At 33.8% G+C, this 70,401-nt stretch overlaps 7 protein-coding genes across 12 annotated transcripts in view; 5 read left to right on the forward strand and 2 right to left on the reverse strand.

Annotated features, from left to right (window-relative positions):
• Positions 1-2,296, forward strand: part of LOC115968337 (E3 ubiquitin-protein ligase UPL3) — an 11,703-nt gene extending 9,407 nt beyond the window's left edge. The window contains exons 13-18 of one of the 3 annotated variants that reach the window (XR_004086734.1): positions 759-839; positions 941-1,009; positions 1,102-1,230; positions 1,366-1,488; positions 1,640-1,836; positions 2,059-2,296. Coding sequence is in view for 1 of the 3 variants with exons in the window: in XM_031087714.1 (XP_030943574.1) it covers positions 759-839; positions 941-1,009; positions 1,102-1,230; positions 1,366-1,488; positions 1,640-1,705 (468 nt within the window). In the remaining 2 variants the exon portion in view is untranslated. Of the gene's footprint in view, positions 1-758; positions 840-940; positions 1,010-1,101; positions 1,231-1,365; positions 1,489-1,639 lie in introns of all 3 variants that reach the window. The other 2 variants (XR_004086733.1, XM_031087714.1) reach the window with 2 other exon arrangements.
• A 9,955-nt stretch (positions 2,297-12,251) lies between these two features.
• On the reverse strand, positions 12,252-17,794 carry LOC115969142 (beta-galactosidase 13-like). The gene is made up of 19 exons (XM_031088712.1): positions 17,314-17,794; positions 17,125-17,220; positions 16,923-17,035; positions 16,743-16,809; positions 16,564-16,656; positions 16,105-16,248; positions 15,845-15,939; positions 15,539-15,644; positions 15,149-15,233; positions 14,947-15,065; positions 14,689-14,856; positions 14,343-14,521; positions 14,094-14,203; positions 13,894-14,003; positions 13,706-13,813; positions 13,486-13,590; positions 13,193-13,338; positions 12,755-13,100; positions 12,252-12,600 (listed from the first exon to the last, which is right to left on the reverse strand). Exons 1-19 carry the CDS (start codon positions 17,491-17,493, stop codon positions 12,469-12,471), a joined length of 2,502 nt encoding a protein of 833 aa, XP_030944572.1. The 5' UTR covers positions 17,494-17,794; the 3' UTR covers positions 12,252-12,468.
• Positions 17,795-19,866: 2,072 nt separating this feature from the next.
• Positions 19,867-24,950, forward strand: LOC115969143 (protein MCM10 homolog). Its single transcript, XM_031088713.1, has 11 exons — positions 19,867-20,068; positions 20,603-20,783; positions 21,230-21,304; positions 21,460-21,697; positions 21,778-21,902; positions 23,466-23,499; positions 23,601-23,647; positions 23,776-23,916; positions 24,015-24,079; positions 24,165-24,234; positions 24,330-24,950. Exons 1-11 carry the CDS (start codon positions 19,966-19,968, stop codon positions 24,490-24,492), a joined length of 1,242 nt encoding a protein of 413 aa, XP_030944573.1. The 5' UTR covers positions 19,867-19,965; the 3' UTR covers positions 24,493-24,950.
• Positions 24,951-33,904: 8,954 nt separating this feature from the next.
• Positions 33,905-38,267, forward strand: LOC115968116 (rac-like GTP-binding protein 5). The gene is made up of 7 exons (XM_031087373.1): positions 33,905-34,207; positions 35,426-35,513; positions 35,603-35,712; positions 35,811-35,874; positions 37,327-37,391; positions 37,593-37,658; positions 37,751-38,267. Exons 1-7 carry the CDS (start codon positions 34,109-34,111, stop codon positions 37,853-37,855), a joined length of 597 nt encoding a protein of 198 aa, XP_030943233.1. The 5' UTR covers positions 33,905-34,108; the 3' UTR covers positions 37,856-38,267.
• A 1,172-nt stretch (positions 38,268-39,439) lies between these two features.
• LOC115968117 (ubiquitin-conjugating enzyme E2 10-like) lies at positions 39,440-40,979 on the forward strand. Its single transcript, XM_031087374.1, has 4 exons — positions 39,440-39,645; positions 39,748-39,875; positions 40,038-40,142; positions 40,530-40,979. The coding sequence occupies exons 1-4, from the start codon at positions 39,576-39,578 to the stop codon at positions 40,671-40,673; spliced, it is 447 nt and encodes a 148-aa protein (XP_030943234.1). The 5' UTR covers positions 39,440-39,575; the 3' UTR covers positions 40,674-40,979.
• Positions 40,980-47,965: 6,986 nt separating this feature from the next.
• Positions 47,966-51,922, forward strand: LOC115968950 (probable receptor-like protein kinase At5g18500). 4 transcript variants are annotated; one of them, XM_031088492.1, is made up of 11 exons: positions 47,966-48,174; positions 48,398-48,711; positions 48,883-48,956; positions 49,143-49,261; positions 49,351-49,466; positions 49,560-50,063; positions 50,144-50,392; positions 50,498-50,661; positions 50,836-51,063; positions 51,152-51,301; positions 51,427-51,922. In XM_031088492.1, the coding sequence occupies exons 2-11, from the start codon at positions 48,555-48,557 to the stop codon at positions 51,682-51,684; spliced, it is 2,019 nt and encodes a 672-aa protein (XP_030944352.1). In that variant the 5' UTR covers positions 47,966-48,174; positions 48,398-48,554; the 3' UTR covers positions 51,685-51,922. The 4 variants fall into 4 exon arrangements, with proteins under 4 accessions (XP_030944352.1, XP_030944354.1, XP_030944355.1 ...); XM_031088494.1 differs by having other exon boundaries at positions 48,430-48,711; XM_031088495.1 differs by lacking the exon at positions 47,966-48,174 and adding an exon at positions 48,213-48,265 and having other exon boundaries at positions 48,430-48,711.
• Positions 51,923-52,159: 237 nt separating this feature from the next.
• On the reverse strand, positions 52,160-55,499 carry LOC115968951 (drebrin-like protein). The gene is made up of 3 exons (XM_031088496.1): positions 54,895-55,499; positions 53,498-53,852; positions 52,160-53,395 (listed from the first exon to the last, which is right to left on the reverse strand). The coding sequence occupies exons 1-3, from the start codon at positions 54,973-54,975 to the stop codon at positions 52,860-52,862; spliced, it is 972 nt and encodes a 323-aa protein (XP_030944356.1). The 5' UTR covers positions 54,976-55,499; the 3' UTR covers positions 52,160-52,859.
• Positions 55,500-70,401: the final 14,902 nt, after the last annotated feature.

Here is a 70,401-nt window from a genome sequence, read left to right on the forward strand (position 1 = left end):
AAGAAACTATGAGGATGATTTGTGATTGTGATGTCTGTTTCTATTTCTTCCTTCTAATAAGTTCAGTGGTTTTCCTCCTCCCTTTGCTCCATGTTCTCTCTCATGTTCTCTCTCTTCCTTCTCTGCTTGTTTCCAGAAAATTTGAGTTGGAATTTTCTGTGGTGGCATGACTTTAGGTGAAGTTTGTGTAGGTCAAGGCTTAGGTGATGGTCATGAAATGAATATTCTCATTGCTGGGTGTTAGAACATACTTCTTGGTTTTATATTTGAATTAAGCATTGGTGAAAGTGGCAAGGGGGTGGCTAAAATTTGGCTGGGGTTATGTGTTGGTTGCGGTGTAAACTGGGAGGGAAAACTTTGGTGATTATTACCAAAAAAATTTTGAGATTGAGAATGGTGGTAGGGAGCCCGTGAGCAGAGATGCAAGTGACTCAAACGGAGAGAGATTTAGGAACAAGCATATGGAGACACTAATATAGTATAGGAGTAAAAGAAACAAAATTATGAGCTCTTTTGCTACCCAAAAAATAAAGAACAAATTATAAGCTCTTTTGTCCATCAGGCCTGTTGTAGTTCATTCTGTAAATTTTCTGAATTTTCTCTTGTTCTATATTAGGTTTTTGATTATAACATGCTTCACCGTATCTTCTGATTTATTTCTTGATTCTGGATATGCTTCTTCTCTTCTTCTCTATTTGACTTTCAAAACTTATTCTCATGCTGACTTCAAAATTGTTCTTATGCAACATCTAAATCAGGTGTTTGACATCTCGTCTCTACAAATATTTACTCCACATGAATTGGACTACTTGCTTTGTGGCCGCAGAGAGTTATGGGAGGTAAATTTCTCTTGTGCATTTCTGCATCACAAGACATGGCTGGAACCTTTTATTGTGGATCATGGACCTCATGGTTATACATTGTTTTCTAACTTATGCAGGCTGAGACACTTGCTGATCATATAAAATTCGATCATGGATACACTGCCAAGAGCCCAGCAATAGTTAATGTATGCTTCTCCTTCTAGATTTAGAAGTCAATCCTATGGAAATCACTTTAGATATTTTATGATCCTTATTGTGTTGTTTATAATGATGTTAGTTACTGGAGATTATGGGAGAATTCACACCAGAGCAGCAGCGGGCCTTCTGCCAGTTTGTCACTGGTGCACCTAGGCTTCCACCTGGTGGTCTGGCTGTACTGAATCCAAAACTGACGATTGTGAGAAAGGTATTGCCATAGTTGGTTTAGATTTTAATGATGTATTTGATGCATTTCCTATTTGACATTTTTTTTTTTTTTTGACATTGATGTGTATGTCACCCACACGTTCTTATCATTAATGCTTGCATGTCTTGGGTGCAGCATTCTTCGACCGCAGCTAACACAGCATCTAATGGTACTGGGCTTTCAGAATCAGCAGATGATGACTTACCAAGTGTCATGACATGTGCAAACTACTTGAAGCTTCCTCCATACTCCACAAAGGTATTTGATTCTGTTAAATAGGCAAATTTAATGAATTAAAATTGTTGATTATTATGTAAAGTTCAATATTTTTTTTGCTAATGATTTTTCTTTTATTCTTATGTAATTACTATTACATTTTTATAACTGATGGTTGATTTACTTTTTACAGGATATAATGTACAAGAAATTAGTTTATGCAATCAGTGAAGGGCAGGGATCTTTCGATTTGTCATGAGTTCTTGGGCCTAACCAATCGACCTATGTATATTGTATCACAGCATTGATTCTCTTCCCTGCGATAATTGATGTTGAAAGACAAATAATGGCTTCTTTTTAGGTGCCTTTCTAAACTAGTGCATGATCGAGGTCAGTTCCTATCAACTCATGGAGGCTGTATACTCAGAATTTTGTTTCCAGGGCCTCTTTGGTTAGGTCTTCCATTTATGCTCTATTGCCATGCACTGCTTACATTTTTCATCCCGGAATCCCCCAATCTTTCTGCAAACTGCCGCATCAGTGCATTCCATCATTCTTTTATCCTTTTTTTACTTCATCAATATTGTTTATTGGTGGCGTAAACTATAGCAGAACTGTTTTCAGGTTGGATCGCCTCATTTTCAGGAAGCTGTAAAGGAAATTGGAGAGCACCTTTCAGCTGCTGGGGCTTGTAAATAAAAAATAGGATTTTGTTTTTTTTTTGTCTTTTACTGTTCAACTCATTGATCGTAGAATATACATGTATGGTATGAAATGTTGAAAGGGGAAAATAAATAAATAATTGAAGTATTTTATTCCTTTTCAGTTATTTAATTTATTGTTTTGTTGATCCTTTTGAGTTTTGACCCATATGAAGTAATACTGGTCCATTCACGTGGGGAATTATTGCTATGGAACATACCTGTCTAACAAACTATGGGGGAATTTAACCATGACCTGTGTTAGAATTCCAGCATGCAGCTCATGAAACAATAAGAGAAACAAAAATAAAGGTTATTATTATTAACTATCCTTCACATGACATGTAGACTAATTTACTTCTTATAAATCGTATGCCTTATGCTTTTTGAATCATAAGTCTCCATATTTTCTTATGTATCATGAGTGTTCCCCTTGTCTGATTACTCATGTTGTTGGTTGTATTGACTTTCTTGTGTTCCCATATCCAAAAATCATTGAAAAAAAAAAAGATTAATTCCAAGTGGGTTGGTTTCTTGAAGGGATTACAATTAGGATGTCATTTTCATCTGAAGTGCTGCAGTGGCTGCTGAGGTGAGTGTTTTGATGGCTTGTATAGAAACCTATTGTTGTCAGGCCAAAATGTAGTTAAGAAGTCTCTTTCCTCGGTCACTTGCATCTTTTAGATTCTCCAAGTAACTTCTTTAGCCACTGTTTTAATACAATTAGCCATTTCACTATACATGTTATTACTATCTTGGTCTAGACGCCGCTATATCAACCTGGTGAGTCATTAGTGCTAGAAAACAATAGAATACTGAGGTCTGGTATTTGGAAATTATGCATGCTGGAAGTAACTAAGAATGATTCTTTACTTTTTTAAAAAAATACAAAGGCCAAGTAAAGATGTGAGTCTAGAAGTGCATAAGATATGTAGATGGTAAAGTACTTTGAAGGTCAGTTTGGGACTTGGCTTATAAGCTCTATTTAGATAAATCCTTCTCGTAGCAAAAGAAAACAAAATTTTAGGGTCCCTAGGTATTTTTTTTTTTTAAAGTGTACGAGTTACTTCAGTGGTTATTCGGTTTCGAAATGATCTCGATGCTAGGAACACGCCAAGCACCATCCACGACCGTTGTTCACCAGCCACTGCTAGCAAACCCAAAAACCCAATAGGATTGGACCAACCACGGAACCCAACCACCGTGAACCAGATTGGGCCACTGCCACTGAAACTAGATCGGAAGCACCTTTGTGAATCATGAACTACCACTGTGAACCATGATCTACAAGGAGAGAGAGACGAAAGACAAAGAGAAGAGAGTGATTGAAGGTAGAGAGGAAAAAAACTAGAGCAAATTGTTAAAAAAAAATTTAGATATAGCACATGGGCTGTAGATAGTTTTTCGGTCTTTGGTGTGAATGCTCGTATATCCAATTTCAGGTTATGGTGGACGTTGGCTTACCAAACAAAATTTCCACCAAAACATAAAAATGCATAATTTTTCATCGAGTCCCTTGAATAGGAGATAGGCTTAGATGTTAATTTCCAAACTTGCCTGCCAATCCTTTCAACAAAAAACTATCATTTCCCTCAAAAACAAAAAAAAAAAAAAAAACAAAAAACTATCATAATCGACTCTTTACAATGCATCTTTCATCTTTGAGATTACTTAAGGGGATTGCACTTGGTGAATCTGTTCGTGCAAAATGAAAATGTTATGCTTTCCTTTAATGATGAAAACGCACACAATTATAAGAGAACCTTGAGCCATCCTTCCAAGAGATTAATCTGGCCAGTTATCTCAATTCGAGATGAACAATTTCCTGAACTTAAGAGAGGAAATATATATTTTTTGGTTATTTTTCTGCTTAATTCTCATTAATGCATTCAATGTACATACATATCCAAGGATGAGATAACCTCATCAACAAATCCTAAAACATAGGAACTAATCCCATCCTAAAACATATGAATTAAATTAAATACAAACAAATAACAATACTAATCTATCTAGGAAGACTTATTCTATCACTAAACTAATATATATTTATACATATCTAAATGCTGAAGCGTAGCATTTATTGTTGCTATTCTCCAATTGAGCTACATCAGCGTCCACGTTATTATCATTTTTCTTTCCAATTTTCCTATAATTTTTTTTTTAAAACATGTTCTCATTTTTTAAAAATATTTACACTTTCTATATCCCTTACCTTTTCATCTCCCTATTACCCTCTACCTTACTTTTCATCTCTCCACTACCTTCTACTTTAATATCACTCTTCATCTTTATTTTCATCTTCCTTTTTTGTCCTTTCTTATTCACACACTCTTACTATAAATTTGTCATTCTCTCTTCCATTCTTTACATATTTTTCCCTCACAAAAAAAGGTTCTCTCTTTCTCTCAATTTTTTGATGAATTTTTTATTTTTCTTCCATCTCTGCTTTAGGTTGATAATTGTTGTGTTCTTTAGAACTTTATATTGAGCTGATGCGATTTAGTTATGTGATTTAAGTTTTTTTCTCTCTTTAATTTTTAATTTTATTACATGTGTTTTCCTTTTCTTAGTTTGGGTTGCTTTGAATTCACCTATTTTGTTGTTCTATATATGTTATTTTTGTACAACATGACATTTGTTCTATGAAATTCCTTTTAGACTTGATATATTTTCTTTTCATTTGATTTTTTTTTTCTCCTCATGTGCAATAATTGACTTCTAACAAAAACTATTCTATCTATATATTTAGAAATCTATTTCTTCTTAATTCCAACCGTTTAAATTTTGTATGGGCCATGGATTCTATTGAGCAATTAATATGAAAAATAAAATAAAAGTAAAATAAATTCTACAATAATTTGCTTTATAGGGATTGAACTCTTCTAAGTTATACATTGTTCCTTAAAATTAGTGTGAGAGAAACTAATGTTTAGTTTGTCTATGTAACCAATGTTTCTAATCTTTTAAAAGTTTGTGGAGCATATACCTACAAATTAGGTCATCTAAATCATTTGAATTAAAAATCAACTATAAAATAAGGAACAAAGGGGTCATAATGCATTCATGTTCTCCTCATATTGTGATAAATCTGAGTAGTTGAATGGTATTGTTGTTTAATTTACCACTACTACATATTTTTTCCTGAAAGCTACATACTATCAATCGTAACCCCAAATGGATATTTCAAAGTTCATTTGCATGATTGCTTTGCTGTTTGGTGAGTTGAAACATTGTTGGGTAATGATGTATGTTAGATTGTATGTGTAGCCTCTTGACTTGCAAATGGTAAGTACTGATTTATGCTAAGTTTTTGTTATTGCTATTCTTTAGAGCTATAATGGTCGATAGGTCTAATGAGACTTCATTAATTTATGCGAGGTTTCAATTTCACCCAAATGACAAGCAATAAAGTAAGACAATTCATGTTCAGTTTTCAAGTTTTTTTTATTATTTTTAAATGCTTACCTTTCTGGTAACCATCAATTCGTTTTCTTAACTCAACATCATAAAGTAACTTTAATTTAGTTATATGGATAGGGTTTAACATTTTTCATGTTGCCAAAAAAAAAAAAAAAAAAATTCAAGCTAACATTAATAGCACTACTACAATTGACCATTTAAATTTAGCCATATTCTCCATATCATTAAATTATTAATATTTTCTCATTTTTTTTTTAATTTTTTAAAAAATAAACATATAATGTTTTAATTAAATACAAATAAATAAAAATTTCCTTATAAAATCATATTTGTAGGGACTGGGTTTAAACACTATTCCTAAGGGATAAGTGAATCCAAGCCCAACAAGCTCAATACAATAAATTTGTAGAGAGTGGATAGAATAACTGGGTTTTAATGAGTGTAACAACAGTTGAAGATGATTTAAAGAATGAATAAGTAAAAAAAATATGGACTTGAGCAAACAATTCAATCCTCGACACTAGTCCGAGGAGCTTTAACTTATTGCTTCTTGAGTGACAATGACAATGGTTACAAAGTTAGTTCAGATTGCTACAATGTTTTCTCTGGTAAAATCTCCGATCTCTTTTCTCAGAACTCCTTCTTCCTTATATATTACTTTCCTTCTTCATCTTCACCATACACGTGCAAGTTAGATCTGCTGTTGTTGGTCTTTATCACATCAACCTCCTCCCAAAGCTCTTAGGTAGTAGCTGTGAGTCTGAAAAGCCACTGCTCAGGTATCATTTCCACATTAATGCGGCTAGAGTGTTAGTTGCGGAGCATTTAATGTGGAGGCAGTAGCTTTTCTTGGAATTGCTCTACTGCCATGCTCCAGTGTGCTTACTTGTTGTACTTATCTTTTTCTTTAGAGTGCTTTGAAAGATTGTCTTTGTTAGTAAATCACTTTTCTTCTACCTTGGCTTTGGCTAGCCAAGGATAGAGTTGTTCTCAGCACGGTTTCCTGGGTTGCCATGATCACCACTGTCTTCTTCATATGCGATTATGGGCCTCGACATGGGCTTCAGGCCCAATACAAAAGGTGGATGTATATCACTGGACTCTATGACCCCACAATACTCATTTTTTTTAACATTTACACTTTCTTCAACATTTCTCATTCCTTTCACATTTTCATCTCCCTACTACCGTCTACCTTAATATCACTCTTTATCTTTCCCTTTCATTTATTTTGTTTCTTCTTATTCTTATCCTCTTATTATAAATTTTTCATTATCTTTTATATTCTATATTTCTATGCATAATTTTCCCTCACAAAAATTGTTATTTCTCTCACTCGTCAATTTTTTGGTGGATTTTTTTTTTCTTGCATCTCTACTTTATGTTATTAATTTTTTGTATTTTTAAGAACTCTACTTTGAGTTGATGCAATTTAGTTTTGTGTTTTAAGTTTTTTATTTTTATTTTTTTTTATTGTTAAATGTTATCTTATTGCATTTAAAGAATATAATATTATTCTATTACATAACATGATTTGGATAATTTTACCATATAAAAATTTTACATAAATTACATAGACAAAAGTAAAACAATATTAATAATAATAAAATATATATATTTATGAGATAACTCTAAAAATATTATCACACGCAACGTTCGAGTGTGCGACTAGTTCAAATAATTTATCCAACACCTAGGTCATAACATTCCCTCCCCCTTCAAAATGAATCTTGTCCTCAAGATTCCAAAACATGAATATAGATGTTTGCCCACACCATATCCTTCTTCCCCAATTGGAGAAAACTCGACCTTGAATGTTAAAGAGTTGAAGGATATGAATTCAAACCATGGGCACTTGCACCAATTCTTTAATCATTTGTGTGAACAGAAAAGTCTTGATTTTCACATCCTTGAACTCATCGGGAATGACAAATTCAATGTGTGAAATTAGACTAGGCTTATTCGAAATCATGAAAAGGTCTCTTTGATTTATCTTTTCCACTTCACTAATCCTTTGATCTTCAAACGCGATTTTTTTGGCAAGTGCTCCCTCCAACGTATTACCATCTTGAATTGTTCGTGGTTCTTTGATCACCAACACTTGAATTGTTGGTTCTTGAATATTTGATTCTTGAACGGGTTGGACAAGATTTTTGAATGATTTTTCCATAGGAGCCTCCATTGATACTTCATTGATTGGTATTTGAAATTGATCTTGAAGGGGGCATTTGAACTCCACCCAATCTATGCATAATCCCATTGCCACTAAGGTTTGAAACCAATCATGTGCCTCTCCTTCCATGTAATAAGAGGCAATGGAAACCATATCATGTGATGGTGTGTTGTTAAAAGCGAGAATTTGTTGACCTTAAAAAGTCATGAAAAAGGGTCTCCAGCTTTGAATTTTGGTATCTCCATAAATTTCCTTTGAGTCGCAAACATGAAGGCTTGATGAGTTATTTATTTATATATATATATATATATATTTTGGTATCTCCATAAATTTCCTTTGAGTCGCAGACATGAAGGCCTGATGAGTTATTTATTTATATATATATATATATATATATTTTATATATATTTTTATTTTTATTTAACTTCTAAAGAGTTTCCAGATTGTACCATAAAAACTAGCATACAGACTTGACCATATTAAAAAAATATCTAAAACCACAAGAAGGATAACCTATCCATAAGAAATGGGAATTGAATCAACCTGAATGCCCAATTGATCTGTTAGTTTTAGTTTCTGGTTGTTAGATCAAATAAATATTAAGTCTTGGGATAAATTAGGAAGATTTAGTATCAACAAAATATTAAAAAAATGTGAAATAATTAATTTTGAATACATTTCAAACCAATCATTTATTAAAATGTAACTTGGTATGCTTTTAAATCTCGGAAATTATCTATAATTGATTTTGTATTAAATTTCTAAATTATTTCTCTTTAAATGTACAAGTCCTCTAGGAAATCTTATTCTTTGTGTTATGAAACCTAGTTTTGATAATATTTCAAGGTTGAAAATGTTTGTATCGTAATTGCAGTAAAAATAAAAAGAAGAAGCTATACAACCACTATATGAACAACTTGGTAGGTTGTTGATTTTCTAATCCTTACCAAACATTTGCACAATTCAATTAAAAATAACGTAAAAAAAACTAAAATATGTCTAAAATAAATAAATAAATCTATTTTTTAATATATATAAAATTTGAGAACCCTTAACCCTTTATTTCTTAATTTACCCTTAATTTTGCAGATTAGGAAAGATATTTTTTGTTTATAAAAGAATTTTATTGGTATAAAACACAAAGGCTGTAGAAAACAATTTATAAAGGATTTTGCTAATGTGTGGTCTAAGGGCACACAATTATTTCCTTTCTCGGAAATTGAAAAAGTATTGACAACTTTTTTAATTTCTGAGAAAATGTTTCTAAAAATGAATAGTTTAATGTGTGCCCTAAAAGTTTGTTGTTGTCGTTGTTGTTTATTTATTTTAATTTTTTTAGAAGGGCCATACATCATAGGCTAATGACTGACCAATCATTTCTTCTCCTTCCTCTTCTTCTTTATTTATTTATATTCATGACCTTTTGGACCAAAATTGAAATATCGGGGCCAAATTTTAATTATTTATATTAGTGTAATTTAGTATAAAAATAATTGGGGTGGTTGTTCTTTTAGTTGGTAGGAGGGGGTGGTTAACGGGACCATGGATTAAGAAATCTAAGTTATAGCACCTAAGATTAATTCAAAAAAAGAAAAAAGAAGAAGAAACTATGCATTAAACATAAGTTTCACCATTTTTAAAAAATAATTTTTCACAATTGTTTTCTTTTAACTATGGTGGACATTGCAATTTCAATGGATTCGATCTGCTTCTTTAGATTTAATGAATATTTTTTTTTTTTGTGAAGAAAAAAAATTTAAAGCTCTCCTTATTTTTGTGAAACTTCCATATCTATATAATATATAAAAGTTAAAATGTAGCATTTATTTATTTTTATTATATTTATTAGTGTAGCATTTCAATCCATTTCAATTGAAAGATCTATTAGTAAATAACTAAAAAATTTAATTTAATTATTTTGTCCAAATATATTAGTACATGAAGTCATTTAAGTATTTTTAAATTAATATTACTTAAAAAATAAGATATTTTAAATAATACATCTTATGAATATTTTCATTTAACTTTTTAACAGTAAAAAGAACATTTAATTGATATCACTTACTAACTAAAAAATTTACAAAGTGACATGATTAGTTAGTTTCACATCAATAATATAATAAACAAATTCCTAAATTTATTATAATGATACTATAATTAGCACAAATTTTACTAGATACAAGTATTACAAATTTATATAATATTCAAAAGTTGAAACACGATATTTATTGTTACTATACTTTTTTTTAGCCACATTAGAGCTCTAGCATCAACTCTTCTAAATTTTTTAGTATTTGACACATCAAAAAGTTATTTTATCTATTTAACATACCATTTTGCAATACACTATACATCATATCTTCTATTATAAGACTACATCACATTAAATTAATTTAAAACAAACCTCATCTATATTAAAAAAATTAACAAAACAAATATATTTTATTATGCCCCATCTAACAAAGAGAGAGGTAGAGAGAAAGAAAGGGAGAGAGGACATGGGATGTGACATGGGAGAGAGAAATTGGAATAAAAAAAACACCAAAATATGTTTAGCATGTATAAGATTTTATGCCCCTACAATTCCAAATATGAAATTGTACTGTTCATCAATGCTAAATTTTTTAGCATTTAGAACGTCTGATATGTGAGGTTTTTTTAGTATTTGGTGTGCCAAATATTTGGCACACCTAATGTTGGTGCTCTTATTGTAACATTTTGGTCCACTTTGGTATATTTCAGTCCAATTCGGTTTATTTGGTCAATGCAGTCCACTTCGGTCTATTTTGGATTAATTGGGCCTTAAATTGATTCTTTTTGTAAGTTGTCTTTTTCAATTTTGTGCTCCAAAAAAAAAAAAAAAAAAAACTCTTAATTTTTGGGTTGAAAAATATGATATTTTATTTTATTTGGGACAAACTATTTAATTTCGAGCTAAAAATACAAACAAAATAGAAATTAGAAATTAGAAATAAAAACCCTAAAATGCAATTGTAGGGGCACGATTCTTGACGACCCAAAGATGACGTTGAGCTCGTATGTAAAAGGCCCGAATAATATAATTTGTAGAGAGTGGGTTTGGAAAGGCCTGCCCTTGGGGGCTAGGCAGCGGTCTGATCCTGGTTTCATGAGAGCTCATGCGAAGGTAGGTTTGGACTGTATAGCTGAGCCTTACATCGATGTAGTTTGAAGGGTTTGGCTCCTCGGAATTAGTCCGAGGAGCATTACATTCTCTCCATTCTTCCTCCTTTTTCGTCCCCCCCTGCCCTTTTAGCTCCCTTTCCCTTTTATACTAGTATTCACTTCCAGTTCTTCATCTACGTGTCAGTTTTTCCTTGTTTGGGGTAATTACTCGTTCTATCAATCCATACGTCAGAGTGGTTGGGGAAAAGCTGGATAGCATGGTATGGAGTATGGGCTTGTCAGGCGCTGGGCTCCACATTATGGTGTTGGCAGCTTTCTCGTTTGTATTGCTCTTGTACTGAGTTTGTCCTTTTCTTCAGGCGTTTGTGAGGTGTTGAGCGTGAGATCGTCCTCGGCCACATTCTTGGGCCATTAAGGGGCTTTCATCATACGTCCTCGGCAGTAGGTTCCTCGGCTTGGGCTTTGGGCCCTTGATGTGAAGTGGGCTGGGATTTCAAATTTCAGGCCCCATAGCAATAAAAATGATAAATATTCAAAGATTATCTTAAAATTCAAGTTTTAATGATATACAAATTATAATTATATTTGGAAAGAAAAAAAAAAGCTACAATTCTAAACTTATATAAAATTTAAACTTAATGTAACATGTTATATGTGTTCCATGAAATGAGAGTGTACATTTTTTTTCTTCTCCATTTGTATAAAAAAATATTATAATTATGTAAATTAAATATTTGTATTAAATTACATTTTTCACACACACACACATATCACTATGTATTGTTGTTGAATATAAAATACATTATATGTTCCATTACATAAAACTTATAAAAATATAAAACACTCTTAAATATGCACTATTTAACATACAGATTTTGCATTATATTCTTATAAAATAAAATTACATTTTCCTACACATTATATGAGTTCGCGACTAGTGTGAATACAAAGGGAAAATGATCTCATTTCAAGTGAATCAATTCTAATAAGAAGTGCTGTTTGTAGATAAGTTGATGAATTTGTTCATCATACACTCAACTGATTTTCAAGTCCTCCAACACAAGTTTACCTTACTTAATTTCGTGGCAAATTAGAATGATATTATTTTGGGAACTTGAAAATTAAAGGATGCAATGAGTCCCTTGTTTTATTACTAGGCCTTTGTCCTTTTTTTTTTTTTATTTGGTAGTTTTTAATTGATTTTGGTTCCATATAGGCCCTTAAACATTCTACTTCTTTCCAAGTTCTTTATCTTGAGATTGCAAGGGTTTTACATACTGTCGTGAGGTAAAAAAAAAGTTGTGAGCATTTCAAAACAATGGCAATATTGCTTGGAGAACCTTAAGAGAAACTTGCATCTCCAATTGAAGAGCTATATTCTAATTTATCTTGTAAAGATATGAATGGAGAACACAAAAAATTTGGTTATAATCTTGAACTTAGAAGCCTCATTTACTTGTTAAAAAGAATAAATTTGAATTTCAATAACTCTTAGTCTACTTTGCCATTGAAACTGTTACAAGCTTTTAACCCCACTTCAAATCCATAATCACAGACATTCATGACTCTGTCTGATATTCTCTAATGGTTCTTGCTGCGGCCGCACCTCACTTCAATAGCAAGTTTCTTCTCAACACTTGGACAAGCATCATTGTTTTTGAAGAAAACTTCTGGGTGCATTGGAATTGAACAGCTAGTTTTTCCTAAGCAATGCTGCCAAAGCCAAAACAACATATGAATTAGCATCTCTATTTGTTACCAAAGAAACACTGCAGGGTTTTTTTTTTTTTTTTTTGTGTGTGTGTGTGTGTGTGTGTGTGTGTGTGTGTGTGTGTGACAAGGTAATATGTTGGTAACAATATTTTACCTGTTCAACAATCTCCTTGGTAATAGCAGCATGGCATTTGCCCGTAACAAAGCTTCCACAAGTACCATAAGGATCACCATAGCTAGCAAACTCCACAGATACAATATCTCTGTTGTTTGGGCACTTGAGATGAGCTTCTGGCTTCACATCAACCACTACAGGTCTAATATGGCTGTCCTTCCTTTCCCATGACTTCACATTAGGTGGATGATGCTCAGTTATGATGCTACAGACTGTATCTCTATTGACAATCAAGATATCAATTTTTTCAGGGCTCGCTTCCTCCTCCTCCAATACAACAAGGAGATTTTGTGTTGGCTTTATGAAGGCTCTTGGGATATGGTACCTAAAAAATATTCTCAAGTTTAAGTTAAAGATTTCTTTTTTCAATTAAGATTTTTATCATCCTCTGTGTTATTTACTAGCAGATCTACTTACTCTGATTGAGAAGGCTTTCCAAGAGGAGAGAGGTAGGACATCCAGTGACGGCCAATGCTTTTACCGTTTACCCAAATCATTCCCTTGCCCATACCATTCATCCTGATTGCAACTGGGTCATGCCCTTCAGGAGCATCAAAATATGTCTGCAATAAGAAAAAAGTATATTAGGCATTTGAAGTACCACATGCAATTTCCAATTTGCAATAGTCCCATTGCTGACTGCTGAATAAAACCATGATTTAGAACTTGATACCAAGAGTGTCAACAGAAAGTGATTCTCCTAGCATTACCTTGTACCATGTAAGAGCTGGTCGATTATCATCGACATTGCTCCATTGTACCCTGTGTGATCCTGCCTGAGTGTACACGCGAAGCTTTTCTCCTTGTAGGCCAACCTGCAAAATGCGCAACAATTCAATTGCATCACCTGTCAGCTAGTCATTTTAATATAACCAAGCTCATTCTTTTTCAAATTTCTTGAATGAGTGCAATTAAGGTTCATTGGCACACCTTATGTCCCCAACCATTGGCTGTCAGATCAAGAGTCCCAGTGTTCAAACCTAAGATGGTTACAGCACGAGGACCAGCAAACCTGTGCTCCATGTAGGCTCCACTATCCTTCATTGGTAAAGAACAGCTTGTAAGCCCTCTTGTTCAATCCATTAAACTTAAACAATAAAAAGCTAATAGCTACTTACTGGGAGTCCCACTGTCATGCAAAGCAATGTTATATAGTTAACCCCGGGATGGAAATCCACACCATGCCCAAAAACAAAGCTCTTTTCGTCATGGCTCCCATGTCCCGATCCTGAAAACCATAATCACAATAAGCTATATATAACATACTTAACACTTCTATATGTAACAGGAATGTATGTGCTGGATTGTGTGTGCTCACCAACATATTTGCCATTCACAAATGCAAGCAAGGCATGACCAAGACTATTAACACGAAGTACTGGGTTAATATCTTCCCTCGAGTTCAAGTCATGAGGATCCAATTCTATTCTGCAATCAGAATATAGAAAACATGTCAGGTTTAGGCTCAGCACTGTTAGCTCCAATAGTTTAAAATTCTTACTATCAAGGTCTCAAGTTCTCAACTTGATTTGTATTTGACTTGCAACGGTGCGTAAGATTTACTTACTTAGTGGTGTACCATGCATAATCTGTCGTATCCTTCAGCAAACCATAGAGCTCCTTTGGATTCTTGGAATCAATTGGCAGTTGCTCAACGGTTGGGATGGGTTCTGAGGATTTTTCCCATTTAAGATTGCTTGCAACCTTTGATTTCTTGAAGTTCCTTGCATTATGTTGTGCTACAATCTGTTTTTGCATAAGAGAAGAATCCTTAGACACTCTTCAACATCCAAATGGTATCAATACCCAAACCAAGAAACAAAAAGCAGTAGCAAAAGGTGTTTTTTTTTTTTCCCCCAATTCCCCCCACCCGCTATGATATAAATAGAGGCAAGTATGAGATGAGGACTTACTGTTTGAGTGTTGAGGACAACAGTCTTGCAATCAGGGAGGATGCTAATGGAACGCGCTGGCAGGTAGTATGCCTGACCCCTGAAACTAACAGTTGCTGGCACCCTACTGTTGGTATTGGTCAAAAATGCAGCACAAATATTGGTTCCAGGCTTTTCATAGAATTGAGCCTGCATGGTAGAATAATAGCTTAAACATATTACTGAATACTGGTGGGATGAAATTTATGATACATTAATTAAGTCTACTCAGATGCTTACATCTGTATCCTTGCCCAAAATTTGGTTACCAGGATTACCCCAAAGTAGAGCCTTTTTGCATAATTTTAGAGCCTTGTGCACATCCTTAAGGTGACCCCATTTGGGTTCCCTCAGCAAACCTGCATTAGACATTTACAGGCCCATATATTTGAGCAACCTTTGTTTTATTTTGTCATTAGAGAGAGATATTAGAAATATTTACCATATTCATCAAGAGGAGCTTCATCATAGTAGCGAGTTGTTGTAAAGACTGCGCTTGTTCTGCCAAAGTTTGTCCCACCATGGTACTGCAAACATTGAAGTCAGGTGATATGTGTTAGGAAAAAGAGAGACAGATAGAGAGTGGAAAGAAAATTCTATATTTCTGTATATTAAATGTACACGTATAAGCCAACACTTACAGGCACAGGCTAGGAGTGATGTACAAGAAACAGGAATGTTGCATAAGTAATACTATTGGGACTGGGCCATAAGGCCTACAGTTAATTAATCTAACTAATATTCTAACAATTTGCATCAAGGAGAAAAGCTCTTCATGTAAATTAATTGATTCTCTTAAGAAAAATGAGAAGAAGGTCGGGTATCTTCCTACCATATAGTAGTTGACCAGAGTTCCATTCTTTGAGAAGAAGCGGGCAACTGAGTATGCAATATCTTCAGCTGCTCTTTGAGATGGAGGGTCTCCAAATACTCTATACCTGTAATTACAAAGTAACAATTCAAAATCAATTAGCATTACCAAGAAGCCAAAAAAAAAAAAAAAAAAAACATTTCTTGTGTAATGTAGCAGTAGCATATAAAAATCAGTCTTTTCTTATTGAGTACCAGCTAAGTGTTTTATGTAAGAGTCTAATTAATGGTTCATTGACAGCCACAGAGCTGAGAGGCGTATACTCACTGGGCAGTCCAGTTCTCAGTCCATAAAGAAGGTTTGTAGGGTTTGTTTGGGCCTGTGAAAGTGTCTCCGCAGTGTCTTCCATTGCATGTATTGATCTGCATGTCAAAGCATGTGCTTTTAGTCTTAAGATTAGAAAGACTCGTTGAATTTTAATTTCTTGTTCTTTGCTTATTTTTCTTAGTGCTAAAATTTCAAAGCTAACTTAATAGTGTCTCTTCAGATCACAGAGATTAATCCCATGAAAGATTTTTCAGACTCACCACTGGGTCAGGAGCATCCTTTTGCTTGCACATGATCCATGGAACTCCAGTTTTCTGTGACACTGCCGTTTTTGCTGCCCATTGAACATATCTGTCTCCCAACTCTTTAAATGCAAGTTGGATATGGTTGTATTCATTTTCAATCTGTCTCATAAATGATTAAAAATCGAATTAAAAAGATGACAATTGATAAGATCTCTTACAAGGATAAAGAAAAGGACAAAGTTTTCCTCCAAACTGGTTTCAAGGAATCTCCTCCAATCCATTACCTAACGATTCATAAAACCATCCATGTGTATTAAACCTCATGACTGTTTAAATAGGTCATGTGATTAAAAATACAATGATTAAAAGTACAAGTGTAGTTTGAATCGTCACATAGTGGGTTAGAGGAATTTTCCTCTAAATTGGTTTGAAGGTTAAATTTGGCTGAAACAAAATTTTTAAGTGGGACCAAACCTGTGATAAGATGATGGGGCCTCCTTGTGAAGCAAATAGTTTCTCCTCTTTCATCATCTTGACAATCATCTTCACATATCTTTTCATGTAGTACTGCAAAATGTGGAAATTCCAGTCAGTAGAGCTCCATGACTAATGCACTAAACCTCCCAAGGACAAGGTGGTGCAAAATTGATTACCTTGAATGGTGGGTTATCAGAGCGGAATGTTATGTCAGGGATCTCCCTTAGCCAATATGGAAGTCCTCTGATGTTTACATTGAAAATAACTAAAATTTTAGAGAGTATTAAGTGACATTGCAGCCAGAAAATCATACAAGAGGAAGAGGATGAGAACATCAGATAATAATTATATTATACCCGTGGTTCCATTCTGCTTGGATGAATGGCCCAATCCTGAGGGTTACATACATTCCATGCTCCCCAATCATCTTGATGAATTTCACCAAATCATAATTTCCTTCAAAATTGAACTACCATCATTGAAGAGTTAGACTACAGGCAAGTCATGATTCTAACAAATGAATTCAAAAACAATATGTTTGCAATAATTTATGTTTACCTTCCCTTGTTCAGGCTCGTGAATGTTCCAAAACACATAAGTTTGAATCACATTCAAACCTCCTTGTTTAGCCTTTAAGAGAAGGTCTGGCCACATCTAAAACCCCATTCAAAACAACCATTAGTTTCTTCATTCATTGAAAACAAACCGCAAAACAAGATAAGCTCAATAACTTGTAATCCAAGTTACCTCTGGGGTGCTACGAGGGTAATGAATTGAACCCGAAAAGAGAAGCTCTCTCTTTCCATTGATGATTAAAGATCTCCCATCATATGTCACTCCATGTTGCTGCTTCCCATCATGGCCAACCACTGCGGAGGCCAAAAGTGAAAGAATGGATAGCAGAAGTATGCGGCATGACACCGCCATTTTAAGTTTCTTGTCCTTGAATAGAACTAAAACCCAGTTTCAAGCTTGGTGACAAATGAATTGAAGTTCCAATGAATTCAGTGAAATAAAAAATAAAAATAAAATTGCTTATGAGCCAATAGGGAAGCCTCCTTCTTTTACAAAGAGGTACCCGGTAGCTGAAACATAAATTCCATGGAAAGGCAGAGATATAGGAGGGGGAATGAAATGGTAAGATATAAGGAGTTAGAGAAATGCTCGGAATTGCCATTTTGAAGATTTCAGTTTTGATCTCTTGGTGGTCATTGCTTGGTAGAGTTGTGTGTATGCCTGTTTCCTTAACATTTTTTTTCCTCCAACTTTGTTACATAATTTTTTACTGTCCTGTTGCTATTCTTAGGAGTCATTTTTTGTGGGAATTGAAAGAGGAACGGATTCGTGGGAATAGGAGGAGGACCTTATAAACATAACAAGCACTCGGAATTGGCGGTTGAGTCATGGATTTTATGGTTTTTTTATCTCTTGTTTTTATTTTTTTCCCTTGTTGGCACCCTTTGCTGTATCATGTCCTGGAGGGCTGTATCATATCAGAGTAATGTTAATGATCACAAGTGCTGGTATGGTTAGTTTAGTTGTGATTGAAACAACATTACTTTAATAACATGTCGACCCTTGTTTACTATTGTCACCTTTTTTTACTATGCACAAGCTACAAGAGAACATGTTAACAATTATAGAAAAAATTATTAAAAAATATTGTAAAATATTACATTTGATGGTCTCGTGGAACTTCCCTTTTACAACATGTGGTTTTCCTTAGTGGCTAGCTACCATATAAGGTATGAGAGGTGCTTATGAGAAGGTTTTATAAAATTAAAGTATCAAAATGGATAAATAAGATTTCAAAATTACATTATAATCATTACATGGCTTTTGGTTTATGCGATTGGATCTCTAAGTACATGCATTGAAAGAAAAGAGCAAATTTTAATACGTTAAGCATATGACTAAGAGTCTTGTACCTCAATTTTATTGTTAACTCTATTTTATGAGGAGAATCAGAATTCAATATTTTAAAAAAAAAATTCTTTTAACTATTGATAAAAAAAAAAAAAAAAAAACTAAGCACGTTTTAATTTAGATTTAGAATTTTCATACTTAAGATCTAAAAATTCTTATTTAATCTTTTACACAACTCATATTATGTCGGAGGGAGGCTAAAAAAAGAAATTGGATTTGTTTGGCAGCAATTTTTAAAAAGCATTCTAAAAATAGTCGAGGATACAAATTTGACTTAGAAAGATGCAGCTCCTTTTTTTTTCTTTTTTTTTTTAGAAAAATAGAAAGATGCAATTGAAAAAAAGTTTTTTGAATATAGAGAGAGAGAGAGAGTTTACCAATTTTTTAGACTAAAGTACACTCGTAGTCCTAAAAATTTGGGTTGTTTTCATTTTGGCTCTTTACACTTCAAAAGTTTTATTTGGGACCTTAATGTTTTTCCGTTTTCATATTACTCTTTACGTTTCAAACTTTTCATTTTAGCCCTTAATGTTTGATTGAGTTTTTATTTTGTTGTTTAAGCTTGATTTAGAATTCTATTTGGCTCTTCATGAAAATGAAAATTTTAAAGCATAAAAAACAAGTAGAAAAATGAATCAAACATAAAGGGTCAAATTGTCAAAATGAAAATTTTAAAACGTAAAGAACCAAAATAAAAACAAATCAAAACTTTAAGGGTTCCTTTAGTTAGGGTGAAAAGTGGGGAATTGGAAACAAAGGAGAGAGAACAAGATTAGGTGGGAAGGGTGTTTGTTTGAAGTGATTTTGAGAGGAGAAAATGGTAGGGCTTGATTGTTTTCTCCTTGCACCCACAATTTTTTTGGCCCCTGAATTGGAGAACAAACGGGGATGAGAGATAGTTAGATGGAAATTAACCATCTACCCCTTCCCCCACCCCCTAAACTACATGATGTTATTATTTTATTTTTTTACTCCTTTATTTGTTTAAAGTTTGGTCGCTTTTTATTATTATTATTATTTATTCCAACTATATCTTTTTTTTCTTCCTTTATAAAATATTTATAAAAAAGTTATGAAATAAAGGTATAAGAGTAAATTTGTATATACTTAATTTTCTCTCTTTCCATTTTTCTACTCCAAACTAAGCACAAATGAAGAAAATTAAAATTTCTTCTATCCTTCAATTTTTCCATTTTCTATCTATCAACCAAATGGATCCTTAAAATAAAAAAAAAAAAAAAAAGGTGTAATATTATTATTATTATTATTTTCACTATTGAGCATTGAATCTCTCTCTAAAACGACGTCGCTAGGAAACTTTTACTTTATTTTTTTCCCTCTAAAAGTTCTAATTTTCCCTCCTCGTACAAAAAAACCAAAACCTCTTGGAATCCACATCAAACACCAAAACCTCTTTGTTACCCTCACTGAGATTTTAGCACAGTTTTAGAGAGAGAGAGAGAGAGAGCATCAATGTTGAACCAAGAAGACGACCTGGATCTCCTTCTCTCACTCCAAGACAGAGTTTTGGAAACCCCTCCTGGTTCTCCTTCAGCTCCCCAACCCTCTTCACCAGGCAAGTCTCTATTTATTTATTTTAATTTTTTTGTTGTTTTTTAGTTTCAGTAGCAAAGTTTCTTAATTTTCTTATTCAAATGTTAGTTTCCACTTTGCTTGACCGAAAATTCAATCTGGGTGTTCCTCAGCTTTCTCTTATATGCACTTTTCCCTGTTATTTATTTATTGATTTTTACATTTCAGTAGCAATGTTTCTTAATTTCTTATGGATTGGTTAGTTTCCCACTTCATTTGACAGAAAATCATCTGGGTGCTCCTCATTTTTCTCTAATACCCAGTTTTTCCCTATGTTGTTGTTCATTTTTATTTTTTGTTTTTGTTGAACATTTCAATAGCAAAGTTTCTTAATTTTCTTATGGGATGTTGGTTTCTAGTTTGTTTAGTGGAAAATTTGATCTGGGCGTTCCTCGGTTTTCTCTATTATGAAGCTGTTTTGTGTGGGGGAGGGGTGGCTTGGTATGTGTTTGCTGTGTTTTCTTGTAAAGAAAGAAAAAGAAAAGTGGGTATATCTCAAATGGCCTTAAATTTTCAGGGTATCTTTCGGATGATGAATCGTCAAGGCGAACAGGGCCGGCAGACATGTCTGTCTTTAGAAATGCCGTGCAAGACTGCCTTGATTATGAGCCTGTGCATGTTCACAAAGCTGTGAAATTGAAGGGCTCCAAGGCCTCCAATGAAGCTGAAGTTGAGAAATTTTCGGGCTTGCGAATGAGGTCAGTGATACTCTTACTTGAAGAATTAAGGCATTCTGAATGATACTTGATCATTTGAGTTTTTGTTTTAAATCCCTAAAGCTTTGCTTGGCAGCTGAAAGAAAAATGTAAATTTTTATGAAGTTTTGATCATTTCATTTGTCATGTTTGTTTAAAATGAGGTTAGAGTCTTTGAGGCATTTCATTTTAACTGTTTGGGATTGAAGAATGTAGGAGTTATTACCTAACTTAGCTTAATATGGTGAAACTTGGGTAAGGTAGTAATTTGGTTAAGCTAAGAGCAGCCTTTCATTTTTTTGGAATTTAAGACAGCTTTGAGACATAGGGTACAAGGTTACATTTTACTTTATATTTGCAGTTTTTTGAAATCTTAAGTTTATACTATTAGTATCTTGGAGGTTTACAATCATTTTATGTTTAATGTATGTTTTTTTTCCTTCCTTTAGGAACCAATTGTTCAGTGCAGCAGAGCTCCGTGAGCGGTTCTCAGACATTCGTTTTGTTCGATTACCAACTATAAAGTATTAACTTGCACTTCAAATTGTATACATAGGCATACTGGTTGGGATTTTTGCTGGAATCTCTTGCTTTATAAAACAGTTTTGCTTTTATCATGAGCTTGATTTGATTTAAATTGCAATGCTGGTAGTGATTTCAGATATTGGGTATACTGTAGGAATTTATTGGTTGGGGACACTCTTTCGGGTTGTTGGGCAACTGTTGGAGTGCTGAGTGAGAAGGGGACTCCAAAGACCAATTCTACAGGGAAGACCTATAGTATATGGAAGGTTGGGAGTCTGGATGAAAATACTGTTTCTCTTTTCTTGTTTGGTGATGCTTATCAGAGGAACTGCAAAGAGCAGGCTGGAACGGTCTTTGCACTCTTCAATTGTGCTGTACGCAAGGATGCGATGGTATTAACTTGTCATGTTTCAAGGGAGTTGTGTTCGCCAAGGTTAACCATTATATCACAATTGTCCTTTTGTTGGTGCAGGGTAAAGGTTTTTCTTTGAGTGTGTACTCTCCTAGTCAAATATTGAAGATTGGTACTTCAGTTGATTGTGGAGTTTGCAAAGGAAAAAGGAAGGATGGGATGCCTTGTACACTAGTCATTAATAAGTATGTTACAGGAACTCCTTACATAATGGACTGATGTGGTCTTACCTTTGAATTTTGGCTGTTGTGTTCATAAGAGACTGACTTTTGTGAAATCATCTGCAGTTTTTGGTGGGGCCGCCTTATACTCTGCTAAAACTTATTCTTAACACAGGAGTTTGGATCATTTCAAAAAAAAAAAAAAAAAAATTTGTGGGGGGGGGGGGGGGGGGTGTATTGGAAGGGATTTCCCTCTGCCAATTAATAATGTTGTACAATTGCTTCATGAATTATGCATACTGATTGCCCTCTCTTGCCGATTGACGTCTTGATTATTTTTGTGGAATAAGAAAATGGTTTTACCTTGTTGTTCTCATTCAATAGTTTTACTTATGCTTTCTGTTCTTATCCTGAATTAGTTTCCATAGAGCAAACCAAAACAGATACTTGCAATTGAAGGGGCATAAGATAAATCCCAAAAAAAAAACCTTAATCATGTGAAGAGCATTCAGTTATCTTGGTTTATAAATTGTGTTAGCCAAGACAATAGACTGGTTCTTCAGAATAGCAATAAGATGGATAGGTATGCAGTCTAGGGACTAAATTGGCCCTATGTTCTTATTTTCTATTAAATTTTGTGTGCTTTCCTCCAATTAATGATTGTGATGGAATTGGTTTCTTAAATCAGTTCCTTGAACATGGTGCCTTAGCAAGTTGGCGATTGTTAAAATTCCAGACTAAACATCACACTAAATTTTACTTTGCATGAAATTAAACTTAGCAAAACAATATATATTCAATCTGAAGTGTGTCATCTGCCATGATGAGCTGGTTCCGGAATAGCTTCTCTTAAGCACTTGTCACCAATAAAACATAAAGAGAATGTTAGATGAGTTGAGTGACCTTTCCATCAAAAACAGTGTCGATGTGTTATCCCTACAAGAATAGATGTTTGCTATAAATGGCATCTCATATCTCAGGAGAGGAGAGTTTCTCATAGCCTGTTTGGATAATTATGTATGCTCTCTCTAGTTTCTCAGAATTATAAGTGGCATTATCTCATATCTCAGGAGAGGAGAGTTTCTCATAGCCTGTTTGGATAATTATGTATGCTCTCTCTAGTTTCTCAGAATTATAAGTGGCATTAGTTTCTCCCTGAATGATAAAGTTTTTTGGTTTTCAGTTTTCTTTGAATAGATTGGATGAAATGCAAAATAATAAAATCAGATATATGGATGAGAATCATCTTGTGATGTGCATTAAAGAATCATGTGGTGGCTAGGTTGATAAATGAACAAAAGAAAGATAAAGTACTGTAACTTTTAGTGTGAAACAGTGTCAGAGCTTGTTGCTTAAAATGTCATAAAAGGCATTTCATAGCATTTTTATAGTATGCATTTTATCTGTCAAATGCACTGTCTTAGTTGCAACTTGGCTATTTATCTTCCCATTAGCAGCTCTGATTGCATTCTTTTATGAAATATATATATATATATATATATTTATGTTGTATTTTCTACCAAGAATTTCTTTATATCCCCTTATCCACAGAATTTTCTGATATCTTGGGTCTTTGTGTTGTTTCAGACGCAAAGGGGTTTATTGTAAATTTCATAAATCGGTAAGCATATCTGTGAATGCTTCAATCTGTTTAACCAATTTTTGTTTAAAGCTGACCATCTTGATTCCCATAAATACTTGCCATCGGTTTTATTTCTACAGAAAGCATCAGAGAAATATTCCACAACGCGAACGGAGCTCAAGGGAGGGTAGGTTAATGTTTAACATCATTCAACTCGCTAGGGTATACTAGTTGCATATTTTTTGGAAAATACTTGCTTCATTTTTATTTAGTTTCTTTGTATTGGTGCCTTCAACTTATTTGTTTCTTTAACAGGAACCTTAGAACTGCATTTAGGGAACCACTCAAGCCAGAAGGGATTTACATGGTTGACCCTCTAGCTGACAGAACGAACTTCAAAAAGTCCATGAAACCAGTTAAATTGATGTCTGTGGAAGGACTCAAAAAGGCACTAAGGTTTGTCATAGATAGCATGGATTGTTTCAAATGTGAAAACATTTGCATATTTTTTCACTTGACATAAATGGGTTTGTTTATCATACTTGTATGAACAGTAATGCGGGTAAAGTGACCACAAATACACACTCACAAGGGATAAGGTTTCTTACTGAAGTTACAGGTTTAAGATCTCAAGACTTCTTCCTTAAGCTCATTGTGATTCCATGAGATTTCTTTTATGAGATAGTGTTACCTTTTAATTGCAGGGAAAATGAGTTCAAAAGATACAAATAGAGAATCAAAAATGCCAAAACCTCTCAATGTCTCAGAGAAAAGGTAAAATATGCATTACATATTCTATTGGCATTGTAATATACAAGCCATTGGTGCTCGGTATCCATGTTATTGAAGGTTTGACTGTCATCATTCAGGAAATCATCTACCATGAAAGCAGAATCATCTGCAATGAGAAATCAACAACTGGATCCAAAAAGAAAGAAAACTGAGCATGGGCAAGGTGTGTTTGACAAAACCAATCAGAGTACAGGAAAGTTGATTGAATTGGATTATGTTAGTTCAGATGAAGAATTGTGAGTGTCCTATGTTAAGCCTAACTTCTTGGATGTTGAAGTTCCAATTTGGGGAGGTGGCATTGGACAATAGCTTTTGTTTTTTATGGTTGTCACACAGCTCCTAAAAGGTGCAATCTGGTGAAACTATAGAGCAGTGAGTTGCTGCCTTTGGTCATCGTCCTGACATTCAATCAGAAAGATCCTTTATTTTTCTTCTAGGACTGCAGTTTGATTGTGATACTGATACCTTCCTACAATGAAGTGCATAACAGTCAGGGATTGAGAAATTTGGAGTCTAGCTAACAAAATCCTATCAGATTTTTATTGTCAAATTCTATCTTGTGAGGAATTCACTTTGATGTTGAACCTATTTAATGTTTCAAAGTGAACTAAATGTTCAAAATATGTTGTAACATTAAAGACTTCACAAGTTTGTTACATACGTTCTTCTGAGAAAAAAAGATTACACTGCTTGCTCCACAAGTTGTAGTAAAGACTTCTTTTTTGTTTTTTGTTTATTTTGTTTTGTTTTTTGTGGCAGTAGACGACTTGTAAACCTTTTCTTATAAAACTACTTGTAGCAGGTAAGATTAGCTACACCTACACATCCTTTTCTTAAGTTGAAGCTCTCTCAAATCAAACAAGTGGTACATTACCCGAACTTTGGTAAAGAAAATATGAATTATAGCAATTCATACCTTGACTAGAAGTGAGGCAATAACATGTGTGTTGAGTTGAAAATGATAAACTGGTGACAATATCTAATGCAGAGTGAGGGGGACCTTTTATCATTTTAATTCAGGAGTAGGAAAACAAATTGATCTGAAATTAAGAAAAAACGCAAAACAAAACAAAACGATATGAAGTTATTTAAACAAGACCTAGTTCATGTGACAAAATGGTAGAATGTAACCGGGTTAGGTCATAATTGGGGGTTCAACTTAAATTTATTGGTTTGTTAGGCTTTTTAAGGAAAAATGAATTGCAGTTATAAAAAAAATGAGATTTTAAAAAACTGTATATAAATTAACTTAAAAAATAAATAAGATCATAAACTTAAATAAATGCATGTTCGGTCTAATATCTAAGGAATCGAACGATCAAGACAGAGTAGATATTGGTTATTCTAGAGTTGTTAGCAAGAAGGGTAGTGCAGTTTGTCCAAGAGATTGGCTTCCATGAGTCCACCCTTGAAGGTGATTCCGAAAATTGTAATAAACTCTTTGCGACACGGCAATATATTAGCTCTTTTTAGAGCCTTTTTTTTCCTCTCATACTTATAGTAAGACAATGTTATAGCACATACTCTAACTCGGAGAGCAAGGTCCTCTTTTTCTATTATTAATTTGGATGAAGTTTATTCCTCTAGAAATAAGCTTGCTATTCAATAAAACTCCTGATGATCTATTTCTATATATATATATATATATATATATATATAAAGGAGTAGATATTGTTTATAATTTATTTTGATCCGGTACCATTTTATGCAGAAATTGGTCTTGGATGGGCTACTATTTTGCATGCCTTCATCAAGTGGGTTTTATTTATTTAAAAGAAAGAAATATAATATATATAATTAAAAAAAAAAAAAAACCTTCCTTTTCACCCCAATTGTATTATGATTTATGGATCCCCTTTTCTATTTCAATAAGTTTAAGATGTCCATGAGACCATGACACACAAAAACACACACACACACACACATATATATATATATATATACATATACATTCAAAGCAATTGATTATGCACTATTGTCACTTTAATATCTAAACAGACTCAATTGTCTCAGGTAGTTGAAATTTATTATATGAGATGGGTCTACATATGATAGGGGGGAATGACTTCCCATGCCATAAACGGTGTCCCATGTTTCTAAAGATTGGGAGTTCTTGTTGCAAGAAGTATTTGGACTTTAGAACAGGCCTGTGTGATGGCTTGCCTTTAATATTTGTCAGAAAATTAAATCGAACAATCAAATCCATTAGGTCCAATGTGGTAGGCCATCATCAATGTTATGAATTATGATAACATGCTGGTACCAAAATCCAAAATCCAAAATCCCATTCCACCAAAGTATTATGACTTATTATGAGCATTATGCGGTTAACTATGAGTCTATAACACATACAAATTCGGACAACTGAACCAATTTATCTAATACATTATAAAATTTATGTAGTTGGTCAATAAGTAACAATCTAGGCCTTGTGAGTATTGTTCCATTGAAAAAAAAGAAAGTTATAATAATGAGAATTTATTAAGTTTTTAGATAAATAGATACAATAGATTTGAAACCCATTACCAACCAACAAGGTTTTTCTGTTTTTGTAAGCATAGGAAAAACAAGATTTATATTCAAGTCATTTAATCTAGAAACAAGAGACTTTATCAAGCAAGCTATAGGAACTCACTTCTAATAATTTTTTGGGATAGAGCTGGAGTGAATAAAAATTCTTTGTCCTAATGCGTGCACTCTATGTCACACATTTTTTTTTTCTCTCTTCTAAGTTAAACATTTTTTAAAAAGAAAAAATCAGACATATGACATACTGTAATTGGTGATATGTAAAGTGAAACATTTTTAGTGAAAAAAAAAAAAAAAGGAATTTCTTTGACATGAAACTTAATTTTGATGGATTTATCTCTCTCTCATATTTAATTAATTTAGCAAAAGATAAGAAGAAAAAAGAAAAGAAAAATTAGGAACCTATATACGTATCTAATCTAAAGTGGCAGAAACAAAGAAGTGGAATCCAGAGGTAGTAGGAGGGAGGGTTGGTCATCCATGCACATGGAGTTGGTATTGACCTCTAGATGTGCTCCTAAAACTTTTTCTATTTCTTAATTAATATTATAGTTGGCACTTGGCATTATTAGAAGAGTTACAAAAATTTAGAACTCTTTTTTCCACACAAAAGTATCAAAAGTACAACATGTTTCTTAGTAAAATCATAGGGACGAGGGACCTAGAGGTTTGAGCTTCAAAAACCAAAGCAAATTTTAACTGGATTGATGTCTTTATTCGATGGATAATTATACAATATTTAGAACTGGACAAAGTTGTTTGGTCATGGTTGTTAGTCATGACAGCAACTTTATAATTATATAGATAACTAATTTTTGATTAAGCCATGAGAACGTAGTCACTACGTCTGCAATTTCTATGTGCTGGCGCAGTTGACTTCTATGATAGTAATATGAACTGCAAATCCTTTAAACATGCCTAAGATTGGTGTTCAAAATCATAAAAAAGTTGGCCAATTTGTACATGTAATTCCATGAAAAATAATGTCAACAGTTTTGAAGAGAATTACTTGTATTATACTTTGTACCTGTATATTTCTTTTTACCAACTTTCTTTAAATTGCTTCTTATTGAAGTTCTTGTACTTTTTTGGACTTTCTATAGATTGCATTTGTTTTTTCCTTTTGGGAAAATACACTTTTCCACACTAAATTATCAATATGCAATATTAGCATCTTAATAATTAAGGGGGTAATGAGACAATAATTGGATGCAATAACAAACTTACCTTCATTACTTGCAATGAAAAAAAAGAAAAAAAAAGCCACTAGTTCTGTCATGTTTAATATCTGAAATTCTGAATTAGACGATTCTCTTAAATTGATAACTTGTTGGACTTTGAAATGAGTAAAAAATTTAGGATGAAAAAGTATAATTTATCGGTTTTAGTTTGCGGGTTGAGTTAGCTAAATTTATGAGCTGCGATGACAAAGGCCTGTAGCAACCACTAACAGGCTGCTCTCAAATATGAAGTTGATAGTTGAAACCATTTGGCAAAATATGCAGTTCTGTTAAGATGTCATATTTGATTTGATGATGTAAATCTTTCAATTACTCTGATTAGGTGGGTGGATGGACCATTAACCACTCTAACAACCGCTCATTTTCATGAAGGATTTCTAGGTGGTTCAAGGGTCATTGGACTTTGATGGGTCATGAAACTCAAAAAAAAAAAAAAAAAACACAAGGTCCATAATTCCAACCATTCAACTTGCTCTTTTAAGTTTCAATCAGATGCTTCCATTTGTGGCTCCCTTGAAAGCCAAGGTTCCTTCAGAGTACATCCATCTCAACCAATGGTATCTTTGCTTAATGAAGAAGGAGAGGCTAACCACTCCTAGCTAGTACTTATTTCACCATTCTTTTCACCAAATGGACACACCATTGATTATGCAACTTAAGATATGCTTTTCAAGCATTGAAAACCATCTTACACAAATGCTAAACAACATGTGATACATAAACACAACAATATAATGCATAATGGCCAACAACATAAATTCTTGTGATACACTCTTGTGTGTTGAGTTTGTCCGTAAATCTGTGATGTTTATCTTACAATATACAGGTTTTTAGGTAATTAGGTTTATGGTGTCACTCAATCAATTAACAAGAACTAATGCTTCTTCATTGTTAATTTTCTGAATTTTGTCATGGTATTTTGTGTTATTTCAAGTGACATAAAATAATTCATTTCATGGTTAAGATTTTAAAATTTTTTATTTTTTTACATCGAATAATGTACATGATAACATATCATTTAAATTTTAAAATAATAGATATGTATTTTCTTATGTAATATTTAATATAAATTATAAAATGAATACATTTGGAATGGAGAGATCCTAATCTTGCTCGGTTGGCATAATATTTGACTATTTGTTACCGCATCACTTGGTTACTCTAGATTTAATTTGCCATCTTTGGCTTCAAAAAAAAAAAAAAAAAGATTTAATTTTCCTTGGAAATGTGAGTTCAATTCGATGTGTGGATTTACTATTCTGTTGCCTGTCATTCAATCAAGACAACTTTCATATCAAATTTTTTTTTTGAGAATCTTTTTTCTCCCCTAAGGTACGTATTCCTCTACAAAACTAGGATAAAACTAAGGCGAAGAAAAATATTTGTTCCACAAATATTCTATATTTTATTAAAATTTATTATTAGTTAAAGGACAAAATTTAGCTACAAATTGGTTGTAGTCTTATATTACAATATTATTAAATATCTTTTTATTAGAGGTAAATTTTAACAAATCTACAATTAGATTACATCATCTTTTTATATCTTCCATACTTGCAAAATTTATAGAAAATTAAAGATCAATAGTTTTGTCATCAATACATTATTTAAATTGCAAGTTTTTGTAATTTAAAATTATGTATAAAATATAAACTTATAGATTTTTTTATGTTTATTTTTTATAAGATGAACTTATAGATCATATAGTAAATAATATTTGATTGGTACAAAATTTGACTTGTGTATTAAGAGTGTAAAGAACATGCGATTCAATGGTTATATTTTCAAAATATGTAGTAATGTTTATTTTCTTTAGTAAGGTTGTAATTTTAGATTATAACCAGTTTTGTAACTAAATTTTGTCCTAGTCCAAAATACATATGGTAGCATTTTACACAAATATAGAATATTTTATTAAAATGTTCTATTATCCAAAATTTACCATTGGGTATATGTAAATCCAACCAAATTGGAAGTTTATTGAGATGTTATTAGATGTGGTAGAATATATTAAAATTAAGATGTTATTAGGTGTGGTAATATGTATTAAATTTTAAGTAAAATGCTGATGTAACGATCATTTATTGAATGAAGTTAAACATAAATTTTACACTTCATCACTAAATACGTACTCTTTATAAAAATTTACTATTATCCAAAAAACCGTGTGGTTGCCACATTTAGTGAACCTTTTCTTTTTATAACAAAATGTGGTCTAAGTTTAATATATAGATTGCAGTTTGTGGGAGTAAAATATTCTTCTATAGTTCTATGATTATAAAATAGTAAATAACTAAATTCATTAATTATTTAATAAAAGAAAAGAAGAAATAGGTAATTTCTCACAAATCTTCCTTCACAGTTCAGACTTAGGATAACTCCAAGAACCCAGGAAGGTAGGAAGAAGCTCATTTCAGAAGTACACCTAGTAAGACTTTTTTGTTCATAATATGCTGGCCCCAGCTTCCTTATTCTTTCGTTTGGTAGGGCCAGTAAACAGAACTTGGCCTTTTTACACATGGTCACATTGTACAAAATGAATTTCCAAATTCCATAAAATCCATAGGTTTCTCTTTATCGAAGATTTTTTTCACCAAGAGAGTGGCTTTATTTTCTTTAGGACAAATTACAAATTACTCACTTGTAGTTTGGTCGAAATTTAAGTTGTTTACTTGTAATTTGAAATTTGACACTTCATCCACTTGAGGTTAGCTCAGTTAAAGTTTTATAATTTATCTATGTTAAAAACAGGGCTAAAAATACAATTTTGCTTCACTTTTATGTCTCTCTCATCCAAAAACACAAAAAACGTGAAAAAACAAGATCAAAATAATCCAACGAAATACTTGCATCATGAGATTTCAAACCACAGATAGACAACTTAAATTTCGATCAAATCTCAGGTGGGTAAAGTGTCAAATTTCAAACCATAGGTAGGTTACTTAAAATTTAGCCAAACCACAAATGGGTAAGTTGTAATTTGTCATTTTCTTTATTTTAACAAAATTAAAGTGGCATACTTTGATCTTAGTCTCTGCAATATTTGTTGCAATGCAATTTCATCCATGATTTATCAACTATATTGATTTAATTCCCATGAGGACAAAGAGTTCAAAGAAGACCATTTGTATGATCTTGACAATTAATTCTACACATAATAAAAATTAGGGTAACATTAATTAAACTTTATTTAGAATTTGAACAACTATATGAAAAATTATTAGGTGTTTCCAGAGTACCATGGTGTAGCGTTCTTTCTTCTCAAATTTATGGTAAACAGAACTTTATTGTGAATTTAATTAGTTAGATCTACCATGAATGTGAAAGAGGAAAGCTAAAGGAGCACCTAATAATTACTCAAATTATACTTAACACAACATAATGTATATTTATAAATTTAAGTTTAAACTACAAATACACTTTATAATTTTGACCAAATTTTAAATTTCAACTTTCTTTTTATTTTAGTCCTCTAACTTTTATTCATTTCTAGTGTAGTCTTTTTGTCCAATTCACATTGTTAAGTTAACTCAAACGGTGCTCATTTAAGAAGGTGAATAATACTAAAATTAACTATAAAATTAAATAGAAATAGAACATGTTAAAATTAGATGGTGTAATTTATAATTTAACTTAAAATTAAACATATAATTCACAAAAAAGCATTGATATTAATAGCTGAGCACAAACAAAAATCAAGAATATGACACAAATACATTATTTTTGGCCTAAAGGGATGTGTTTGAACCACTGCCCACGTTAGGTGAGTCGGTATTTTCTCAACCCTTAAAGGCTTGAGGGGTTCATAGACTCAAGTTCGAGTAGTCCTGGGGTGGGGTTATACTGTTGATTGTCAAAAAAAAAAAAAAGAGTAATGCGTTTGTTTTCAACATACCATATTTGAATTAACAATAATTATCTCATGTATTGAATATACCGGTCTGTTTATTTTGTTGGAAAACCTTCTATAAAAATAGTTTTCCACATTTTCAGTGTTTGGTAGTACAAAAAAAAAATGGTCAACAGAAAACTATCTTTAGTCAACAGAAAACACTAATAAAAATAAAGTTTATTTTCTATAGGTTGTTTTCCAATTTTTTTTGGAAAACAAACTCTCTCATGGTAAGCTCTCTCACTTTTTATCTCTTCCCTTTACTTTTTCTCTCCTCACACCCTCACTATCACTAACTTTGGTCTCTCCTCTTCCATAGATCTCTCTCTCTCTCTCTCTCTCTCTCTCTCTCTCTCTCTCCTTGTTTCTCTTTCCCTTTATAACATAGTTCTCTGATTAGATTTCCCCCCCCCCCCCACTGATCGGTCAATAGCTTTGACTTGCAAAGGTGAACATTTGCAGCGGTAATTATTTAATTCCTCTCTATCAAAATCTCAATTCTTTGCTTTGAATTTCAAGCTTGATTTTCTTTTTTTTCTAAGAAATTTTTAGTTTGATGGATTTCAAACAGAAGTTATTTTTTTCCACACATAAAAGTGCAAAAAAGGAAAAAAAAAAAAGAAGAAAAAAAAGAAGAATGAATGAATGAAGTAAAACACAAAATTTTTAAATATATTGCCTATATGGCTCTAAATTGTTTTTACATAGGGCAATCTTTGTGGTAAATTAATAATGTTGTTATATAATGAATGATAATTGTTTAGGAAAATTACATTTGTTGGCAGATACATTATGCAAATACTATGCAGTGATAATATATTATGCATATTCATGATGTAAATACATAATTTAGAGTGCAGTGATAATATATTATGCATATTCATGATGTAAATACATAATTTAGAGTAATATTGAAAACTTGTGGTTGACCATAGTAGACAATTAGTGTACCAACATAAAGAGCAGATAATTAAAAATTATTGTTATTTGTACTCACTGAAGATGTATTTCCCTATCAATTTTATATATATAGACAAATGGTTGAGATATATATATATATATATACACACACACACACATATATGTATGTATATATGTATGTGCATACATACATACATATGAGCAAGATAAATGGTAGAGATTATGAATATTTGACACTAATTTTGATTTTATTTATTGTGAAAATTTTATATGAGTAGATTCATTCTTGATTTTATTTATTTCTATTGATTATATTAGTTGGTTTACATAATATACATGTTTTAAATTACACAATAAATATTATAAAAAAAATTGCATACAAACACTAGAAAACATTCTCAATCTCATTTTCAAGATTGTTACCAAACACTTGAAAATGAGATAGTTTTTTGGAAAATTCTTTTTGAAAAATAAACTATTTTTCAAAAAATATTAATGCTGAAATAAATAGAACGTATGTAATCTCATTTTTATAGTATGTAAAGTGTAAATTCTACATTTGTATAAAATATAAAACTCACATGATATTCATCCTATTCGGCCTAAGAGTACTAAACTTGATAAGATGTTGACACATGTTCAACACTTATTACATGTTAAGCATCTTATTAGGTCTATTGTACTTGAGCATTGAACTCAAGTTTTACTTTTTATTATGAAATTTGACACTTTTGACCGATTAAAATTAGGTGCAATATTTAGAGTATCACATATAATGCAATAACTTTCAATAGTTGAGATTAAAAATTAAGAAAAAATATATATAAAAAAAAAAGTAAAAAAGTTTAAACTAAAAAGTGAGAGTGGTAAAAAAGGAAAAAAATTATGAGTGGAAAATAGGGTAGTTAAGGTATTGCAAGCTTGCAACAGATCCTAATCTAACTTTTGACTTGCCCTCAAACTCAAAGGGTAAAAAAAGACACCTGTTGGTGGGGGGGCAAAAGTTAGAAAGTAAAAAAAAAAAATGAAGGGCCAGAGATTGGAAAATTGAGGTATCATAAAACCCACTAGCTGGCAAGAGCTGTATCTTTAGGCCCCAGCTTCTCATTTTCTTGTTTTCCGACTCTCTCTCTCTCTCTCTCTCTCCAAATGCCTGAGTTTGGAGGCAACAAAATGTTAATCTGAAAAGGGTTTTGTTCTTATAGTTAAGCTGCTGAAGAAAACAGAGCAAGACCCAAAAAAAGAAAGAAAGAAAGAAAGAAAGAAAAGAAAAATGAGTGCTTCTAGGTTCATAAAGTGTGTCACAGTTGGTGATGGTGCCGTTGGCAAGACTTGCATGCTCATTTCCTACACCAGCAACACTTTCCCTACGGTTAGTCCCTTGTTTCTGGGTGTTTGTTTGGTTCCTGAGAAAATGTGGGAAATTTAAGAAAAAAATAAAAACTAACAAAGTTTTGTTTTTTCTTTATGTAGTGTGTCTTTTGAGTTCAATTGTTTCTTGGGTTTTGTTTGTCAATGGGATTTGGTGCTGATTCTTGTCTAAAAATGCTTGCTTTACATGGGTTCTGATGGGGTTTTCATATTCTTTTTTTGTTTGTAGTTTTTTCTTGGCTTTGTTCTTTTAACCCTCCATTTGGATTTTGAGGAAGTTGGGGAAATGAAATGAAAAAGATTTCAACTTTGATACCAATTTTGTGTTCTGAAGGAGCAATTTTGGGGCTTTGTTAGGTCCATCAGTGTGTTTTGAGGTTTGCTATAATGGAGTTTCAATGTTCTTCCTGAACTGAGTGGAGGACTAGAACAAGGTTTTTTCTTATGGGGTCTCTGAGAGAAAATGAGAGAAAGAAAGGAATGTGAAATTTTGAATTCTGTGTTTTGAGTTAAATTGGATACTTTGTTGCTATCTTTGTGTTTGAATTCTTCAATTTAAGGCTTTTATGGTACACCATCTTTGAGGTGAAACTATGGAAGTGCTTCAGTATATGGAGTTTTGAACTTATGACTGAGCAAACTGAGTTTAGCACTAGAACTATAGTATCTTTCCTTTACACCCTTCACCCTTTGTTTAATCTCTAAAAAAGTGAGGAAAAGAGTAGCAAAGAAATTGTAATTTTGAATCACATATTTTACAGTGTACTTTGAATCTCTGATGCCTTTTCTCGATTATTTTTATTCCTGTTTGAATTGACTAGAGTAGGGTTTTATCTTGTTTGTTATGGTAATGGGATTTGATCATTCATTCTTAAAGAATGATGCTCTGCTTTCACAGGTGGGTTTCTGTTCTTTTTTACTTTTACTATTAGAGTGTGTTCTTTTGGTTTATTCTTTTACCTCTTTATTGAATTTTTATTCCAGAGTCAGTGAAAAGCCGCACCTTAAGTTGTATAATTGTGAGATTAAGATTTCTAGATGCATGATCTTAGCTTTCCTGAAGAACTTTTTTTATACGAAGTTTGAGCTGACATGGTCATTGTAATCATGTTCTCCACTAATACCTTTTTTTCGGATGATGTTCTGTTGATAAATGAGAATGGTTCTGAGAGGGATCGGCTATAACTTTCTGTAATTGTTTACATTGTGTTGGGAACAGGATTATGTGCCAACTGTGTTTGACAATTTCAGTGCGAATGTGGTTGTGGATGGGAGCACTGTAAATTTAGGTTTGTGGGATACTGCCGGTAAGTTCGGGACCTCTTATTTTTCATTCTTCTCCCTGTCTTTGAGGGTTTCTTGTCTTGGGCCTGATTTTTTTAGATTTACGGAACAGGCCAGGAAGATTATAATAGATTAAGACCGTTGAGCTATCGTGGGGCTGATGTCTTCTTGCTTGCATTCTCACTCATAAGCAAGGCCAGTTATGAAAATGTTGCGAAGAAAGTAAGACTGGTGTTAACTATGTGGGTTCTTTCTTTTCTCCCTTTCTCTTTCTAATGATGTCTGATAAATTCTTCATGCTTTTCTGTTTTGATGCTCAGTGGATTCCTGAATTGAGGCATTATGCACCCGGTGTTCCAATTATACTTGTTGGAACAAAACTTGGTTAGATTCTTCTACTCACTGTTTCCCTTTGTTTAACTTTATTAAGTTTATTTTTACATGCTTCTTATAATGCTTGTAGTTAGTGTTTCTTCTCTACTCTACCCCCCCCCCCTTCTCCCCTCCCCTTTTAACATTTTTGGAAAGGTTAACTCTCCAAATGCTTATATTTTCATCCTTATGTTGGGGTCAGTCCTGTTACTTCTGGAGACCGAGATCCTCTTCTCACATAATATGCAAAACTTATTCTATTATAATTGTTGACGATTGAAGCAATTAAGGAATTGCCTAGTGTGGCTTATGTAACAACTTCTTATTCCCCAACCGCACCTATTCTCATTTGTAAGGCACTGGTGATGTAAGAATTTACATGCCAATCCCACAGGAATAGCATTTCTTAAGACCTCGATATTCAAGGCTAACACAATTTATAATTTCTATGTTTGGCACTAATACCCATTCATCATATTTTTGGTATAGATCTTTATAATGAGTTGGATAAAGGAGGTTAAGTTTATTTTCATAGCTAGTGCTTTGAAATATTTTTATCACAGTGCAGACATGTGCTGCCTGCTGTCTTTAAGTATGTGATTACAGAAGTAACAACCAGATAGAAAAAGGGGGAAAAATTTTTGGATGCAGTTTCAGCAGGGATAACTTTAGCATATTTATTCAAAGCTTAACCATAAATTTAACTGAGAATTGGTTAACTTTTGCTAGACTGTTAATATTGTTTCCATGTCATATTTTGTTATGTGCATTAGGAACTCATGTGATGATTGCTAAAGATTACCATGTGATTAAATAGAAGTTGTCAAGGCCTCTAGAAACTTTTATGCATATAGTTTCCCTATCTTCTCCAATATGTTTCCAGCAAAATCTCCTGAAAATCCTGCATGTTTTTTTGAAACTTATTCTCCGCATGATATAAGGATTCAAGGGTATGCATTGAACCAGCTCTTATTGAGCATAGTGAACTAGTTTGGTTCAACTTATAGATGGCTACACACTCTGTATCACTCTCTTTCATGCACACGCATGCTTGTTTTCCGGATTTGGTCTCATGGGTGAACTGATCAATTTTAATGACACTGAGTTGTTTGTCAACCAAGGTGGTTTTAAAAATCTTGCCAGTTATCATATTTGTTTTGTTTGAATATTATTACACTGCATATCTTTATTGCTTCTACATAAAAGTTTTGAATGAAACTGAAGTCTATGATATACCTTGGAAACTACTATCATGAGGATATTCAATTATGTATGTTGTAAATTTTCTGCAGTTCATTCTTGTATTATTTTGGACTAGCTATGGCATGCCCCAGTGATTATGTAGTCTTCATTATACTTGTGTCTTCTGTCCCCCACCCTGACACCCCCCAAATGGATCCAAAAATAAGTTTCGGTAGCCTTTGGGTCTATAATTTTAATAACAACTAAATTTGCTTATTGTAGATCTTCGGGATGATAAGCAGTTCTTTATGGACCACCCTGGTGCAGTGCCCATCACCACAGCTCAGGTATATGCTTTTATTTTCAGTGCTTGTGACTACAATTTTTGAGTCACCATTTACCATTTGTCTTTCTTGTGTTACTGTTTGTATTTGGTGCTCATGATCATGCCATCAACTTATCTGGTATACATATTTTCCTTTTCTTTTTTAATAACACTTCCTGAAGGGGGAGGTTTTGGGACTAAGGCTTAGTTGTTGTTTTTAAAGGGGGAGGAACTGAGAAAGCTGATTGGTGCTCCTATTTACATTGAATGTAGTTCAAAAACACAGCAGGTATGTAATTCTTATTCACATCATTTTAAATCTGTGGGGGGACATATGCTGCGGCCTCATTGTTAACAGGTTTTGTATTCTGGCAAATACAGAATGTCAAATCTGTTTTTGATGCGGCCATAAAGGTGGTTCTCCAGCCACCAAAGCAGAAGAAGAAAAAGAAGAGAAAAGGGCAAAGGGGCTGCTCTATATTGTGATTATGAGAAGGATAACTCCTGGAGGATGTCATCACAAATGGCGTTAGTCTCTCACAGTCACCATATATCTTACAATATAGCACCTTGAGGAAGAAGCAAGCCGGGGTTTAGTCTCAACTGACAGAAGTAGGGAGCTCTTTTTTAAGCATCAAGTTGTCTGTTTCAGTTTCTTAGCCGTGTGCTGATTTGTATATTTATGATTCACATGTCTTGGTGAAAGTGCACTCTTCTGTTTCTTGGGACTACATTTTGCTTATGTATTAACTCTAAAAACAAAATTGTTTCCTTCTGTAGACACCAGTTATATTCAGGTTCTGTAACCTGATTTAGTACATCTTAAGAAACTTTCTATATGTATATTGATTTGCATTGAATTATATATTAGATATAATCATTTCAAAAGCTGATTTAGCTGAACCAAGCTGATCTTCATCAAAGGCTCATTCCAGCATTTTCATGTTGTATGTTTCTTTTGATGGTGCACCTTGGGGGTTTAGGGGATTGTTTGTTTGAAGTCACTTATGGTTCTCGACTCTTAGGTCCTTGGTTTAGAATAAAAATAAGTCTTGTGATAAAAATTTTCACAAATTTATTTTTAAGATGACCTATTGTGATTGATATATAATAAAAGTGGACTCAAATCAATCACAACCTAAGACCTTTGCAAGTTTTGAAAAGGGTCAAGAAAAAAGCAGTGTTTTTAGCATAAATAGAATGCAAAATAAGTTGGCCAGCACCGTCCGTTTCCTTTCATAACCTTTTTCATTCTCCTGTTGGGAGAAATCTCTAAGGTCGGCATTCTGAGAATCTGGTTGAGCATGACAGTGCCAGAAGCAATTTCCTTGCCAAAAGTGACACTGGAAAGGAATAACAATAATAAAATGGAAAACTCAAGAATATGATGGGACTGTCAATATTTTTATGGTGGACAGAACATATCACCCATTCTCCTTTTGAAGGATTTGTAAAACAAAACGGTCTGTGGTGCTTTTGTCAACTTCAATACAGCTTAGATTCTCAACAAGTGAACTGTTTGAGCTAAGCACGAATATCTTTCCTTTTGGGGCGTGGGTTTTTATCCACAGGCTGCTAATAGAAGTCATTCTCAATAAATATGTTGTGTTGTGACAATTTTAAGTAGTCTTGCTTTGACAAATAGAATCCATGGTTTGTTTATTTGACTAAATACTTCCATATTGCCAACAGCACTCATTTTAGCATCACTTTCTCTGCAAAATGAGTGATTTAGATGTGAGATGTACTGATTTCTACCTCTTATTAATCTCATGGACAACTAGGGAGAAAAAGTAAGGCCTCTAAGATATGCTTGAAAGCAATTGTTAAAAGAGAGAATGCTCAGCGATAGACTCCTGATTGATACCTTATTATGTAATAGCCTGCAGTTTTGAAAATAAAAGAAAAGCAAACCAATAGAGCAAGTATTCTTTCAAAGTTTTAAAACTTTCTGATTCTTTACTTGCTACTTTTTTTCTTTTTTTTTTTCTTTCTGGAATTTATTCTGTTCCCACTTCAATCGGTACATAAAGATTAAAGGACCTCTTCATTCCTACCTATCCCCCCCTCCCCCCCACACGTGCATTTCCTCCATTAAATACACCACAGCTTTTCCCTTCAGCTGTGTGCTCATAGATTGTGACTCATCCTCCTGCTGAATTCCTCAATTCTCTGTTTAAGAAATTATAATTCTGAAATTTCTTGAATGGCATCAAAACGCATATTGAAGGAGCTCAAGGACTTGCAGAGAGATCCACCAACATCATGCAGTGCAGGTTAGTGGAACTAAAGAAACTTGAAATGGGCTTTCATCACAACAGCTATATTTTTTCTTTTTTTGAATAAAGATAGTGATTACTTTATGGTGCATTATACAGGTCCTGTGGCTGAGGATATGTTCCATTGGCAAGCTACCATCATTGGTCCAAATGATAGTCCTTATGCTGGTGGTGTTTTCCTTGTGACTATCCATTTCCCACCAGACTACCCTTTCAAACCCCCAAAGGTAATAGAGCAAAGCTCCAACTAATCTCTCTCGCAGCATATTGATATATTATTTATCTCTCAAAAATTCATTGCTTTCTCCATTAGTTACAATTTTTTATATTGTAAACATGTCTTATGAAAAAACATTCTAAATGTTCTCTTTTATAAAAATTGCTTGCAGGTTGCCTTCAGGACCAAGGTATTCCATCCAAACATAAATAGTAATGGGAATATCTGCTTGGACATACTCAAGGAACAATGGAGCCCAGCACTCACCATATCCAAGGTGATATATTGAAGGACTCTAGGGGGTCCATCTTGACACTTAAGGATTTCAGTTTTGGTTTTTGATAGCATGCATTAGTCCATCACAAGGATTGCATCACATATAGAAAAAAAAATTGTGCGTATAAAGTCTAAATATGATCTTTAAAGATTGAAAAAGCCTTATTATTTATAAATCAAGGATATGGAACAGAAAATGATCTAATGTTAAATGCCATAAAGAAAAATGTTATTAATTTTATCTTTGGCCTAAGAATGTTATTAATTTATTCCCTTGAGGTGCCCTATTCTCCTATTGCTCAATTATGATCCCTCTGCTCTTCTTGATTTAAAATTCCTTGAACCATTTACATATGAAGTTATACTGATATGGTAGTATTGCATGCAGGTTTTACTCTCTATATGCTCCTTGCTGACTGACCCAAATCCAGATGATCCTCTTGTTCCTGAAATTGCTCACATGTGCAAGACTGACAAGTTCAAATATGAGTCAACTGCTCGGAGCTGGACACAAAAGTATGCCATGGGCTAGATCCTCATGCCTATTAAAATTATAGCTCTCTTCTTGTCAATATTAAACTTTCCATTTTGCCTGTCATACTGCCTTGTTGAGGTATAAAAATGACCTAAGTAAGGCTTTTTTACTTTGTACTTTGAGCATCTCTTTGCTTAGAATAAATGGGTGGCAACTTTTGATCTTGTCTTTCACTCTCAATGATTTTTGCATTGTAATAAATAAACTCCAATTCACCCTCATCCTTCCTCCTCTTGGGGTATGTAGCACCACCTTCATATAGTTCAAATAATGAAGAAATTGAGCATGAAAACCTCTAAGTTGGACAAATATTGATGAGTTCTGCACTTCAAAAGAAACCCAGTGTTTCCATATTTTGCTAGCATTTGTACTTGATTTCCCAAATTGTAATTTACATCATTATGATCTCATTGGACTCCTGTGTGAAACTATTATTCTTCCCAAACATTCATTAACTGGATTTCAGTAGAATATAAATTATACATCTATAACTTTTTATAATTGAAAAACTACAAAGTTGAACCTATCCACCCTAAACTATTGGGGATTTGTAATGAGCACCCCAGACTTTTAAATTTTTGCAATCAACTCTAATTCAAAAATAATTTTTAACATCCACCTATCATCAAAATTTGAGTCCAAATTAGTGGTGCACATGGCAAATACTCTTATAGATTAGGGTGCACATTACAAATACTCTCATAGTTTAGGCTGCATATTTTCTAATCCTCTCATAGTTTTGGGTGGATAATTGCTCACTAAACTATTGATTTTGCGCTAATTTAGATGTTGGGATAAACATTACAAATTAATATTGAATCAGGGTGTTGATTACAAAATTTTGAACTATAGGTTTCATATTAGTTTAGGATGGATGAATGTAATAGACCCTATAAAAAACGTTTTCACTGCCATGCTAAAGTCACTTCAGATCAATGACTTAGAATTGAACTTACTAACATTTTCAAGGTGACAGGGTTTAGGTTTGCTATGTAGATTGCATTTGATCTTTTTGAATTTAGTACATTCTCCTTTTGTTTCTAAACTAGGTAAATTTTATTGGTTATGATGAATTTCCACAAAATTATTGTTGTCACTCTATTTCAAGGCAGGTTAGTATGTTCCTTGACCTACCAAATCAAAGAAGTAGATTTTTTTCCAATATATAATGATTATAATGCAATTGTTAGTTGAGATATATAGAGTGCAAGCAATTGAAATGATTTTCAGTTGATTGGCCCATTAGTCCATTGCAATTTGCAACATCCAAAATATGTATTCTATAATCCTCTGTGATCAACCTAATAATATCCAAAAGTCTAAGTTATTCGATTTCACTCCATGTAGAGCTATAAGTCAAACCAAAGGGAATTTCAGTGGGGTGACCTATATCTTTAAATTACAAATATAGGTACATAGCTACTAAAGTTGATGATATTCATATGGTTGGTATTATTATTGAAAATGAGGGGAGGTAGGGCATACTTAACCTAATATATATTCTCCTAACAGAAAATTTCCACACATGGCTCCATAATATGGCTGATTAATTAGCCCTTCACATCTTTCTTAGTTTTCAAATGATAGTCCTACATATCACTAAATGATGTATTGAAAATACCCCAATATCTTGGTATATGCTTTATAAGTTCAATAATAGGAGTAGAATACTAGAATTTTAGTAAATTCTAAACAAGAGGGCCAAGAGGGTTGAGTTCACATAATAGAACATTTTATATTGACCATGATAACTAATAAGACTCTCAAACTTGTCATCTGGTTAATTTTTCCTATCATCTTAGCTCTGATTACTAATGTTCTTGCTATTTGTTTTCCATTATCACCTGCACATTGAATTTTCTACTTCCATTACTTTTGGTGAGCTAATTGTTTCTTTTTTTTTTATTCCCTAAGGGAAAGTTGAGAGAATTCGACCCCTGATTTAACCCCACAAATGGGGATGGAATGCCAATGTGGCCATTGACCTTAGAGAATAAATAAATAAATTTATCTAATTGTTCCTTGAGTTGAATTATGTTTCAAAAGTAAGCTACTGCACATGCGATGACTTATTTATCTCATTTTGTAAACAAAATTAGAAGTAGAGACACAACCACTTCACATTCTTGACGTGATGGTCACTCAACAAATATAAATCCTTATTGGCTATGGATGATGCAATGATCGGGGTTTAAGTCTCATAAAAAACAAAGTTAAGATACAAGAATTTAAGGAAAAATTGTCATCCTAAAAGGCTTAAAAATAATCTAATTTTCGTTGAAATTAAAAAATAATAATGATAATAGACTTAAAAAAATAAAAAAATAAAAAAAACAAAAAAAAAAAACCAAGCTTGTTGTAGAGAATAGACTATAGAGACCCACTCAAGTCATAACATCATTTCAAAATTATGACTCCTAATTTTATTTTGATAGATGTGAGTACGACCGATGGTGCATTTACAACTTCACAAATCGCCTTAATAAATCATTTTCATAACAACTAATACAAGTAGGTTACCAATAGCTTTTATTCGAGTCAGATTTTTTTAAAAAAAAAAATCTATGAATTTTATTCGAGCAAGATTTTGAGTTGCAATATATGTAGATTTTTATAATAAATGAATTTCAGCAACGGGGTATTAATCAATTGATAATTAAATATTTCTTAAGGTTACTCTTTGAGTCGTAGAGACCACTTAAATCATTTTAATTAAGTCTCAAATAATTTAATAATCATAATTTTTAATTATTGTAGATTCAAATTAGCTTAATTGGTAAAGAACAATTATCATAAAACAGTACTTATAGGTTGGAATTCAATAATATTTATTTAAAAAAAAAATCAAATCCTATAACTTTGCATTCAGTTGCGCGTAAGAAGCAAACATTCAGCCACTGCAAAATGCAGATTAATACAACTTTAGAGCTCATCAGTACAACTGGACCCTAATGTTATCATATCCTCTCAACTTCTCCAAACATATTTTTTTAATTAAAATTCATGTACCATTTCGATATCTACATGATAAAACTAAAAAAGTGATAAAGCCCTTTTTCTTAATATTGACATTATGTTGAAAATTCACTGCCTAATTGTTTGCTCTTGATATTTCTACATGTCATTTCTTCTTTTTCTTGTGCTCTCTCTCTCTCTCTCTCTTTTTTAATATAGAGATTTCATTTGCTCCACCAAGTATTCATTCCCACGAAAATAATAATTATATATTTGAGACAAAAAACAAATACGTAATTGATGATGGTGAAAGTGTAACCGGATGGAGACTTACGATGAACATGAAAGTAATATTGCTCCAATGAAATGAGTTTTCATCAAGGGACAACAAAATAGTACATATTTTAGTTGTTGCTTATCATTCTAGTTTCTAATGCTACACTACATTTAATTATTCACTTAGTAAAATAAGATCATATATAAATCAATCTTTGAAAGTTCATTGCAATACAACATAACCACATGTTAATGACCATATAACCTAATGATATATATTTAGTTTTTGATGGTTAAAAATGAGATTTGGAGTTCAATTTTCATCTACACCACAAACCGATTGGTATCTTAATCTAAAAATAAAGAGCTATCATCAAGAGCGAACGTTATAGATTGAAACTCTTTAAAAAAAACATGAAATTAGTTTCAAGGAGGATCTTCCTCAACCTACACTTGAAGAAGAAGGAAGGGTTGGGTTTAATACTTTAATACATCAACGTCTAGGGTTATAGAATTGATTCTTGGTCATGTGAAGGGAGAGTGTCATTTATTTGCACCTCAAGAAAGGGAAGTGTTATATAATCCATTAGTTGAGGAGAAATCTTTTATTTATTTATTTATTTTCTTAAATGAATATTCTATCAAGAGAGTTATGAATGGATTTATTGTTGTATTTATAGAACTTCAAAGAAAGAGCGTTATTTATAGAAATATTTAGGGAGAAGTGTCATTTCAATCTCAAAGGAGAATGGGGTAATTTTCTTAAAAAAAAAAGGATGAGAAATCACTCACGTTGCAAAAGTTTAGCATGTGTGTAATATTTTATATATTTTGACTCCACAGTAATTTAGATAGTTACTACAGGTGGATTATATATTATATTCATGTTACCTATAAGAGCGTAAAATTCTTTTTCATCTCTTGTCTATATAAGGGTCTATTTGAGATCTGTTTATTTTGTTGAAATTGAAATTTTTTGTTAAAAGTACTGTAGATAAAGACAAAAGTTAGTTGAAATAGTACGATGTGACTTATAAATAGTATTTTTTGCCAAACACACACTATAAACTAAAAAGATTTACTGCCACGGGTATTATTAAATAGGGAACGAGAATTTGAGATTCCCTTTTATAATAGCTTTTTAGTTTATAGTTTATCTAGGCTGCCTCATTTGAAGAGTAATAAGAAGAAATGAATTGAAATTCCTTACTAGAACTAAAAAAAAAAGAGTATTTTTTTTAGGATTTTACTAATGTGTGCTCTAAGGGCATACATTAATTTTCATTTTTGGAAAAAAATTTCTCGACAATTGAAAAAGTAATGACAGCTTTTTCAATTTCCGAGAAAATATTTCCAAATATAAAAAGCTTAATGTGTGTCCTAACCGGACCCTTTTTTTTTTATAGCTTTTTCTTATTATCCAGCAACACAAAAACCCTAGGTTCATTAGCCTTGTAAATATTTTCCGCTGTTTTGAATAAATACATGTTTCTTCTGGTATATATAAAATATATATATATATATATATGTGAGAGAGAGAGAGAGAGAGAGAGCCTTTCCTTGAAAATCCAGGGTTTACGAACTCAAACATATAGATTAGCATATATCTCACAATCAATTATCAACCCTATCCTATTCGAGAAAAAAAAAAAAAAAAAAATTTGAAACTCAAGTTATGTGGCTATCCTTTTGCATGACTTTTGTTTAGGCGGCCAAATGATGCAAGATCTTGTTGACCGTGATTCCTAATAGTGGTGGACACGTTTTGTTTTGTTTTGTTATTATCTCACTGCCAATGTCATTGCCTAAATAAGCACAAAGAGTACCATAGCTTTCGGCTATAAAAAAAGATGCCTGCGTCCTTTCTATCTGGGACCATAATATTCCCACTCTAGACTTAAAAAATAGGGGATGAAAACAGTCAATAAAGTGAATTTTTTTGAGGTAAACATGAAATATTTATTGAAATAAGAAAACTAGAAACAAGTGGCTGAAGGAGGAAATCAAGTTCTTCTTGATCATCCTATGAAGTGCGAAATTTTTTTGGTAAAAGAGTCCAATTAGCTACATTATAGGCAACAAAATTAGCTTCCCTAAAAATATGGTTTACAAACCACTCATCTAGTTCCGTTTAGATTAAGGGAGAGTAAAGTAGAATTGACCTAAAATTAGTCAGTGGCAAAATCACATTTATAGTCTCTCCTTTGCAGATTCCATGCTTATACCCTAATTTTGTTGCCTTTGCTGATGCTAGCCTAGCTGCTTTAGCTTCTGCTTTCAAGAGGCCTTGATCTTCAATCCGTTTTGTCCATGTGAAAATAATTTATTTTTTATGGTTTTGGGCCACTTTAGCTATACATGTTTTCTTCTCATTAATTGCTACATCAAAATTCATTTTCACAAAAAAAGGGTGTGGGAGGTTCTCAACTCTGAAACTAATTGTACATACTAATGATGAAAATGAATTAAACATTAAAATTAAAACAAACAGGCTATAACTATTAAATAAACTATTTTCTTTATACTCTTGTGGAAGTGAGATAATGTCTATAGGCATGAAGATTTTTTTTTCTTTCTACTTTCACTAAATAAATTTTCTTTTGAAGAATTACTTTCTACATGTGATTAAGGGGATATGCTTTGTTTGTATAATTTAAAAATGAATGTTTCAAAGGGTGCATAAAATGAGTGCTCTATCTCTCTTCCTTTTTCTCCTTGGTTTGTCCTCATGGTCCCCTCCATACCAATCTCCCCAATTAGAATTCATTCTAAATGGTTCTAATTAATTTTGGTCATAAAAATGATGAACTATGTGTGAAAATGTCATACTCATAACACGAGGACATTGCTAAAAGACTATCTTCATGAAGATATCACAAAGATATATGTAAAAAAGATTAACTTTGTGTAATTGTCATATACTCACAACACGAGGCATTGCTAACATAGGCACTTTATGAAGATATCACAAAGATATTTTTCATGTGCGCTGAGTTGTGTTAGAACATTTGTAACTAGTGTTTTGGTCCTTTTGGAATTTAAAGATAAAAGAAACTTTGATCTTTAAAAACATTTTAATGACCTCAATAACAAATCTTGTCTCTACTAGACATCTTGAAATTTCTAAAAAAAACATTTGGAAGAGATGAATTCGAGTCTTAAACGTCTCTATTAAAAACATTAAAAATTAAAAAAAAAACATTTGGAAGAGATGAATTCGAGTCTTAAACGTCTCTATTAAAAACACTAAAAATTAAAAAAAAAAAAACATTTAGAAGAGATGAATTCGAGTCTTAAACGTCTCTATTAAAAATACTAAAAATTTCTACTAACCTCGATGACATGCATGTTCAAAAAATACAATACAATAATGGAAGCCATCAATAAGTTAAGGAAACAAAAATGTGAACCATCTCTTTTTTCATATAAAATTGGCATAATTAACATTTCAAGGTGACTTTCACACCAATTGAGCTCTCCCATGATTTATTCTATACATCTCTACGTCAACATTTGTTTTATGATTACATATAATCACATATTCACATCTCAATGATCTCATAGTTCTTATTCTTTTTTCAACTAAGATTTGGAAATGTAGTAAACGAAAACACAATCATAAAAGAAAGTAGTTTTCAGTCTAAAATGTCAAATCAAACAAGATCATCACATATGGTTAAAAATTATCATTTCTTCATTGAACGTGTTTTATGACTTCACTTTGGCTCCTCGTTTTATATATTCTTTTATAAAGTGAGAAACCTTAGTGATCACGTAACAGCATGTGGCACAGCCTCGAGCTTCTCAAACCCGCAACAGCCGGTCGAATTTTCTATCCCCACGTTCTCTGCACCTAGTATATGACCGGATATCATGGGTTTCCCGCGAAATTTTTCCGGTTTGTTCAACGAACTCAATCACAAATCATTCCTATTTTCACGTACCCTCAAAAATATTTGCCCACTCTTTCGGGAAATTCACTCACTTGCCGACACTTGCTTCTCCACAAAATCCAAACCCACTTAACATTTTTTTTTTTCAAATTTTTTTAATAAATACCCATTTGCTTGAATAGGCTTCATCGTCACCATAACACTCAAACATTTTTTAAACATTAAAAAAAAATACACTCAATACAGCATCAAAGTGTTAATCTATAGTATTATTTGAGAGACTTGAAATTTTAGTTGCAGTAGTTGGCGGTATTTGCATATTTAAAACATGTTTGGCTCCAACAACATGTGGACACATGACATGCAACTTTTAGGTACAACTTAATTGTCTTGTTTTGTTTGCATTTTTGCTACAACTTTTTTTTTTTGGGGGGGTAAAGACTTTAATGGTCAATGAAAGATCTTGTGAGTTATCCTGTAGTTTTTTTTCGGATAGTTATAATATTATCTTTGTTGGGATTTTTATTTTTTATTTTTTAATATGTTGGCCTGCACCATTTATATTAGTCTAATGAAGCATTAGCTTTGTTATTGTAGATTGAGTTGAAAATGGAAGCTTTTTATTGCAGAGATTGAAGCGGCACAATATTCAAGGATAGTGATAAGAATATATTTGGTGAAGCTCTTCAAAAGTCAAGGTGGAATAGGATTTATAAAAGTTTTGAGAGTGTGAAAGAGATTGAAATAAAGAAAAATGTTATTTGAGAAGGTGGTTAATGCAGTTGGGAAGAGAAATGTGTTGGTTGGTATCCGTATTGACAGCCAGAGCAGAGAGCTGCTCAGCTGGGCTATTGTGAAAGTTGCTGAGCCTGGTGATTGTGTGGTTGCAGTTCATGTTTGTAGAAGTTCTGGTAATGCGTGGACTTTGAAATTTTATGTGTGTTTATAGCAATATGATATGATTTTCATGTGCTTTCTTAATTCATATTGTGTTTATAGCAATATGATATGATTTTCATGTGCTTTCTTAATTCATATTTGTTTTACTTCCTTTGGCTCCAACACTATTCGTTTCAATACAGACCGGGCTTCAAAAAACAAGAACTTGTTGGATGGTTATTTAGAAGTTTATGAAGAGCTATGTAATGCAAATAAGGTTAGTAATTCTTTATCAATTTTTCACTTTCTGTTCATTCATTGAGATATACATGTGGCTCACCGTGACTAGCCTGTAGAGGATTCATAGCTGCTCCTAAAATTTTGTGACTAAGTTTTGGTTCTTGTCGTTGTTCTTTTATTGGAATATTAATGATTGATTATCATTTGGGATACTTGGTTTCAGGTTGATCTCAGTGGTCAAATCTTGACAGGAAGTTCAGCCCGAAAGGTTTTGGTGAGAGAGGCGAAGAGCTGTGCTGCTGTGGCTGTAGTTGTAGGGATAAGCAAGCATAGTGCTCTTGGGTAAGAGAGAGAGATGTGACTATAACTTTTGGATTGATTTTAGATTGTGTAATTCTTTTCTGATTACTCTAAACAGGTATTATTTTCAGGGGTTGGGCTTCCACAGCCAAATATTGCAGCAGGAGGCTGCCTTCAACAACCGATGTTTTGGCTATCCACAATGGGAAAATTTTGTTCAGAAGGTTCACCAATAATCAACTACCAGGTTTGGTATTTGTGTCCTGGTTAAAGTTCCATCTTTTAGATTATTGAGACACATAAGAGAGTCATATAACAAGTTTGCTTTCAATTATGTCAGGTCTTAAACTTAATGGGGATCCAAAGCCAAGTTTTAGTCTAATAAAAGTTCCAACTTTAGAAGATTACAAATCTGAATTTGGTGACTCTGAGGCAGAAACTGCATCAACCATTTCTGAGGTGGTACAAAACTCCAGAGATGGAGGTTTCAACCTTGCCTGTGACAGCAAAAGACTTTCTTTGAGATCAAATTCTCTATATGCAAGAGACCCTTTGGATTCTAGGCCTGGTTGGCCATTACTTCGTAAAGCTAGTTCATCTATTCCACAAGCACCACTTGCTAGGAGCATATCTGTGGTGCAATGGGTAATGACCTTACCAGATCGTTCCCCACAGCTAAGTCCTCAATGTTCAACTATTATAGAAACCCCATTTGAAAGTGATATCAGTGAAGGTTTGGATGTGAGTCCTAAGAATTGTTTGTCTGCATTCGGTAAGCTACCGAAAGGTTGCAAATGGTTCAGTCATGAAGTTCTGAAAATGTCAACTTCTCAGTTTTCCTCAGGTGAGTAACTTTTATCCTGAGATTATTCATGAAATCATATTTATTCTTATTCTCTGACTAAATTTTTGCTTTTGTAACAGAAAATTTGATCAGCAAAGGAGGATGTAACCGTGTATATGAGGGGATTCTTCCAGAGGGCAAGGCAGTGGCAGTAAAGATTGTGAAATCAACCAAAGAAGCATGGAAGGATTTTGCCTATGAAGTGGACATCATCTCCTCACTGAAACACAAACACATCACACCCTTGATTGGTGTCTGCATCGAAGATAATGCTTTAATCTCAGTTTATGATTTCTTGTCTAAAGGAAGCTTAGAGGAAAACCTACATGGTAATGCGCAATAAGATTTTATCATTTATGCCTTCTAATTTTTTTTTTTTTCTTTCACTTGCTAAAGAATGTCACCATACTGATATGAGTTAATATGTGATTTAGGTAAAAACAAAGATAAGTCTGTATTATCATGGGATGTGAGATTTAATATAGCAGTTGGGATTGCTGAAGCTCTAAATTACCTACATAATGAATGTTCTCAGCCTGTTATTCATAGAGATGTCAAGTCTTCAAATATTCTTCTCTCCAATGGATTTGAACCGCAGGTATTACTCTAGCTTTACCTTTTCTAGGTACAACTGTATTTTTACCCAGTTAATTTTTAAGCCAAACAAACCAATGAAAATAATTTATACCAGACCAGCACTAACACATGGTAATTAGAAATAATAAATTGTCACAAAAGAATGATATGATTAATTGTTGTTGCTGTGTGACAGTTATCTGATTTTGGGCTTTCGATGTGGGGACCAACAAACTCATCATTTGTGACTCAAGGCGATGTAGTAGGAACATTTGGTTATATTGCTCCTGAATATTTCATGTATGGGAAAGTAAGTGACAAGATTGATGTGTATGCCTTTGGTGTAGTGCTTCTTGAATTGTTATCAGGAAGAGAACCTATTGGCTTAGAAAATCCCAAAGGACAAGAGAGCTTGGTCATTTGGGTAAGAGCCTCCTCCATAAATAGAATTTTCCTTGTGCTAATTTTGTGAGTGTTATGCTTATGAATAACATTTAATATGATGATTTCAGGCAAAGCCAAAGGTAGAGAGTGGAGATATAAAAGGTTTTTTGGATCCAAAATTGGATGGAAAATATGATGAGACTCAAGTTCAGAGAATGGTTCTCGCATCAACCCTCTGCACCACAAGGGCAGCTCGGCTTCGCCCTAAAATGAGCCAGGTAATAATATTGCAATACTGAAGATGTCATACCATAGATGTCATGTATATACTATATTCTAAGGACAAGTTTTCTTTAATACTAGAGTGAGAGCTAATTGAACTTTAAACTTCCATACTTTCCAGATACTGAAGCTGCTAAAAGGGGATATATATGTTGAAGAATGGTTGAACTCCCAAAATAGTAATCTAAAGGGTTCAGAAAACCAGGACAACAATGATGATGAGGTTTATCCAAATTCTAGTCCAGAGTTACATTTGAGTCTTGCATTGCTTGATGTTGAAGATGATAACACATCAGATAGTAGTGTTGAGCACAGCAACAGTAGTTCTTTGGAAGAATACTTGAAAGCACGATGCAGCAGATCTTCCAGCTTTGACTAGCTTTAGTCTCCCAAATAGTTCCACCTTTATCAAACACAAGTTTGCTTCATACTTCACTTTTTCAGATGTGTAGTTTGTAATTGTACAGTTGAGGAAAAGAATGTTGGCACCCTACAGTGAGGTGTTTTGTAGAAGTAAAATGTAAAAATCCCATTTAATTGTTCTTTTGCAACAATTCCATGTTGCAAAATGTTTAGAGAACATTCTGGACCTTGTGATGCTTAATAGCCAACTACATCTTGCTGAAGAAGGGTGAACTTACTTCTGTGCAAATTTGATTAGATACAAATGGCTACAAACCTATAGTAACTATAAATGGCACTAAAATCTTTAAGTAAATAAGGCTTTGAGTATTTGCTTTAACGGTAAACAGAATTGGTAGTACAAAAATGCTAAACCATTGGTATATGTCGGCATAGCCAACAAAAGGATGATTGAGATTTCATCCTTAATTTGCGGCAACTAAATTCAGATGCAAACTGCAAATATATAAATTGCAATGGCAAAAGACAAATAACAGCAATAATAAATTCAAATCCAAAGTTAAAGAGATTGCAGGACAATGAACCACATTGTATTTTTTCTGGTTTTATGAATTCAAGTACAAGAATGGACTAAGATTTAATAAAGGTTAGTCCTGCAAAATTAGCTGACCGACAGGGTAGCTGTCTCTGTGGAGGTTCTTGGTGAATTACCTGAGGTCACATAAACAGTGGCTCAAGTTAGCCAGTCTACACAAGAATTTGTATCCTTGACAGTGTGATGGAGAGCTCTACCATACCATGTCCACGAATTCAAAGTCTGCTTCAGCATCTGTTTCCTGTTCCACAATCATGTTTCTTGTACTCCTGTTGCAAGGCAATAATCAACCAGCTTAAATGGCCATAATTCTGCCATTAGAATACTGTCCTCATCAATGTTGCAAGTGTAACCATAAATCAACATCCCAACTTCATCCCTAATTAAGCTAGCAGCACCCGGAGGTCAATTTGAGCACTATGTAGTCGCCTTGAAACAAATGCAACTATGAAAAATCACATTAGAGAACACAAATGCAGGTAAGCCTGTTCTCAGTTTGATCACTGAAAAGACTGATAGAAAGATTTCAAACCCGACCACAGATGACAAAATTTTCATATTACTCATAGTCCGATATAATGCTTCCATTTACATTTTCAAAATAATACTTTATATGGCAAAGCATATATGTCAACCTCAGGCAAATAGTGAGCATAAGGGTATAGGATGCAACTTCCATGACAGAAGTAATAACTGCAAGTGTTAGTTTTTTGAATTGTGTCGCTTCTGGGCTGCCTTCTCTGAAAGAGCCACTCTTGATCATCAAACTTAGGGTGCTCATTCTGTAAAGGAGGGGGAACCCAATTCACAATTAACACTCTATATTGTGATTCCATCTGCAGTGAGCAACTTTCAGACAAGCTCAATGCTGGAGCTGTTTCAGCCTTCTCATCAGAGACAACCTCAGTTGGAAAAGGGGAAAGGCACATCTCTCTGGTAGTTCCAGAAGCCATTTCCTGGGCAGTTGTGGGTAAACCGAATGTAGAACAAAATTTATCTTTTCTGGGCCTAGGATCCATTTCAAACTCCTGTTGGACAAGTGTATCCGTACATGTGGGAGTAGAACAAGCTGGTTTGCTGGACAGTGCAGCTTGATCCTTGTGCTTTTGCAGTTGAAAGTTAAAATGACTTTCTGTAGTAAAAACATGGTGACAAATATAAGTATCTGAGAAAATGTGACAAACCTAAGAAGCAAATTGACTTCCTAAGAAAGGCCTAATGTAAACAGACATACCATGGTTATGGCTGGCATTGGGAGAACATTTGACCCTTTTCCTCTTAATGTTATTGCTATTGTCAGAGGAATCATAGATGCAGTCAGAAATAGTGGGCTGCTCAAGCTCTTCAGTAAGACTGCTGGTCTCCAACCCTCGTGCTTCATATTTCCTTCCCTTTTCATTCTCACCTTTTTTCCAACTTCTCTTTTTACTGCCATCTTTGTTCCTAGTTTGCTGATTCTGCATTTCCTGCCCAACCTCACCATCTTCCCTTCTTCTCTTCTCCTCTTTCTTCCTCCTTCTCTTCTCCTTCTTCCTCCTCCTCTTCTCCTTCTTCCTTTCCTTCTCAGCCTCTACCCTTTCTCTGTTGAGCTTCAGAGTAGAAAAGAAAAATAATCATTTTGGGATAAACTAAACAGGTAGTCAAGAAAAAAAAGCAGTATCAACCTAATTCTTTGATTCCCATAATTTAGTAACTCCAAAGATATGTATTGGCAATAGTTTCATATATATAAACAACAACATATGCTTCATTTTCTGAACATGCATTCCCTCTTAAACAATATTCATTATTCAGTTTTCTCCTGTAACCTCTGAAAGATATTTCTGCAATCAACTAAATAGTTTACAAAAAATCCTTAAGCATAACAATCTCCTGATTTAGGACTAGTTACCATTACTTCAAATTCAAGAAGATCAGCTGTACAACTTTCTGCCATTATTCATGCTATGAATGAAAAATCTTTAAAAGCATAGAGATCATGGTAATATTTAAAATTGAGAAGTCCCATTGACTAAATTAAAACAGAGATGTAATTTATCTCATGTTGAAGGTTACAAGAAACTACATGGTGTTTTAGAGGAAATATGACCTTATAGAGGACAAAATTTCCATGTGAGGGGGGGAGCATATTCCGAGATCATTCAGAATCTAATTTGGGCATAACCTAAGTAAATATATTCCCTCTTTGAAAAAATGCAACAATTGCTCCCTCAACTACCAAGAAATGCAGCACACAGTTATTTTTGGGCCCAAACAACCAAAATCAAATCACAAGACAGAAAACCATATGCATTATCCCCTCATAGAATTCCATCAAACCATTTATAGAACAAAACGTGAGCCTCTTTCCTTCTCCATATTAACGCATTGTCACATGATCACAATTCATTAATATAACTTAGGAACTATCTTCAATCACAAATAACACCAAATCAAACATCAAGCAAGAACCAAAAAAAAAGGGACTATTATTCATGGGCTTCTCTACTTCATGCACTCTTATTCATTAAAAAAAGGTACAATTTCACCATATACACATGCATGAAAGATAATTAACTCCCCATTTAGCTCAAGATGTGAAGTGACAATATAGCAGTAGTAACAACACATAAATTGCTCAAACAAACAAACCTTAATCAGTTCTATAAGAGCCTCGCCACCCTCACCGTTCCACACATACCCTGGTGGAGGAAAGGGTATGCACCGAGACATTGGTCATAAACTTGAAGAACAAAACAAATCCCCCTTCAAACTCTTAGCTTTCAAAGACTACAAAACAAAAAACTGTTATGTTCACAACCCAAAAGTGTCCAACAGAAACAACAACAAAAACCAAGTCTCTCTGCCCCCTCTGGGTGTGACTAATTGTTTCCAAAGTTCACAAAGTTTTTGTCTTTTCTTGTTTTCAAATTCTGGGTTGCCTTTGTTTTCAACTATGGCAGAAGAGATAAACCAAGAACCTCCATAAAAGCTAGAGTTCTGATTGTTCCGGAGGTTTTGGTACGGTTGAAGGGACTGAGAGAGAGAGAGGAAGACAGTTTGGAAGGGTGGATTTGCCTGAATCTTTTCTGGTACATGTAGTTCCCGCGTTGTGGATTTTTTTACTTTCTGGTCCTCTTCTTCTCTATATTAACAAATTTGTCTCTCCTATATATATGTAAATATAAACTCAATAAATTTTTTTTTTATGTCAACTCAATAAATTGTCTCTCCTATTAATAAATTTTTTTTGAGAAGAGCATCACTGTCGTAATTAAAACATCAATTTTACCAGTTATATCACGGATATTATTTTAATTATGCATCAATCAAAAATGAATGGATATATATATATATATATATACACTAAAAAATCATTTTAAACCCTATAGAGTGTAATAAACTAAATCCTAAAATTTTCAAAATAAATTAAATTTTGAAGTTTTAAAAAGTATCAAATTTAATTATATAATTTCTAAAGCAACATATTAAATCTTAGATATTATCCACCTAAGTTTGCTGAAATTTAATTTGTTACTTTTTGAAACTTCAGAATTTATTTAGTTATTTTTATAAGATTTAATTTAGAGAATGGTCTAATTTACAACAAAACTTTACCATTATACACCCAAAAAAAAATTGTGATCGGTCAACTTTATTGGACACTACACTCTTTCATATATAGGGAGAATGTCTATGCATTACCAAGTAATTTGAAGGAATCTTCTCAAAAAATAATAAATAATAATTTCAAGGAATGAGACGAATGGTGAAAAAAATATTTACTGTCCAAATATGTGATGAACATATTAACCTTTAATTTTATATGATGAACAGTTTATGATCATTTCCACTACAAATATGTTTCTTTTTATGTTTGAAGAGATATTTTATAAATATTATCCCAATTTCTTTCATCACATTGAAGTTGTGACTACATCACATTTAAATTTTGGGATTGAGCTTTGTTTAAAAGACCCATTCATGGACCCCTTCATGAAAGTGCCACAATACTTGGAGGTCATGCTATTTGCATAGGAAACAAATGGGACAGATGAGAGGAATTAAATTTTATTTTTATTTTTCTATATGAAACTATAGCATGTTAATTGGGGGTCATGCTATTTATATAGAAAATAAATGGAACAAATTTGAGGAATAATTGGTTTATTTTTATTCTATAAGAAAGTTTGGCATGATTCCCCAAGCATTTTGGAAGAGGTTCATTGGTTTGAGGTAGAGTTGCTTCTTTAACAGAATTTGGACTTTTCAAAATGGATAAAAACTAAAGATTTTGTAATCTACATTAGCACAAGAAGGTGCTTAGAATTTAGATGGATACGAACCAAGATTTAAGTGATGCAGATGGAAAAGGTACTTTTTTTTTTAATTAAAAAAAAATTTGAGAACCATATGAACCATATATTTCTCTGTTTAACTGTAACACGTATCTCAGCCAAACTATTAACCAAGCAAGAAAATAAACCAAACTATATGTTTCCAATTTAATGGTGATGACAATGTTAATTAACCAATTAGAGAATACTAATTTTTACGCCTCTATACCCAAATTAAAAAAGAATAGAAAAAATGCCATGTTTTTTAATAATATGGTTGAGTTGTTGACAAATCAGTCATCTTTCGTACGTGACACAATGATCCATTCATGAAGCAAACCGCCATCATGATCTTATTCCTTTAGCTTGTAGATTAGCATTCTTTCCAAGCAATTAAAAAAAAAACATGAATGGTTGAACTTGAATTCATGTTGGTACTTGCCGTTTGGGACAAGTTTGCTTTTTAGTCTCTTTAAGTTAAAGAGTTTAAGAGACCCAAACCCAAAAAAAAAACTTCACTTGTTAAATGATTTGGATTAGAAGGGACTTGGGATTTCATTTGCTAATTTCATTAAGCTAAACATAAAATTTATATCTACAAGTGGCACCTTAAATCCACAAGAAAAAACTCTAGAATCCACTAGAATTTTTTTAAAGAAAAAAAAATTATTTTAATTATTAGAAGGGGATTTTTTACTTCGGCTTTACAAATTGCAAACTTATTTAAAGGCTTAAAAAAATCTTATTTTCCAAGTAAAGGTCTAAACTGATTTTAATGGATAATATAATAGTATCATAAATTCATAATAGAAAAAAAAAATATATATATATATATAAAAAGCTAAAATTGAAAGAAAATTTAATTATATTTTCAATTAGAGTCTAATTTTACATCATATGTCCATATAGCTTTTTTATAAACTTTTGTGCCAAGTAAATTATTAATGCAAACGCCAAAATGTAAAAAATTAAAAGGCTTGGTTTGATTTTGACAAGAAAAAAAGAAAGGTTTAAAGAATTTTTTATTAAATGAACTTCACAATATACCATTTTTAACGGCCACCTTACATTACCCGAAAGAAAAAACCTGTATTTTATTTCCCATAAGATACTCTTCAACAAAATTTACCCTACAAGCAAAATTTGCTAAATAGTATACTTTTAGAAAAATTTTAGATGAATAGTATGCATTTGAAATTATTTAGTTATATAGACTATTTTTGCAACTTGAGTTTGCTAAATTCCAATTTCAACTTAAAATTAAGTTTATCAAACTCGAATTCCAATTAATATAATTTGACGTAGATTAAAAAAAAAACAACTTGCAACTCAAGTTATAAACTCGAGTTCCAGTCCAGTGATACATTGTAGCCAGTACCGTAGAGTCCACGGCAAACCATCATACTCAAGCTCAAGCCCCATGTTTGCATCTTTCAAGATTCTGCAATATATTCCCACGTGTCAGTCCAATAAAAGAGAGCACTAGAAAACAACTCAAATTCTTATTCATTGATAACAAGTATGGATGAAAACCTATTGTGTTCTTTATTGGATGACACGTGGGAAATATTGCAGAATTTTGAATGATTAAAACATGGGGCATGATTATGATGGTTTGCCTTGGACTTTACAGTACATGTGGTTGTTGTGTACTGGCCTAGATGGGACTTGAGTTAACTAAACTCAAGTTTCACGTGGTTTTTCTTTTGTTCAAAAAAAAAAAAAAAAATCCATGTTATATTTGAGTTTATTAAATTTGATTTTGGATTGGAATTAAAACTTGAATTCTAAAAATAGCTTACATCACTAAATAACTTCAAACACATGCTATTCACTTAAAAATTTTCTAAAAAGATATTATTCAAATTTTGCCATTTCTACCGAATTAAACACACTCCAAAAAAAATGTTTTCCTTCTCATTTTTTTTTTTCTAAGTTTTTCATCAAACACATTCTTAAACAACAATACTAAAAATCTCTATCCAAACTGTCCTAAAACAACAAGTGGGGTTTGTATATGTCAAATGTTAGGAACATTTGGCATTTAAGCCCCAAAACTGCTCAAAAATGGGAAGGCCATATTGCATATGCCAAATTTTTTTTGAGATTTAGCTACAGTACCATCTCAAATGTAAGATGGTACTGTAGCTGAATGGTATAAATATTTTTTTTTAATACTCTTGTGGGGCCCAACAATTCGTGGGCCAATCCCATTTGTTCATTGGGGCCCAAGGCCCGAGCCGAGAAGGTTTATAGCCCAGGATCATTAAAATAAGTACAAAATGACCTTGGGACACAGCCGAGGATGATTCAGTCCTCGGCATGTCCAAGGTCCCATAAGAAGAAAGGGCAAAAATGGTACAGAAACAACTTGGGAAAAATCTAAAATATCTGCGCCAATAGAAAAGGGTATGCTGGAAAGAATAACGACCAAGGAAAGCTGCATTTACTGCTATTCAATACTCTGCACCTGACAGAGCCATACTCTCCAGCTTTTACAACCACCCCCAACCACTCTGGGTATGGGCTGATGGGACAAGTATCAGTCTTGGAATGTCGATCCTACACGTGGACGAAGGATAAAAAAACACAGGCTAGTATAAAAGGAAAAAGGAACAAACAGGACATGAGGCTGGGAAAAATGGCCAAAAAACCAGAGCCTCCCAGCCCACCTCCAGGAGAAAGACTCTAGGGGTGAAGACAACTTAACTATGTATGGATATCACGAAAAACCCACTGCCTGGTGACCAAGGCCTAGCCTTTCAAACCCACGCTCTACAAATGATATTGTTTGGGCCTTTTTACGTGCGAACCCAACACTGTTACGGTTCGTTACAAAATCGCGTCCTTACAATTGGCGCCGTCTGTGGGGAAGGGCTTGTGTGTTGGCATAGACGGTAAGTCGAAAGAGTTCCTTTGTCATTTCTAACAGCTGGTTATAGAGTTCTAGTGTAAAGTTCCGTTAGGGGCTATGATTTTTGACTAGGGGCTACGCTTGGTATTGTCAATCGCGTGGATGGTTCTAGGGGCTTGGCCGAGGAGCTAACTCCCCTAAATCCAAGGTCCCACGCCAAAAAAAAAAAACTGAGTTTTGGACAGGACCAAGGCATTGCATGGTCCTCGGACTCAAGCCTATGGGGAAACCAACTACTTGAATAAGAAAACTGAGTTTTGGACAGAACCAAGGCATTGCATGTTCCTCGGACTCAAGCCTATGGGGAAACCAACTACTTGGATGAGAAAACTGAGTTTTGGATAGAACCAAGGCATTGCATGGTCCTCGGACTCAAGCCTATGGGGAAACCAACTACTTGGATGAGAAAACTGAGTTTCGTAAGGTCGGCTACTTAATAAAAATTCTAAGTTACTCAGTCCTCGACTTAACTACTGTAAAAGGTTAAAGCTATTAAAAGTGTAAAGACGATGGTGAAACGCCCCACTATTCAGCAACCTACAGGTGTTGTTCGTTTTGCGGGTGGTATGTCTTTGGATGGTTACTTCCTACACCGTATCGAGCAGTCAGTTGTCGTCTCGGCTATTTTCGGGGTAAGTGTTGTTTTCACAGGTTGGCGTTGTTGTGCCAAACAACTCTATTAAAGTTATGATAATATCTTTTCCTTAGCAAATATTTTGACCCTAGGTGTCATTAATTCAATGCTCTATTATTGTGCCGAACAGTACTTGCAAGTTCATAATAGCACCTTTCTCTTTGATAAGGGACTACAGCCCCAAGTATTGTACTCTAAGGTCGGTGGTATTATGCCAGGCCGACTCAGTAAGCTCATCATAATGTCCTTTCTTTTTCTGCCTAATAGGAGTTTCAGCTCTAAGTATCACTTGTTCGATTCAGTATAATTAAGCCGAATTGTTTCTATAAACACAGAGTAAGATCTTTTTATTAACTAGGACTTTGGTCCTAGACGTTGGTCAAAGTTTAAAAATAAAAAGAATTCACAAAATTGTACGTCTATTCATCGCGTTATCATTTCGAAAATATAGAGATAGAACATGCGAAGTAAAGTAGTAACAATTTTTATTAATATGAAGATGTATTACAACGTACAAAGAGGGGGCTTAAACAAGCCTATACAAAAGGTGGATCACCAAAATAATAATAATAATAAAAAAAAAACAACAATGCAGACAAATAAGCGGTCAGATGCTTTTTTAAATTCGTCTCCGAAATCCTTCCAAACTCTGCCTCAGTAGCACCCATATTGAGAGAATGACCTTCTTCAGAAGAAGATGGAGGAGATGAATGAAAAGATGGAGGAGATGAATGAAAAGAAGGTGGAGAAGAAGAGGGAAGAGATGAAAGGAAAGAGAGAGGAGCAAAAGAGGGAGAAGGAAAAGCACCAGGATGGATTTGGTGGTGGAAAGAAGAAGAAAGAGAGGCAAAAGAAGACACCAGTGAACGAAGAGAGGAAGAAGCAGGGGCACATAGTCCCTGCCTCAGTCCTGACTCCTAACACACTGGTGCCATGTTAGTTATGCTCATGAGAGAGCGGCTGGTACTGATAATGGATGACCCCAGCTCAGTCACGCCGAATGTTTGACGTGACGAGCCCCTGCTTCGGATTTTGGCTGAGAGGAGGGTAAAAAGGATTTTGAGTCTCCGCCATCCTTGCCCTGACCGAGCCATTTTAAGTTTTGTAAGAATGTGGAGTTTCTGGGAGGGGTATGGCTCTTTCATTATTTACTCTTATCTCAAGTATATCACGAGCTAGGATACAACTAGTGAATAAAGTAAACTCTGGAGAAAACTAAAGGTTTCAGACTTCAGAGGGACTGAAAGGGTCTCTGTACGAGAGAAATATCCTCTTGCCTCCCTTCTTATACGAAAGGTGGAACGGAAGGAATTTAATCCGTCCAGATTTCCAAGAAAATTGGTAAACGAGAATGTACCCGTTCCACTTCCCCGCATCGTCAACAAACCATCAAAATTAAATGGACTCGTAAATGTAAGTCATTAAAGGCGCATTTTGGATAACCCAACGGCAGGAATGCGTTGTGAATGAATTCAGAGGAATGTCTCGTAGACCGATACATTTCCTAGGCAGATAAAGAAACGCCAACATTAATAAAGAGGCTGAGTTGAACGAGCCATGATAAAGGATAGGTATTACCAAAACCCTCCTCTCCAACCAAGAGGTCGGACAGTAGGGTTTTGAGGGGTTATTGTGGGGCCCAACAATTCGTGGGCCAATCCCATTTGTTCATTGGGGCCCAAGGCCCGAGCAGAGAAGGTTTATAGCCCAGGATCATTAAAACAAGTACAAAATGGCCTTGGGACATAGCCGAGGACGACTCAGTCCTCGGCATGTCCAAGGTCCCATAAGAAGAAAGGGCAAAAATGGTGCAGAAACAACTTGGGAAAAATCTAAAATATCTGCGCCAATAGAAAGGGTATGCTGGAAAGAATAACGATCAGGGAAAACTGCCTTTACTGCCATTCAATACTCTGCACCTGACAGAGCTATACTCTCCAACTTTTACAACCACCCCCAACCACTCTGGGTATGGGTTGATGGGACAAGTATCAGTCTTGGAATGTCGATCCTACACCTGGACGAAGGATAAAAAAATACAGGCTAGTATAAAAGGAAAAAGGAACAAACAGGACAGGAGGCTGGGAAAAATGGCCAAAAAACCAGAGCCTCCCAGCCCACCTCCAGGAGAAAGATTCCAGGGGTGAAGACAACTTAACTATGTATGGATATCACGAAAAACCCACCGCTTGGTGACCAAGGCCTAACTTTTCAAACCCACGCTCTACAAATGATATTGTTTGGACCTTTTTACGTGCGAACCCAACACTGTTACGGTTCGTTACAAAATCGCGTCCTTACAACTCTCATTTCTCTCTCCTCTCTCATTTTAACCCGGTAAATTTCTCTCTCCTCTCTCATTTTTTCTCTTTCTTTTCTCTCTCTTTCTTTCTACTTTCTCTTCTTCCTGCTCTCTCTTCTTCAATGGAATGGAGGCAACGGCGTGGAGGTCATGGGTTTCCGATGTTTGGGTTGAATTTAGGTGGCGTTTGGGTGGTGATTGGCATTTGGCGTTTGGGTCAAAGATGATGATGATGATGACGGGTTTAGGATGAATTCAGACGGCAACGGGCGACCCTCTCTCTCTCGCCATCGCTACCGGTGAGAACAGATGGGTTTGGGTTTGGTGAGAACAGATGAGTTTGATTTTGGATTTTGGATTTTGGATTTTGATTTTGATTTTGATTTGGCTGTACTGTGTTGCCGTTGGATTGTGTTTTTTTTTTTTTTTTTGGTTCAGCAACTGGGGTTTGTGGTTGTGGCTGGTGGGCCGACGCTGGAGATGGTGGAAGTGGTTGTGGCTGGAAGCCCACCTCCAAGAGAAAGATTCCAGGGGTGAAGACAACTTAACTATGTATGGATATCACGAAAAACCCACCGCCTGGTGACCAAGGCCTAACTTTTCAAATCCACGCTCTACAAATGATATTGTTTGGGCCTTTTTACGTGCGAACCCAACACTGTTACGATTCGTTACAAAATCGCGTCCTTACAACTCTTATTTCTCTCTCCTCTCTCATTTTAACCCGGTAAATTTCTCTCTCCTCTCTCATTTTTTCTCTTTCTTTTCTCTCTCTTTCTTTCTACTTTCTCTTCTTCCTGCTCTCTCTTCTTCAATGGAATGGAGGCAACGGCGTGGAGGTCATGGGTTTCTGTCGTTTGGGTCGAATTTGGGTGGCGTTTGGGTGGTGATTGGCATTTGGCATTTGGGTCGAAGATGATGATGATGATGACGGGTTTAGGATGAATTCAGACGGCAATGGGCGACCCTCTCTCTCTCGCCATCGCTACCGGTGAGAACAGGTGGGTTTGGGTTTGGTGAGAACAGATGAGTTTGATTTTGGATTTTGGATTTTGGATTTTGGATTTTGATTTGGATGTGCTGTGTTGCCGTTGGATTGTGTTTTTTTTTTTTTTGGTTCAGCAACTGGGGTTTGTGGTTGTGGCTGGTGGGCCGACGGTGGAGATGGTGGAAGTGGTTATGGCTGGTGGGCTGACAGTGGGGTGGGTGTCTGTGGCTCTATTGGAGTGGGTTTTGGGTCAATGGGTGGCAGCGTGGGTTTGCTGCCTGGGTTTTTTTTTTTTTTTTTGGGTGTTGACGGTAGATTATGAGTTGCTGCTGGTGGTGGCGGTGGTGGTGATTGTGGTTGTTGAACAGAAATAAAGAGAGAGAAAGAATAAATAATATGTTTTATTTTAAATGATGGTAAGTGTGAGATATATTATTTTATTGTGTAGAAATATTATTTTAATGAGTAGAATATAAAAATAAAAGTTAGGATGTTGGGTGTATTGTAAAATGGTATGGTATAATTGATATAGTAGTTTTTTAGAATGGTAAAATAAGATGAGATATGAGATCCGGATGTGGATGCTCTAAGGGTTTGGAATTGGGATTTGGAATGCGAGCATCTGAGAGATTCAGACTACTGAGTGAATGTATATGCATGTCGACATGGCATGGAATGAATAATTTTTTTTTTTATACTAATTTTCTACATGGGCTTTTTTTTGGATTGTAAAGTTTGGTCATACGGGCTACTCTATTAGCTTAAATTTCTCTACCTGATTTGGGGTGGGCTTCGGGCCTTGGGCTTCAACCTTTGGGTCATTACTCATTAGCTCAACAGAAGCCAATCCATCCATGATTTCCTTAACAATCTTCTACTATATACTAAAACATTTTCAAATAAAAATAAGAGAGAAAGAGACCTGCAAAGGAAGATCTAAACCTGTGCATGTGGATTCTGACCTACCCCACTAAACTTATGAGATGAAAGTTTCAAGAACACTCATCAAGGTCTCCCTGTGTGCTCTCAGTACCGACAGAGTGATTTCACAGACCCTCAAGAAAATTCCCTCATATCCAGTGATGCAGCCCAACCCATCAATCATGTTCTGTAGGCTTCACAAGACTATCCATCAGTATGAAAACCCAGGTTTGGAAAATAATGCATCATCAGAAATAATAGAAATTTACTAAATCTTTCATAAATGTAGACCATGAAAATTTCATTAAAATGGGATTAATATTTAATATATTTAAGTGCAAGAAAACACAAACAGGTAAAAATAAGAATACTCGTTTGTAAGTATGTTCAGTAAGAATATTTTGCCACTATCTTTATTTCAAACAATTTAATAATTCCACATAAGGTAGTAATTCATTAGAATCAAAAAGAATGTTTTCACCATGTTGGTCACCCAGCCCCACAAAATGCCCAACCATGGACCAAACTGCAGTAGTATGTGCATAAGCAACACAGGCCCTAAACCAAGTAGCCGGCTCAGAAAAGGTGTTCAAGAACCATTTATGAAAAGCTGGTGGGAACATTGGAAGAATTTTGTTTACAACTAAGTGAACGTTTGGGCAGGGCTGAAAGTTACGTTTCAGCCCTGCGTTTTCATGCCTTTTTTTTTTTTGCTCTGCAAATGAACAGTAAAATTACTGTGTAGGGGATAAAAAATACTATTCACGTACTATTTACGTACTGTTTATGGGTCCCACGATATTATATACACATTTAAAAGTTATTTTATTAAAATATTTTCAGTTTTCAGTTTCAGTAACAATAAGCTCAATCCAAACGGATCCGTTGCAGCCAAATATTCAACCATACGTACGTCAGTAACACAAGACTAAATTCCCTTGACTGACTTGGGCCTTGCGAACCCATCCATCTTGATTGGGCTCTAAAGGCCCAAAATAATTTGCTATCATGGATAGCTGATTACAATAAAGGGGAATGCCCAGGCCCGTCAGAGTTAATGACCCAGAAAATGCAATAGGATAAGAAGAAGAAAAAAATAAAATAAAATCTTTGGCCAGAGAGAAAGCTAGGCATGTTTTTGGTCAAGTGAGAAGCACAGGACCAATTAAATGAAATTTCAGAACCAAACAAACTCTTCTTCTCACACCCTTCTCTCTCTGCCCTCAACCCTAATCCACCTCTCTCAACCGGTTCCCATTCCTTACTCCATGTAATGGCGCCACCATCACCAATTTCTACTGGTGCCGGCATCACTGAATTCCAGTCCCCACAACCCAATTCCAAACACAGGAGCACACCCAAACCCAAAGATTTACAATAACCATACCCAAAATATATTTTTCCAAAACAAGCAAAACCTAACCACCCAGAGCCATGGTTGGCTCCATGTATAGTTCAGGGGGTTCAATTGAACCCCTAAGCTAGCAATTGTATAAATATATATATATATATATATATTTATATTTATATTTATTTATTTAGAGACACATAATATATATTGTTTTTTATTTGACCCTCCTAAATAAAAATTTGAACACCTTGATTCTAATTTTTCTTTTAAACCCACTTGAAACAAGTTTAATTATGACCCTCTTAACAATATTTTGATCTTTTTAAACACAAAAAACCACATAACAACAATCTAATTTTATCTAATATCTGGGAGAAATACTAAGCCAAACAATAAAAGTATTTTTTTTTCATTTAAAATCTTTTTAAAAAGCCCATTTGGATCTTAATAAATTTGAAATAAACTAATGGAAAGTTTATAGTTTACATTATACTATCATTGAAATATTTATATTGTTTCTAAACAAATGTGTACAATATTGTATAGTTTTTGAAAATGTGTATAGCATAATAATTTATAATGTAAATCTTACATTGATAGTACAATGTAAATTAAACATATAATCCTCCTAAACTAATAAATAAAAGTATTTTAAGCAGTAATAATTAGAATTCACTTAACAACAATAATTAACATGATCATTATATTAAGAAAAAATATGTCAAATGAACCTATAGTTTATTTTTTATTCTATTACTAGTACGTACTATAGACAAATTTGTAATAAGGAAACTATGTAGACTGTAAGATTCATATTTTACCTAAGATGTATCTTCTTACTGACCCCTTTAGAAAAAAATCCTGGAGCCGCCACTGCCAAGAGCAAATCCAAACCCTAAACCTTTGCTAAGAAAGAGAAGTAGAAACCTGAGCTAATATGGCTGGACGTCGACCAAATCCTCTTGGTCCCCCTGGTTGTCCTTATCGTCCTCTTGGTTGTGCATATGGTCTTCCTTATCATACTCGTGCTCCTCATCATCCTCTTCTTTCTCCTCATTGATTGTGTGAAAATCAATTACTTCCCTACAATAGATGGGGCACTCCCTATATCTTCATTTCGAAGGGATGAAACTTTAGAAACCTTACCCAAGCTATTAGATCTCATAAAAAATCTAGACAAAGTTAGCTCTATGGTAAATATTACACTTGTTTATTTGTTATATTGTTGTATTCTCTTCTGTTTTTTATATTTTTTATATATATATATATATATATATATTTTTTTTTGTTTTCGCTTGTTTCTTTGTTATATTGTTGTATTCTTTTCTGTTTTTTATTTTTATTTTTTTTGGTTTTTTTTTCTACAATTTTTCCAAACTAATTGCGGAGGTTCCAAACACTCCTATTTGGAGGGATTGGGACAGAGACAAGGACGAGTATATCATACATTTTGGGGTAGGTTTTAGGAGGCTTTTTTTTTTTTTTTTTTTTTTTTTTTTTTTTTTCCTGAGATAGCTAAATTTCGTTCTACAAATTTTTGTCAGGGTGAGTGTTCGAAGGATGTTCTAAACCATCTTAGAATAAGGTGCAACCTAACCATCTATCACCCCTATGATTTAGATAGGGGCACTAACAATGCTAGGAGAAATTTTTATATAATGCACTTCAGATACCTAATGTAATCTATGGTTTTGGGTTTTCAAATGTAGAATATCTTTCAAAAAATTTCACTCTCACTTTTTCTGAGATTTATCTTAATCCTCAGGTAATCAGTAGCTATTTTATGTTCCAACTATTTAATCCAATTATCTATGGGGATTGGGAAAAATTTAAACTTTGCAATTCACCCTGTGATATGCATATACATGATCGAGACCATTTCTATAGTTTATTTGGATATCATATTAAAACATATGGGTATGGTAAGTGACAGGAAAAAGTTGAAAATGAAAGATCGTGAATCAATTCTTGGCCATGTGTATCACTATGAGAATCCCAAAGGGGAAAAGTATGTCCATGATGGCTTATTGCCGGTTTTCCTAAAGAATGGTCATGGCCAGGGTTATCAAGATTGAGATCCTACACAAGATCGATCATGGAAAAGTATTTTTGACACAAATTAGTGAAATTACTAATAAAGTACTAAATTAAAAATCACTACAAGAAAAAAAGCCTTATTGCAACGACATACTTTGTTGCAATAAACTTCAAATTGTTGCAATAAACCTCTATTGCAACGAAAAACTTTCGTTGCCCACTATTGCAATAAAGTCTGTGGCAATAGACTATTGCAACAAAAATTTCATTACAATAGAGTTTTGTTGCAATAAAATATTTCTATTATTATTAAAAATACTTAATTGCAATAAAAAATATTGTTGCTATAATTTGTTGCAAAAAATTTTTTGTTGCGATAGGTTACCACTACAGTACGGTTAATCATTATAAACAACATTATCTTCATTATTGCAACAAAAATTTTGCTGCAACAAACCACACTACAACGATGCCAAGTTTGTCTCTCTTTCAATTACAAACTTTGACACAAAAATAGAAACCCTAACACTAAGCATCGGGGAGAAGAAGAAAATGAGTGATTTTCTCAGCGTGGATTTATACCCTAACCTGAATATTATATATAAGAAACTATCGACTCATCCAGGGAACTTGACCGGTGAACTTTTTGAAGAGCATGGACACGTATACGAGAAGAATGTTTTTTTTTTTTGTTTTTTTTTTTATTTCATACTTTGTCTGACAAGAATGTTTTCTCTCTGTATACTTTTCAGGATTTTATACAATCCATAAATAGATATACGGCGTGGATATGGGACGCAAACCATAACATAGTCGAATTCAACCTTGAAATCAAAGTTATGTTCATGAAAGTTGCAAGCATTGTTGCTGGGATTCACCTCAATGGTCAATGTGCTGGGGATTTGATCAATTGTATAAGAATTTACGAAGATCTTCTTCATTTCAGACGAATGGTGGCCGAAATTATAATTACCACATTTCCTAATTTCGATGTTAAAATCCCGTTTTATGTGAAACTATTTTTCTCAGAGATGTTCCTACAACATCCGGAAGAGTATGCCTCTTTGTAGCTAATGCATCCGGTTTTCTATGATGCAAACTAAAGGTGCACTTTTTTTCAACTCAACAAAGAATATGTGGAAGAAAACAGTGTAGTTGGCGATGCACTCCATCTTCTTGATGATGCGCGATTTCCATTTCATGCATGGTCTTGAAGATTTCATGGTAACCAAGGATTTGTTGAGAAGGCACTTTTTCGCTACGTGTATTGGCATAACCCTTCAACACACAAACATGGCATATCCTTTACCTTACCCATCTATATGCGGAATTTTCAATATTACTGTCGGACTAAGAATATCCTGGTATACTTATTCTTTAACTGCTATTCTTTTATTCTTTCGTTTTTATTTATTTCTTGTTAAAGCATCTGTAGCAAAGCTGTTAAAATGCTAAAAAGTTGTGGTTTTGCAACACAAATAACAAAAGCATGATACATCAAATATGCTAAACTTAAAATAGGAACTGTCAAACATAACAGTTTACTGAAATCTTTTAAAAAATATTAATTTCCGTATTTAATATTGTAAGGGCCTTTTTTTGTGTGTTGTGTGTTAGGCTGAGCTGCCTCCTGCGGTAATAGGCCCGAATGTTTCTGAATAAGGGAGTTGAGGCCGGTCCAATTGTAACTCAACTTGGGCCGGTTTGTGCACAAACTTATGCCTTGTCTGCCAGGAGTAAGCTTACGGCAAGCAGAACTGTTTCAGACGAGTTACGGCAGGCAGATATAATAAATGGCTATGTAATCCCTACTTATAAAGCATGATTACAGTCATGATAATGTCATTCATAGAGAAAGTAAAGGAGAAAGAAAATAATATGAACTAATCAAATGGGCATAAATCAAGTTTTAAGTTTAGTCTGCCGAAGCAAAGTCAAAGAGGGGAGAACGCCTCTTCTCAATGCAAATAATCTCCCAAGAAAAAAATCCTGATGTGGGGATTAATGACTTTGAGGGAGTTGGACCTGAATGGTTATTGCCCAGAAGGAGTCTTTATTACGTTTTGGAAGAGAGTAGGATTTGAAAAAGGAGAGAGGGAAAATGACCTACTGGTGCATGCCCATTATATTACCTCTCATTTTTTTCTCAATTTCCTCTCTTTTCTTCTCTGTTTTCTTTCTTATCTCTTTTTCTTTTCTCTTTACCCTGTTTTCTTTTTACTCCTAGAATGTTTTGTTTTTCGATCCCTTTCTCAGGGCACGGCAAGGGCCCTTTTATAGTGTCTGCTGTGACCAATGTTTTATCAATTTGCCCTTTAACCGCCTTTGTCTAGTTTGGGCGTACTTGCCAACCACCAAGTCTGTGCGACATTCGCCCTTACCAGACAGAGGCAGGTTTGTTTCGTTCCTCAGTCTACCGTAGCACTTCTTTCCTGCCACGGTATAAATGATTTCTCTCTCTTTCCCTCAAGGCATGCACCCAACAATTCCCCCTCAAACTTGCCTCTTTTGAGTGGTCTATCATCCCAACATGACGTACCTCCCAAAAGGGCTTGGGCAGGAGCCGCAAAATAGATCTTTTCCCCTCTCCCCACCACTAAACCATACCCCCTTTACCTCTTACCTCTGGTTCATGGCCCCACCACGTCCTATATTGGCTGGGTACAGGCTGGTGG

This window comes from Quercus lobata, chromosome 11 (assembly GCF_001633185.2).
Source record: "Quercus lobata isolate SW786 chromosome 11, ValleyOak3.0 Primary Assembly, whole genome shotgun sequence".
Lineage (NCBI taxonomy): Eukaryota > Viridiplantae > Streptophyta > Magnoliopsida > Fagales > Fagaceae > Quercus > Quercus lobata.

Coding starts and splice junctions, on each gene's coding strand:
- LOC115968117 (XM_031087374.1), top strand. CDS start 39,576: ATGGCATCAAAACGCATATTGAAGGAGCTCAAGGACTTGCAGAGAGAT. Junction 39,646..39,747: donor ACCAACATCATGCAGTGCAG/GTTAGTGGAACT, acceptor TGCATTATACAG/GTCCTGTGGCTGAGGATATG. Junction 40,143..40,529: donor CAGCACTCACCATATCCAAG/GTGATATATTGA, acceptor TATTGCATGCAG/GTTTTACTCTCTATATGCTC.
- LOC115968116 (XM_031087373.1), top strand. CDS start 34,109: ATGAGTGCTTCTAGGTTCATAAAGTGTGTCACAGTTGGTGATGGTGCC. Junction 35,514..35,602: donor AGGTTTGTGGGATACTGCCG/GTAAGTTCGGGA, acceptor TTTACGGAACAG/GCCAGGAAGATTATAATAGA. Junction 37,659..37,750: donor GTAGTTCAAAAACACAGCAG/GTATGTAATTCT, acceptor TGGCAAATACAG/AATGTCAAATCTGTTTTTGA.
- LOC115968951 (XM_031088496.1), bottom strand. CDS start 54,975: ATGTCTCGGTGCATACCCTTTCCTCCACCAGGGTATGTGTGGAACGGT. Junction 53,853..54,894: donor CTCTTATAGAACTGATTAAG/GTTTGTTTGTTT, acceptor TCTACTCTGAAG/CTCAACAGAGAAAGGGTAGA. Junction 53,396..53,497: donor CAATGCCAGCCATAACCATG/GTATGTCTGTTT, acceptor TTTTTACTACAG/AAAGTCATTTTAACTTTCAA.
- LOC115969143 (XM_031088713.1), top strand. CDS start 19,966: ATGTTGAACCAAGAAGACGACCTGGATCTCCTTCTCTCACTCCAAGAC. Junction 20,069..20,602: donor TCCCCAACCCTCTTCACCAG/GCAAGTCTCTAT, acceptor TTAAATTTTCAG/GGTATCTTTCGGATGATGAA. Junction 23,500..23,600: donor ATTGTAAATTTCATAAATCG/GTAAGCATATCT, acceptor TTATTTCTACAG/AAAGCATCAGAGAAATATTC.
- LOC115969142 (XM_031088712.1), bottom strand. CDS start 17,493: ATGGCGGTGTCATGCCGCATACTTCTGCTATCCATTCTTTCACTTTTG. Junction 16,810..16,922: donor CAAGCAGAATGGAACCACGG/GTATAATATAAT, acceptor TGTAAACATCAG/AGGACTTCCATATTGGCTAA. Junction 14,204..14,342: donor TATGCATGGTACACCACTAA/GTAAGTAAATCT, acceptor TTCTGATTGCAG/AATAGAATTGGATCCTCATG.
- LOC115968950 (XM_031088492.1), top strand. CDS start 48,555: ATGTTATTTGAGAAGGTGGTTAATGCAGTTGGGAAGAGAAATGTGTTG. Junction 48,957..49,142: donor AGCTATGTAATGCAAATAAG/GTTAGTAATTCT, acceptor ACTTGGTTTCAG/GTTGATCTCAGTGGTCAAAT. Junction 50,064..50,143: donor AACTTCTCAGTTTTCCTCAG/GTGAGTAACTTT, acceptor CTTTTGTAACAG/AAAATTTGATCAGCAAAGGA.